Source organism: Phymastichus coffea, unplaced genomic scaffold, assembly GCF_024137745.1.
Source record: "Phymastichus coffea isolate CEN01 unplaced genomic scaffold, Cenicafe_Pcof_1.1 PCOF00044, whole genome shotgun sequence".
Taxonomy (NCBI): domain Eukaryota; kingdom Metazoa; phylum Arthropoda; class Insecta; order Hymenoptera; family Eulophidae; genus Phymastichus; species Phymastichus coffea.
The window spans coordinates 1527718-1599271 of record NW_026706855.1 but is presented as its reverse complement, the minus strand read 5'-3'; the positions used below and the strand labels follow the sequence as shown (position 1 = coordinate 1599271).

Sequence of the window (71554 nt, the reverse complement as noted above, 5' to 3'; positions counted from 1 at the left end):
CTGTCGACCCCTTGCTTAGCCTTTGCGAGCTGTGTCGTTTCGCTCGCGTGCATCCGATCTCGCGCGCTCCAACCCTTGATCGCGGCTCGCGACCGCGCGACTCGCCGCCGATACGTGCCTTTTCGCTGGCTCGCGCAGCGCGTGCTGCTCGGACTCCTGACGCGCGCTCGCTGCTCGCCGGGCGTTTTTTTTTGCCTTTCTTCGGTGGCGACCGACTCAACGATGGATTTGACCGTTCGGGTGCAACCGAAATCCAAGCGGAGCCTGAAACCGAACGAGAACATGTCGTATCTTGGATTACGGCCGGAGAACCAGTCCAGTTGCTTTCACGGATGCTACGTAGCAGATATATCGTATACCTCCGCTTTCTTTCGTCAAATCTCATTAGGTTATGGCTCGCTTTTGCAGTGAAGTTTTATAGCACAAATTTCCAATATTAATTATTCTACATCTCCAGGTGCACGCTGGAGAAATTTCTTTGTCGGACAGAAAGAAGTCGTAAACATAAGAAAACTTAAGGCAAACCAAAAGTTGCGTATGAACGTTTCCGCGAAAAGTGACCAACATTTCGTTGTTATGTACTGTCGTCTTCTTCCCTGCGATATTTGGCTTATGGGGATTTCGCAACATGTCGAAAATATGAAAAAATGATATTTTCTATATGACTTACTTACCGTACGGATTTAGACTTCCGGAAAAATACGTTAACGAGCAGATTTGAAGATAACCTCTAATGAATGATATTGCGGTTGCATGGCTGATAGAATGAGGAACCCATAGTCGATGTTAGCTATTGACGTTGACTTCTGCAACAGTAATAAGTGGCCTGGCATTCACGAAAGACACGATTTCGTGCTTTCTCGTGATCTTTAATTATAGTTTACTTTTATACTTGTTTACTGGCGTATTTTTAACGCTATCTCAACTATACAACGGAAGTGGCCGCGCTAATATCGCAATTACACTGAAACAAAAAACCAAGTAGCTCGGGGGGCAGCTAAATATTTTATAGGCTATTCCGTTCCTTCGTTGCACGGCAATCAGGGCACTTGCAATATCGTAACGGTGTTACAAGATTTGCAGCATCGCCATCGCGTCGTCACGCTATATATACGTCCTAATAAATACAGTGCGTCACGTAAACGCGAACAATTAATCACACATCGCCCCGACAGAATACAAGGAAAATTTTGATTTGAAATCTCGAAATTCGAACTAATTATTGCGCGGTTATTCCGTTTGAAATCATTCTCTCTTTGATTTATCGGTAACGCGACTCGATAAGCAGAGCAGTTTGATAGGCTCGTCATTATTTTAGATATTATTATCACACGTCACATTCACGGCGAATGATTTTAACGAGGAATACGCGATGCAGGCGAGGAAAAGGTGCGCGTTTATTGGCTGGATACCAGATGCTTGGCTATGCCGTTACGGCAAACAGACACGTCTACGAGCTCGCACGAGTAGCTCCCATACTTTTCATTGGGAAGCTTTCCGATTTGGTCTAATCAAACGTTTCGGCTGCGGCGACCCTCGACGAAACAATTCGAAATCGGGTAAAACCGATCACAGAGCTAATACGGAAAATGTACGGGTTGGCGGCGCAGACCGCAGACGCCAAAGCTCGCGGCGTGCATATACCTCCGGCCGTATATTTACGCTCAACAGGTGAACAGTGGTTGCGTTGACGGACGCGTCGTGTGCGTCATTCGATAGCGAGCGTATTGTATTGTTCCGTATGGCGCGTCCGCCTCGGCCGAGCAAAAAACGAAAAAGCATCAAGGGCCTTTCGATTTGGCGCAGTACTCGGCGTGACGCTCGCTGCGCGCGCAAGTAAGCCGATTAAGATTAAGCGAGGCAAGATGGTTTGCCAGCGGCAAGGGTGCGGCGTCGCGCCGAGAGTTACGTATCCCGCAATCGTGGCAAAACGATCAATTCCTCGGCGTAACGAGCTTCCGAAGGAGCTTCTTTAGCACTCGCCTTATCACCCTAATTTGGATGCTCGGATTAATCACCGGGATGCTCGGCTCGACGTCGTCTCGAACTGCGCGCCTTTGATGGCAATTCAATTAGCTAAAGATCGTATGATTAGCAATCGAGCTCCAGATGCCATTATGATTTAAATATTGAAGAAGCTTTTAATAGATCTAATTCAGCGGAGTGCACTTTCGTCGTACGATATGCCATTTCACAATTATGCGAGGGCGCCGCTCTCTCTCTCTCTCTCTCTCTCTCTCTCTTTCCCCAATTTCATGCAATGCCTCTTCCCCCTTTAGAAAATCAATTATTCGTTCGTTCTTTGCCGGTCACGAGAATATAAATGCAACTGTAGCAGCGATACGTCTGTATCGTGAATATATTAGCATCGGTTGGCTCATAAAACAATCATCGACGATTACATTCGGAATAAATGCGGCTGCGCAGGCTGAATAAGCAAAACAGCATTACCTGTCCCAAAGAATAGTGTTGTCGGGTTTGGTCAATATCTCAGCGCCGCATTGTCGCGGGCAAAATTCCGTCGTCGAAATACTGCTTCTCTTCATTTTTGCGCGAGCCTCGACTAATCCACGGCCGCAGCTAGCCTCGATAAAGGCGAGCCGCATTGCCGCCATCGTGACGTAAAGCATCAGCAAAGCCCGCTGGCGCGGGCAGTAAAGTTGACTCGTGTACGAGAGAGAGAGAGAGAGAGAGAGAGACGGAGAAAACCGGGGGCGACTAATCGGGCAATAAAACATCGGACCCCCCGTACCGCCGCCATAGTCGCCGCTCGGGGACTTTATGTTTAAAGATATACAGGCAGAAGACGAGAGAAAGTTTGGTGTGCGCACAACTCGAGATTTGAATATTGTTTACCTGCGCGGGAATCCCGAAGCCAGGTAAGTCGTTGGGAGGTTCCCGTTGACCAAGTTGTCGGACATTTCTTGCCCTTTTTTCGTCCCTCTCGTCTTTTCTTTCGCCGAGTATATATAATCGCTCAACGATGCCCGCCATTGGAATTTACGATGTAAAGCGCGGACGCTGTGATAAAAGATATTATAGTGGACCGTAGGATAATGGGGGATCTCTCCTTCAATTTATTAGCTTCGGTTATTGTCCCGTCGTTAAGAGTGTCGATGTCACTTGTGTTCTCCGCAATTTTTCCTTGCGCGCGACTCTCTCCGCCTCTAATAAACTGACGCTTTCTCGACGCGGATGTCGATGAACGCTTGCCGTCTCGCGAGTTTCCTCGTTCCGTTCCGTTCTGTTGACCCGCGATGGCTGCCACCTAAATCAACGGATTAAAAAGAAAAAAACGTCGATAATTGAATAATTAAGCAAGAAAGCAAGGCAAACTAGAAAGTCCGGCGACGATTTGCGCGAGCTCATAAAAATTTGAAGAAAAGCTATAGTAGCAGTTGAGCTAGCGACGAAGTAGGCCAGCCGGACGTGAATAACTATTTACGAGTCGTCGTCTGCGTTTCAAAGCAGTGCAAGTGCGCGCGCGAGCGTTCTCATCGACTAAAACCCAACGTTTCGCGAATCCAGGTCACTCCTATAATGAACAGAAGCCAGATATTCGTGAAACTCGCGCTGCGATTCTCCCCGCTCGCTATTTTTCGCTAATAGACTCTTGGCGTTCCGAGTCGCGATTTTCTGCCCCGAGCCTGCGCGGGCGTCGTCTTTCAAAGCATTTTCAATTCGATCGGTTTCTCCTCATAGCCACTTTGATTTAGCGATATTTTTCTGGCAGATCGCAGATTGTGAATCCCACTGGAATTCGACGGACGCTCGTAAAACTCTTGTTATCGATTGAACCGTGGAGACGGTCGTTAACGTTCGAGCGATCGGTAATCTCATTCTCGTTAATTACTCATTGAATATAGAGTACACTCGTTTCGTTCGCACTAATGCTCGTCGTCTCCCCCCCCCCCTCCCTTTTTTCCTATTTTAACGAAGCTCTCTCGCCGCTACGCCATATCCAAATACGGGAATCGGCTTTTCGAAGTATGCGGTCAAGTTTTTTCTTGTTTGCGAAATCGCATTGCACAAGCAAATACGTCGAATGACTGCGCTACGAGAGCGAGGAAAAGCCAGCGTTGGCCGAAGCTCAAATTCGCGTTACCCCTATCCCGGCAGCTACATCCTCCCGAAGCTAGGGTAGCCCGTTCCGCCGTCCCTTTAGAAAATAAATTCTAATTTGGCGAAAAATGCCGAAACACCAAAGGGGTTAGCAACGTGCGCACAGCGGGGGGGGGGGGGGCAAGGCTGGCGCGAGAGGGGAGTTATATCGCGCGCCCGTAGGTGGGACAGTCGGAGAGTGGCGGTGCTGGTGCTGGCGTCTCTTCACCCCTTTTATCGATCCGTCCGGAACAGCAGCAGCAGCAGCAGCGTCGGCAGCAGCAGTAGCAGCAGCAGCAGCAGCAGAAGCGCCGTTGTTCGCGCGCGCGTCCACTTGTCGTGCGAAGAAAAGCCCGCGTCGTATATCTTCAGCCTGTTCTACGCGTAGCGCGAAGAAGGGAGGGCGGAGAGGGGGAACGAGCTGCTCACCCACACGCACGTTTCGTTGATAAAAGGGGAGATCGAGGTAGCTAGCGAGCCAGACAAAGAAACGGCATTGCAAATCAATACCCCTCGAAAATAGCGATACGTAAAAGTGCGACGACGGGGAGGTTCGCACTGCTTTCTTTTTTGTTTCGTCGTCATTTTGTTAGTAGGCGAGCGCAGGAGGGGGCGATTGGCTTTTTAATGGAGCGACAAAGGCAATTAATCCGACGAAAGGTACACGAGCGCGCGCCAAAGAGAGTGAGAGAGAGAGAGCCCATGGGGTGCATGCGCGCTCTAATTGACTGCGAGACGACGCATGCAGCTTATTACAGCCAATGCCCGCGCAATTGACTTTTCGTCCGCATTGTGCTTTTGTTGCGCGAGGGGTCCACTGTACGCGCTCGCGAGAACGCGAAAAATAACATAATAAAGAAAGGACACCGCGGCACCCGGTAAAGGCGTGAGTTGGCAAGGCCATAATCGAGTAATCTCGCGAGAGCCATAAGTTCTTTTACAGCGCTAGCGTCGAGAGAGAGATAATCGTCGCGCTCGGCAGCCTGCCGCTGCTGCCTTCGGTCGTGCATATATATACGACCTCGAAAGAATGCTCGCCGCGCGAGAGGCACTATAACGCACAAGACGGAAGCGAGTACGTATGGAAAAATTACAAGCGTGGAAACTACCGTTCGGTAGCGTAAATGTGCCGAGCGTTATTTTTGCTTCGTTTTTTTTTATTTTCGGAGATGAATGTGAGATATCCTCCTCGTTGCTGTTACACGCGTGAATGACTCGCGATGTATATCGAAACGAGGATTTATTGAACGCAGACCGGGCAGACTTGTTAAATTTTTGACGAACGAGACATGTAACACTGTTTACGGAGTTTACGAATAAATCGGTTATCCAAAGAGGCTGAGCGAGATTCGAGTTGCCCACGTCGCAACGGTAAGACCACATCGGACGACTGTTCGTCATTGCGATAACAAAAATATGCGCGCAGCGGAGAGGGAGGATATTGACATCCCGAGCGGGGGGGGGGGGGGGAGAAGGATTTAATTAAAAAAGAAGCGACGAGGCAGGCTGTTGTTCCACAAGAAAGGCAGCAGGCCTCAAGCGGCGACGAGGAGGCGAGGGAAGACAATTAGCTCTCGCTCGCGCGTCTGTCGAAGAAGAAAGAGCTGCGGGCCACTCGACGCGCGCGGCGAGAGAGAACGCTCGTGCGTCTGCGGGGGCAGGTGGAGCTATTTGGAGAACGGCCCACTCCGAGCTCTGTGTATGCCCTCTGCCTGAGAGCCCTCTCGCTCTCTCTCTCCCTCCCCCTTCGCCGCGTCATCGGCGAGCTGGTGCGGAATGACGCTAAGATCGTAAAGCCGACTCCGGGCCATCTGGTTTCCTTTTCTTCCTTCCTTCCTTCGGTCTCGCGCAGCTGCCCTTTTTTCGAAAAATAAAGACGGGGAGAAAGGACGAAATACATATAATAAGCAGCGGGCCGCGCGCGAGGGGTGACGACGACAACGTCGGCGACTTTCGTATATTATATCGCGATGTCCACGCGCGATTTTCCATGTAATGGGGTGGAATTGACACGCGTGTTTTCTTCCGGGAGGATTCCGCCACGCTTCGCTGGCGCACGTGCAGCTATGCGCCTAGACGCGCCACAAGTAGATCATAAGCACGCAAACGTTTGCCATCTGGTGCAGCAGTGCTGAGCGACGATGCTCTTTTATCGGGGCATCTCGAGACGAGAGATTTCTCCTTCTTTCTTCTTCTCCTTCTTATTCTCTTTTCTTTTCATCGTGCTGCCTTTGCTTACCGTTCGTTTTGTTGGCTCGCTCGTCCATCGAGTGCTTCAATTTTTTACCCGTTTCGTTACAATGCACAGCTAGAAAATCGATTTATCGGGGAACGGCTAGACTCGTGTACGCTACGTTGTAAAAGGTACATCGGACCATTACAAACAGTATGCCGCATCCCTTCGACATTTCAATCCAAATTGCTTTAATTTTCTTACACGTGGTCGTGCTGTCGAACTGTTAACAGCTTCAATTGGATCTGCCGCACATGGAGCTGTTCAAGTGGTTCGACATACTAGCGCGTGAAATGATTCGTGTGTATTCGACGTAAATAGAGCTTCCATTCGCGAGATAACTTTTGGACGAGCGGAAAGCCACGTAAAGTATTCGAGTCGACAAACGAGTGAGTATCGTTTGTCGTGCGAGCGACATAATTTACGCGAGTGTCGAGTATTCATCACCATTTATGAATTTGGGGGAAAGTCCTCGCGTACCTTTCTATCTTCGGTCTTAGAATTGATCTTTACGAGTGGCCTTCTCCAGCTGCCGCCGAGTCTACTCCAGAAAGGACTAGAACCGCTGGAATTTTTCCCGCGAGCGCGGCGCACTCACGGAGATCCTGCCGCCCCGGCATAATGCGATCGTTGTCATTTCGTCCACGTGCGCAATTAAAAAGCGTGCTTGAAAATCTAGGAGTGGCGCGACGGCGAGATTGCATTGAAGGCGCCGGGAGGAAGAGGGTTGGCTCGCGCTGAAAAATGGCACTGGAGTCGTAAAACACGCGTGTCCCGGCGGCAAGAAAAGCCGCGCACTTGTTAGGCGATCGTTCTCTCGGCTCTCCGGTCATTTGCATTTGCCGTCCATTTTCCCGCGGACGGATTTTCGTGCGGCTCGTGCGCAGAGCTCGCTGGCTTTAACGAGGACTCGTTAGAAACTCGTAAAGGCGCTTATCTTCGATCAAGGCCACCGCAGCGGCGGCGACGGCTGCAGCGGCGGCGACGACGACGACGACGACGACGACGACGACGCGACCGTCTCGCCTGAATTCCCAATGAGCGCTGTTGCTCTCTGTCACGCGGCGATGCATGCCCGCTACGCTTGTCTCTCTCTCTCTCTCTCTCTCTCTCTCTTTGTATGTGCGATTATATTGTCGTCTCACGAGTGTCTTGAATTGATTTCGAGACTCGGTACTCGCGCGCCGCAGTTCTTTGTCTGCCGATGCGTATAGATGCGCGGACACGGGCAAGTGGGTAAGTCACATCGAGAATTGTGGGGGAGCCAGATAGCGAGACGATAGGAGGCGAGCGGGCATATAGGTGTCGCGAGAGACCAAAGACTCGTTAGGGGCCTCGCTCGCGTATGTTGTTTAGGTAGCGTTAACGGGAGCCTAATTAACGTGATCGTTACTCGTCAAGGATACGTCGGTCATGGCTGGACTATCGACTTTGGGAGTCGCGCGCCGTGTGGCGCGCCTATTTATGCGGACGAGACGCGAGCGCGCGGTGTCTTTTAACGACCGGCGCGACGTTACGTCTGCAGTTTTATTGCTGCGTAACCCACATTCGCCGTCTTTCTTATTTTCGCGCTCTATCGGCGCGTTCGCCGTTATCAACGACGCGGAGCCTGCGAGCGAGGAGAGCCAGGCGCCTTTTTCATGGATTATCGCCGCGGAGTAGCGAGCCGTAATCTTATCTGCTCATTGACGCGGCGATCGCGACTTTGGCGGCCGCAACAGGTGGACTACCGCGGTATGGGAGCTGCGGCAACTCTCGACCTTCGCCTCGCGCGGCTGCGATGCTTTTTCGGGCGCGGTGCTATTTTAACGCTGCTGCGGCTGCGGCGGCCGGTCGGAAAGGAAACTAGCCGCGCGCGCGCCGAAAAACTTTGACTTCCGCGGCTCTGTGTGTGTGTGTGTGTGTGTGTGTGTGTGTGTGTGTGTGCACGCGCGCGCGCACGCGCGAAAGAGCGGGCTGCATGTGCCTTCTTTTTCCCCTCGCTCGTAGACTTTTGCCTGGCTACGGGAGGAAGACGAGTTAAACGGCTTGTGGCAACTGGTTCTTTAACTTTCTGAAAAAGGTCGGAATTTTATTGTATTACCGTGGATTTTATCGCTGCCGGATTAAGCGATGGCGAAATTAGCGCGCTCAGAATGGCCGAGGGAGTTGAGTACGAGCGCTGGTAAATTAGCCGCCGCGGAGAAATTTGCGCCGAAACGAAGCTTTGCAGGCTGTAAGAGCTAAAACGCGGCTTGGCTATTTGGTCGGGGATCGCGCGCGCTGCCTTTTGTGGCTCTCGAACGACGGCGGCCTATCGCGAGCAACGAAAGGCGATACTGCGATGAGACTGGCGCGACGAACGCTCGTCCGTGGATGAAAATGACTCGCGGCCGCGCTCGAACGAGTGCGAATTGGGCGGCGCGCGGCGCTATAGCGGCTCGATTGCGCTCGCCGGCGCGTCGATCGGGAGCAAAGTTTAAATTGCAGTTGTCAGCTCCGAGGCTGCGCGCGCGCTCCGAACGCGCGGCGTTCTATCGGGAGCTTGCACGCGCGCCCGTACGTAGGCGCGCGTGCGTGACTACGCGAGGCGCTGGCCTTGCACGCGTCACACACACATGCACGCGCCGCCCGCGGATGCCGAGTCGAGGCGGACTGCGCACACTAGCCTCTTTGTGCGCCTCGTTTCGAATCATTCCGCTCTCTCGCATGCAGGCGCACGCGGTCGCCGAGGCCAATCGGTTTTTCCTACGATCTCACCGCTGGCGCGCGATTTATTTCCAAGGAGTCGCGGCTCCGCGGACGAGCGCCGTTTCGGCTAATCCCAATCGATTGTTCTCTTTTTCGCGCGCCGGGGGGCCCTCCTCTGCGATCCGCTAATGCTAATTTATCGCCACTCTACGGCTAAATTATACGTTGCGGTCTCATAATGATCGTCGAATCGAGCAGATCCCAGGGTCGTGCGAAATTTGATCGTTTACCAGGAACGCGCTTCTTTCGTTCGGCGAGGAAGGCTCGCGCGCGACCGATCGAGTCGAGCGGCGCAGGCACGCAAATTTCACTCGTTACGTGGGCCGCCAACCGCGATCGGTCATCAGCGGCGACGCGAAAATTCCCGTGTAAAACATAAAGAAGGCGCGAGAGAAGGAAGCCATAGGCTCTTGGAGCGAAAACAATGTAAGCCTCGCGGGCACTCTTCGTGATAATTTGCGGACACGATAATGGACGCTCATATAAATGTATAACAGGCCGCGCGCAACGAATATCCACCGGAGACTGGTCCACGCGTTATAGGCAGGCGAAAGAGAGAGAGGCGCGTGCCGCGAGCAAAACGTCTCTCGCCAAAAAGCCGAAGAGGAAGAAAAAAAGAGAAGAAGGCTGCGGGGGCGCCTCTCGTTCATTTTATATATTTCCCCTCTCCTTCCTTTTTCGCGGGCGTTCTCGCCTTTGTGTGTTCTCTTTTTCGAGAACCCGCCCGCGCGCTCCGCTCGTTTGTTTAGCGCGTGTATCGCGGCCGCGCTAATTGAGGACGCTGCACGTCTTTTTTTTCTTCTTTTTTTTTTCTTTTTCCGCGCGGCCCGTTCAGTTTATCTGCTGGAATCCTGACAGCTCCCCCCCCCCATCCCCGCTCGGACACCAACGTGTCTCCCGCCCGCCCGTCGCCGCTTTCGTGCGGCTTTTTTCGCTTCGTGGTGGCATCGCGTCTGTCCTTTTTTTCTGCCTTTCTTTCTTCATTCGTTCGCTCTCGACAGCCTTTTCGCTGCTCTCTCTCTCTCGCGCTAAGAGTTTATTATCTTTTTATTGATCTCGCTTGTGCTTCCTTCGCTTTTTTACTCGGTCCGGTGCAGTAATTGGCGTGCTGATATTTCAGGAATGCCTTATGATCGATGGGGTCGCTGCATTGTCTCGGGGATGCTTTGTTTGACGAGCACGTTATTCGAGTTCTCGAATTGCAGCGATCGTGCATTGACTTGTCGAGGCGCCGAATTTCCTCGCAATTGAAAATTCCGTAGCGCTGGAAAACTGGTGGAGCCAGACGGCGGGGGGGGGGGGGCGAAAGCGCGACATTCGCGCGGCAAGAGGCGCGCCAATCGATCCATCAACGAGTCTCCGCGACGAGAGAAGTATCGGTCGCTGTTTGTCAGAGACTCCTCTTTCATCCATTATAGCGCGAGAGGGAAGAGAGGACGCATAATGGTTCTCGGGCGCGTTTGGGCCACAGCGAGCGGCAATGTTTGACGACTCGTCGGCGTCCCGTGATTGATCGGTCCACACGCTTAGCTCGCAGCTGAGAAAGCAAGGCAGATTGGTATTCGCCGCGGGATTATGCATCGCTGCGAAGACGACAGATAAAATTGTCGCGGCGAGGTCTTTATAATGGCTAGATTTTCACGCGAGTGTCCGGTGACGCAGGCCGCGAGAAATCATATATCCTCGACGTGACTGGCTCTCTCTCTCTCTCTCTCTCTCTCTCTCTCTCTCTCTCTCTCTCTCCGTCGCTCATCCCGCTGACGTATTATAATAATACTCGCACGCGGTCGTCGTCGTCGTCGGCGTCGTCGCGAGTGAGCGGTAGAGCGAGTTACGCACGCAAGCACACCTTATTTTTCGCCGCGCAGCAGCACAGATTCGTGTGTAATGACGAGTGGTTGCGTCGCTGCCGTTTGTTTTATGTAATATTCGTCTCGCGCTATTGCGAACGAAACTTACGTGACGTTTTTTTTTCCCGCTCTCTCTCTCTCTCTCTCTCTCTCTCTCTCTCGCTCTCGGCGAGCGGCGCGGGCTCGCTTTTATTCCGCTGCACAGCGTGGAGCGAGCAAGGAGGCATTTTTCCCGACTCTTTGACAGTCGTTTCGTCAAGGATCAGCCTCCAGCTGATTGGCACGCTTCGTTTTCGCGTGCTATCCCCGCGGAGTTTTTCAATTTCAACTCCGACGAAGTAAGCTCAAGGCTGAAGCAAAGTTGGTAGTACGTCTTGTCAGGCGCGACGACGATGATCTTACGAATCTCCTTTGGCCGATGAGCAGTCTATCAATAGAGCGACGCGAACACGAGAGAAATCACCTCGAGATTGAACAGCTGTCACGGCATAATTGTCGTAAAAAAGGCACTCCTGAACTAGGCGTTGTCTTCAATTTTCTGGGAAACAGGACGGAAAGCGGCTCGAGCGAAGTACGTAGTTAGCGTAGGATCGAGGGAGCGCGCTCGCCTACTATCCATTAGCTACTCGCGCGATTCGGTATCTGATGAGCGTAGGTAGAGTCGCGTCGCGCGTTGAATGGCCGGCAGTCACACAATCGCTGGAGTCACGGGCTAGGCGGCTCGAGCGTCTTCATTAAGACATTTTTCCGTCGAGGCCACTCTCTTTCTTTCTCCGCTGTGCCTCTTCCTGTCTTCGCGCGCGCGCACCAAAGGCTCGCTCCCCCCGCCGCTCGTCCCTTTACGCTCTGTCTGTCTGTCTGTCTGTCTCTCTCTCTCTTCCTTTTCAGCCATGTTCACCCAAGGTGGGCCGTCGTTCGCGCAACGCGGCTGCGGGCCCTCGTAAATTATGCGCGCGCTATCCTGTTATTTGCCGGTTGACATTCCGGCACTTCGCACTCTGCAAAACTCGGCAGAGTCCTTGCAGCCTAGTGTGTCGCGCTGCCAGTGCGAGAGAGAGAAAGACTAAAAGGAGGCCGCTTTACCGTTGACGCCGCTGCCGCCACCGTACAAGTCGCGCGTAATTGCGAAGGATCTCGCGCGCGTTCGCAGCTCATCATTAGAGACGCACAGGGGGCCCCTTCGCTCTCGGACGCGTCGAGACGCAACTCGCGCCTGCTCTCCGTTTCGTTCCCTCTCGAATTCGGTAATTCATCCGCGCTGTTCCGTCGTCGCGCCACTAAAGCGTTTCGCGCGTATACGAGGCGAGCGATAAGGTGCGCGCGCGCTTGTTTCAATTCCACGTCGACGACTCAATAAAGCGCACGGAGCTGCCCGGCGGAGGAACAAACGGCGAGGCTAATCGAGCGGCGGGACGGCGGCGGAGCCAATCGAGCAAAATTCCGCAGCCGCGGAGAATCCCCGGCTCGTGGCCTAATCCGCCGCCGACTCGCACAAGCCAGCCGAGCCGCAGCGAGGAGCTTTAAGGATCGAATCGCTTATTATACATACTCTCGCTCTCATCCTTCATTCGCCGGCTCTCAATGACACACGCACACGTGCGCGCGCAACAGTCCGCGATAGACGTCGGAGATATGGACGCCCGTTAATTTGTCGCCGTTGGCCTGCGCGCCCGAATACCAAATCATACCTCTATGCCACGTATACGCACTCGCGCGGCCAGTACGTAGTCCGCTGGGACCCTTATAAACCGAACCCTCGCGCATCGTGCCACACACACACGCGCGCGCGCGCGCGCACACACGCCCGTATATAATCCACTTCTTGCGCGCAGCCTCGCGTAAATATGTGTACGCGCACGACGTTTGGGAATAGACCGCTTATATTATATCTCCGTATGCTTTCTTCGCTCTTATTTAGGATTTTCTTCGCCGGCTATTTTTCTTTTCCATTCCTCCTATGCGACATATGGTCTCATCAAGGCTTGAGCCGCGATTTATTGGATTGCGTCGCGTGCCCATCGCGACACAGGCTCCTCCTCCGCGCACGATCGAAATTGAATTTCATCGACGCGATGACTCGCGCGCGCCCCTACAGGGACGAGAGCGCGCCGGCTAATACGTAGAAAAGTCAATTTGGATCGAGAAATTAGGCTCGCGCGCTAGCTGCGCGGGGGCGACGAACGCGACGACCGCGTGCGGCATTCACGGCAGATACACCGTACGTATATATACGGGTGCGCGTTGCAAGAAAACGCGCGTGCGCGCGCCGCCGCCGGCGCGTGTCACGGGGGCAGCTGCGCAGTCATTGTGTTCTCGTAAAAAAGAGAGAGAGAGAGAGAAAAAATAAAGAAAGAAAAAGGGAAAAAGGTCCCTGGAGGGGTACCGCGGGAGAGAGCGAGAGAGAACTAGCGCTCGCGCGCCGCCAGGGCACCGGTAATGGCCCCAAATGGCCAAATTATAGAGAAAGAGGCTCGAGTGCGCGTGCGTTCGTGTGCGCTCCTCTCGAGCGGTTATAATCAGTGGGATAATACGCGAGCCGTGCGCATCAGGGATGAGATGGATCTTTCTCTCTCCTTCCCGCCGTCCTCCGCCGGTGAGCGGATTCGTTAAGCAGATTTCTTTTTCGTCCGATCGGCTGGCGCGCACTCTTACTTTCTCTCTCTCTCTCTCTCTCTCTCTCTCTCTCTCTCTCTCTCTCTCTCTCTCTCCGTGGAAGAGCGGACACTTTTTTGAATTTCATCGGCGCTGTAATTTATTCATAGCGCGAACCAAATTGCCCCTTCCCCGACTCGCGTTCCGCGTAGAAGCAGTGTAGTTGCTCGTGTTTACAAGTGTCACCTTGTCACCCTCGCGGGTGCGCACGTCCGTCGACGAACACAGAGAGAGAGAGAGAAAGCGAAGCCTACCCTAGATTTCAACCGCAATCTACGAGGCGCGCGACCCTCCCTTTTTTCCGCTTGGCTACCCCCTTCTTGCCCGTCGTTCTCGCGCGCGATCCTACGCCACCGGCTCGCTCCACTCTTTCTCTCCGCTGTTTGTCGAAGACGCCGCCACCACCACCGACGACGACGACGACCAAGCTCACCTTCCTTTATTTTCTTCCAAGGCTCCGACTCTATTTGGATTCGCCGCGATAAGAGGCCGGGATTATTTTCTTTTCGACGCCGCTTGTTGCCGGAGCGCGCCTCGGATGTAGCTCTCCGAGCCCTCGCGCCACGACCGACCTGCATCTTTCCTCTGCAAAATGAAATGTACTCGGTAAACGTGTTTTCGTATCAGTTGGAGCGCCAACTTATATCGTTGCCCATGTACGATGTATTGGCGGCACTATTCAATCGATGGCTTCCTTGAAAAGCCCTATCTTTTTTCCAGAGCAAACTTGTCGACTGCAAAAACAAGTGCATACGTGGCAAGCTAATACCGCTAATGCTGTATAAGAGCAGACGTTTTTGCCAAAATTACACGCAAACTTGCCCTCTGCACTTTCTCACTTTTTTCCTACCAGCTGGTTCACCATAATTAGCGTGACCTTCTGACTGCCGAGTTACTTTTCCCTTGACAAATAAAAGCTATTCTATCGATACTCGGTAAATAAGAGCGACTACATTTTCAAGTATAATAGCGCTATTCAGCATTCAAATGGAGCTTCATTTACGCAACCTTTCAACGCGTGTTGCGCACTCGAGTTTTAATTCGAAAGAGACGTCGCGCAGACGAAGACAATAAAGAAAAAAAAAGAAGAATTCTAACGATCATAATTTTCTTAGAAACCTCGAAACTACTCGAAGATACTTATCAGCGAAGTCGATCCAAGGCGAGCAGCCACACAGCTGCGTGTCTATAATACGCGCTCGCGAGAGCAAGTGAAGCGTACATGGAAGAGAGAGAGAGAGAGAGAGAGAGAGAGAGAGAGAGAAAGAATAAAAAAAACGCACGAAGCCACAATCGCTAACAAACCGCACATCTACAGCTGTCGCACTCGCGTATTAAAGCGGGCAGGCGGGTGGCGTACAATTACACGTTTTGCGCTATGACGCGCGCGATTACGAAACTGCGCAGCAGTCTGATACGATGTAGCTCGCTGAAAAACAAGCCCGACCTAGTCATATTTGCTCGCGCTTAGCTAACCGGTTTCTTTTCGCGCCACGTGTTATCCTCTTGCAGAGTGAGAGAGAGAGCAACTCCTCCAAATTGGGCAACTTTTTTCGCATCGTGCCTTCACTACCACGCCAAGAGTGCTGTATAATTTGGCAGCGATCGCATTTTAATAACGGCGTGATTGCAGCTGGCCAAGCGTAATTGCAGCGCGATATGCTAAGCGCTTCGCGGTAAAGTGACACGATTAATTTTTTTTGACCTTGCCGCGCGTGAAATTGGGGCGAAGCGCGCCATTTACAGGCATTCGGAGCGGAACAGGCGGCCACCTCTGTTGCGCCGCGCGGGTTACGCACGGGGCAAAACAAGAGGACTGAGCATCCGCGATCGCCTTTGTCCGCCGCGTCGTCTTTGGTCGACCAACCAGTCTATTATTCGAATGGAGCGTCAATGGCGCGCGCCGGCTAATCTTCGCGCTCGCTCGCTTGAGAAGGACGAGTCAAAGAGACAACAAACGCCTTATCAAGAATCTCTCGCCGCGGCTCCGCGCTTTTAACGCCGAATCATCGAAGAAGGCGGACGGGAAGGCAATAAACGCGAATTCCTCTCCGCCGACGCGTCCAAACTTCATATCAATACCAAATAAGCTGCTCGCGCGCGCCACTGATTTGCATACAATGCACCTGTATCTTCGGCATTTGCGTTTTGTTCGCGCGATAATTCACCTCGGGCGCGCGCGGAGAGCCAAGATTTAGCAATCGGAGATCGTGAAAACGGGCTACATCTGCATAAACATTCGTTATCGCGCGCGCCGCTGAGAAGGGATCTCCGCGCGCTGGCGTTTTCTTTTCCTTTTCGTCGCCAGTAAAAGGCCGAATATCGCTCGCGAATCGTTGTGCATCGACTGCTGTACGCGCGCGCGTCACGGCTATTACGAGCGCGAAGAGAGATCGCGGATAAACATCGTCTTCCTCGTTTTCAATTCACACGCGAGAGCTTTCTAAATCCGGCGGCCTCTGCTGCCGGAGCGCTTTCGTTGTTCCTTTTTTTCTCACTTTTCGCTACGCGCTTTGGATTGACGTCGGTAATTGTGCGCTCGATTTTGCTCGCGAAAAGGAGAACGCGGTTCAACGACCATCGCACGTACGTACTAGACGCGTATAACGGAAATCTGAATGGTTTAAAAGGCTCGGATCGAGAAAGTTGCTCTCGGAGAGCGAGCCTCGATAACAATTAAATTACCGAGATCTCCGGCGAGCGATTGCGAGTCTGCTGCCCCCCAGCCCGCCTATCCCCGGCAAACACAAGAAGGATAACCACATCATTGGAGGTGAAATGGCAGAGCAATTTCTGCTGGCAAGCTCGTACGATTCCCACATTAAGCATCCGAGTCTGGCAACCGCACGCTCGCGTCTCTCGGAGCCGCCATGAGCTCGCCGAACGAGGGCCGGTGCTGGCGGTCGGCGGCACGCAAGGGCCAAGGCGGCTCGCCGAGGAGGAGAGGAAGAAGTGCAGGAGGACGCGAGGAGCAGCGGGACATTTAGCCGAGCACGCGGCTGGTTTTTGTCAGGACGGAAAGGGCCGCGGCGCGGCGCGGTTGCGTTTGCGTGCGGACGCGCGCGGAGCCCACGCCGCCTTTTATATGCTTCGATCGCGTGCCGAGATCCCGTCCAGATAAAGAATCCGGAGAGAGCGAGAGAGAAGGTCACGAGGACCGCTCGAGGCTGCTGCCGTGTATTTATACACGACGTAGGTACGCCGCCGCGTGGATAATTCATCCGCGGAACGAAGGAATGCAGCCGTCCTTATCTATTTTCTGCGCGGGGAGGTGAGCTTCGAGAGCTTGAGAGCGATGGCAGGTAATTCCCCCCTATCCCCCCTCGCCGCCGTTCCGAAGGGCTTCTTCTGCTGCTGCTGCTACTGCTGCTGCTGCTTCGCCATCTTCTTGTTACGGATTAGTCGCGTTGATCGGCCGTGAAGTTTGCGCCTAGGGAGAAGCTTTAGTGTTTCTTGATGGTGTGGAAATTGAATAACTACTTCACACCGCTCGACCGCTTCGAAAGGGGCTTATGTACCGCGGGCAAAGGTTCACGCCACATGTTCGATACGGACGAGTACTCTTTTTTTTCTTTTTTACTCGATCTCTTCCAAAGTTTTAACCGCTGTAATGACTGGACGCGCGCGTAGGAACATGGAAATGGGGGTAGCGTCATTTTTTACTGACGTAGGACCCAGTTTGAAGAAAGCTCCTTCGGCTTTCTCGTCACGCGTAGCTATAACGAAACCCCCCAGGAACGGAAAAGTCCTCTTAAACGTGAGTTTGCCCCGGTCACTCGTGCTGATTAAATTTCGCTTCTCTTCCAAAACTACCGGCAAAATTTGCCGCGGACGCAGTTCGCTCGCAGTGCACGATAAAAGAGGTTCGCGCAATAAATTTCCGAGCGATGACTGTTCGTAATTTTCATTGTGAGCGAAAATCGCAGGCAGGGAGCGTTACATAAGCAAAACCCGCCGCCTCGTCGTTCAAGCCAACTAATAAATCCAATTATATTGCTCCTCGCGCGGCCTGAAAATCAGGCGGCAGCCGCGCAACTGGGTTGGCCGAGAATTAATTGCTCGATAATCACGTCTTGAAGGAGGCGCCGAGTTAAAAAAGAAGAAGCAAACGAGAGAGGGAACAAACGAATTGCCGTAATTCCAAAAGAGAGCGTCGTTCCCTTTTTTCCCTAATGAGCAAACCATAGCTCAGCACATCGACCGTTGCTTATTGGCACAATAACGGGGAGAAAGTGAGGGAGAGAGAGAGAGAGAGAGAGAGAGAGAGAGAGAGAGAGAGAGAGAGAGAAACATCGGAGGGGAAAGTGTAAATACACGCAGAGAAGCTGTGTTGGCGCGAGGGAGGTGGGACTGCGGGCAAAGTTGCGAGGTAGGGGAAGAAGATGATCCCTTTTATCGAGTGGCGCCGAGGTTGGGGGCTGCTGTGCACCGAATAAGGGCTTTGCTCGCGAAACTAAGTGGCCCGTAAACATCACTGTACTTATTCATCTTTTGACGACGGGTCAGTGCTGAGCCACGGGCACTTCAGTCATCTAATTTCACTTGCAAACTTGCCCCGCGATGACGCGCGCGCAGACGGCTTCATTAGGCAATTTGGCAACTTGGGCTAATTGATTTAGCAGATGGAGCCTCGCTCGACTCGATGACTTTCAGCGATCTCGCGACGGGAGCAATTGCTGCGTCGCGCCAAAACCAGAGAATGCGAAAAAGAGTTGGAATATCTGCGCGCAGCTCGTACGCGCCAATTTTTTCCGACAGTTTCATTACGAGGCGCATTCAAGTCTCATCGAAATTAAGAGGAGCGACAACACGCACCAAGTAAAAAACTTGGGAATGTCGAGACGCACGTCTTTATTCCGTGACAGCGATCGGAGATCCGTTTGGCTGCAGACATCAGCGAGGCGCGCGAGGAATGAATCTCTTTCTCTGCACTCGGAACGTGGAAGAAAGATTTCTCGGATTTCCCGAGCGAAGTATATATATGTATAATACTGTTGCCGCTCAAGGTCGGATGGTGGCCGCGCGCTGTCCCGCGGTGGCGGCGGGTCCCGCATTGTGTGCGCCGCAAGTAGCTTTTCTCGGAGCTGCCGCCGCCGCCGCCGCCACTCACTCTCTTGCGCGGCTGTCCCGAGCGCTGGCAAAAACGCCGCGCTGCTAGCAGCTCGTTATAGCCCGAAATGAGCCTGGAGGCGCTCGTCTTTCTCACTCGCTGATTTCCCTTTGCAGCTGAAAAAGCCGCGGCACGTTTCCACCGATGCTGCTTCACTCCTGAGCACGCGGGTGGCCTTTCGAACCAACTTTTCCTTTCGATTTGCTCAAACGGAGTGCCTCGAGTCTCCAGTTCGTTTTTCTTACGTTTGCGTATCGAGGCATCGTTTGGTTTTCAATTTTCTGCATAATGAACATCATTGTAAGTTTGATCGCACTTTTCATCCGCCTTTTCGCTGACTGGAAACATAGATGGTTCTGTATTGTACTTAAATATTTTCATGTTTGTTTCAGTACAAGTACATCTTCGGAATGGCTGAATCCATTTGATGGAGGGCAGTCTCATTCGAAAGGATATGCTTCCAAGCTGGTTTCATATATCATTTACAAAAATACATCCGAGCTAATACTAACGAAATCTGTCAAAACTGATTGGTACCGACCGGTCGAAAATTAATTGATTACTATTTTCGCATTTATTTCTTTACCAAATTAAATGTTAGATGAATTTTTTATAAAGAATTATTTCGTTTGAGACAAATTGATGTTAGTCTTTTCCTTGATGTTATTCAGGCAAAATATTATTATCTTGAAATCGACGATGAAATGATAATGAAAGGAGGTACAAAATAAAACACTATAAAACTTAGTTATCGATTTCTAGAGAAAATTTATTTTCTTAAAATTTTGATTTTGAACTTATTGCTTATTCTATTAATTAATTATCTTTCATGAAAAATAAAAATTTTTTTTACATACATAAGAACAATAGGCTGACTGTATTTTTTATCTTATTCGTTTACTTAAATAATAATAGTGACAATTACGATGATTCTACTTCTCAAAATCTGAAGCTACTTTTAGTGAGAATGACTATTTTAAAGAACAATACTATAAATAAAAGTCGAAATAAGAAACTATATTTATAAAAAAACTTCATAGCTAAAACATTTACACTTCTAATAAAATCCTCCTAGATATCAAATAATGAAGGGCAGATCTACAGTATTTATCATTATTTATTTTCAAATCGGTCATGCTTGCACATAAGGTCTTGCACTCGGATGCTCTGGTCAATTGAAATATACCTCCACAGTATCGTCATCCGACCTTACTTTTGTCACATAAGAACAAATGCCAAGATGAGTAAACAGTAAAAATTCACCGTCGGTCAAATTCTCTGTCTCAACTTCGTTCACCGCGTAATCTAAATATACGTTGACTTTTGAAACTATCTTGCCGAATGCATCAAATTGACTCTTTGCGGTCTATCTGGAAAATTTTGGTAAAAGTGAATTATATTGCAGGTAGTTGATTCGGCATATGTTTTGTTCTAGGTATTTATAAATTGCATTAAAACTTTGTTGACACCTGTAAAAAGTAATAAACAAATAGAATGTTTCAATGTTCCATTATTATTGCAACTTTATATTGTAAAAAAAATAATATTTTCAATTTCGATTAATGAAATATCTTTCTTATTGAAGTCCAGACATTTTACGCTGTCAATAACTGTATACTGAAAAATTTTTGTAAAAATCCGTAATTATAGTGTTAAGTTGTACTTTTTTTTAAATGTAGAACAAAGTGTGGTATTTCTTACTACGGTTGATGAACGTAGCAACCTATTTAAAGGACTGCTTGTGATCTATACGTACACTACTTAACTAACATTAACCCCAACTTTGATGCAATTATAAATGTTGATAATCATAGTGATTAATCGTAAGTTACTATAGTTATTGTCATACTAAGTCACAGACTTGAAGACTTTGGATAAGGGTGGAGTTCGAGATAGTTTTTGAATAGATCCGTAAGCTCTAGATTGCAAAATATTCGTTCATACACTGAGAAATCACCGACATTTTCTTCGCACAAGATCCAATAAACATACATACCGTGTAATTTTACATTGCTTATATTGCCATAGCCATCAAAACGAGCTAATGATCCAGAGGAAATAAATGAAATTAGTAAGAATATTATATTTCTAATATTTCCAGGAATACTTTCATCATAAACATGCTCACCTTAATACTTTTGGTAAAACGTGTAACAAGAGAATATGATTTTTATTATCGTTCTAGTACGTACAATAAACTGTTATCTATTAATATATTAATACTATGTCCCATAAAATCTATTATTGTGATTTGAGTTTCCATATTGATTGAAATATGCATATATTCAGGTAACTTTTAAATTATCATGTGCCAAAGGAATTGCATAAAAAATTTAAGAAGACTGAAATGAATAATTAATTATTTTTTTTATATATTATAATTCTTACTTATAAAGTATTAGGGTAGTTAGCATCAGCTAAACAAACTTGGAAATGACTCGCCAACGTGGGTTTTTTGGTTTTTATGCATGTTAGTAGAAGTGGCTGCTCAGGAATCCAGATAATTTAAAACCGGTATACTTGATTTTACAGGTACATCAGTACATTGACCTACTAATTCTTGATCAAGTAAATAACTGCGAAAAACCATTAATTTAGATAACATTTAGTAGTTGAGCATTTCCGTTATTCGAACAACGAAGGCAAGAGTTAAGTTGTCACAGAAAAAGGCAAGCGTTATATAATTGTGCTTAGTCACTTTATACCATTATTTTTAAAATTAAAATTTGAGTCCATATACTTTAAGAGTTTTTACAACATCCATTGGCTCAAATAATGGCTTCAAAATTGTACTATGGTATCAAGTATTAAACAAAACATTGATAGATAATATAAATTTACATAAAATTATTAATTTCGATGGCCTTTTTTTATGTATTGTATATAAACATCGTATAGCTATTTGCAATTTTACTGTTAAATATTTTTAGTAAAAGATCGATGTTATTCATAGCACATGAAGTTTCAATGCATAGTAGATTAATGTTTGAATGTTTTTTGTTAATTTTTTATAACTTCGTTGTGTTAAAAAATTATTTTTTAAATTGTTCCAATTAATAAAAAAGTCCTTGGTAGATGGGAAGAAAAGATACAAACTATGGGCATGTATATAGGAAAGAGATGATTATAAATTTTTTATAAGCAAGTTATAAGCAAGCATAAGCATATCATGATGTACCTACCTGAACAAGATACTAGAAAAATTATAACTTTCAACATGCCGTGTGAAAAGTATGACTTTGCTGCAAGCTTGGCGAAAAATGCGTGCCTGAATTCCGTGTTAACCACATATTGTTTTAAAAAAAGCTGTATGTTAAATGTTCGGGAATGTAGATTTCTTTCATCTCGTGTAAAATTTATGCCCGAGCAAAGCGAGGGTACGTACTAGATTCTTAAGAAGAAGAAAAAAGGTCCGTCTGAGAGCAATTCGAATCTTGGATTCAAACGCATTTAGGTATATGAAAATATTTAATGATTATTGTTTTCAACCACCGATTAAGTAAACAAATTCGTTTATCAAAACGACCAGTAATCTAGATCTACGTTATGTGTGTTATAAACGTAGATATAAAAAATGCAGTCTAATTGTTTGAAACAATATGGAGTTTCGATTGAAAACTTGAACCTTTCCGTAAAAATACGAATTTTTTCAGCAGTATATCAAATGTTAATTACAAAATCACCAATGGAATCTGCCAATAAATAATTTTATTAATAATAATTAATTTCCTGTTTTGTAGCTCTATGGTTCAGATGACGTACTTTAAAGTGACTTGAAATTATTGACGAAAGTGTTTGCGTATGCCCTGGTAGTGGAAATTGTAGAATATAATTTCTGGTTTATTCGCAACCGGCATCGCCGAGAATCGCGGTCGCAAGTATACTTTAGCATATTCATTACCGCATTTATATCAATATTATTCTTTTTCATATCATGACCAGAGTTATTGATAAAGATTGAGTGTTATTTCATAAAATAAAAATATATTTTTTATGTACGTTTAAAAACAATAATGAAGAGGCAACTTCAGTTTCGTTTGAAAAATAGTTTACGTGGATTGTCAATCAATAAAGTAATATTTTTATTTTTTCAACGGACTTTCAAAATTAAACAGTATATATGTATTTTCTACAAAAGTAGTAAATTATGTCGTTCGCTTAGTGGAAAAACATGCCATTCCCAACAAGTCGCGTTTAAAAAGATAATGTGGTAAAGAATTACATTTCCATTTGCAGTTACATCTTGTAAGTCTAATACTATTCGTAAGTGACGCAATAATGAGAAAAATTATATACATTTGCATATTAAAGTACCGTAATAAATTTAAGTTTACAGATATATACAAAATAACTTAGTTTTATAAAACATATAAAGCTATATAATATCGATGCTATACTACTTACATTTGAATAAGATCTTTTTTTCGAAATATTGACTTCTAGTTTTTATTGTTTTAATACCGAAGCTAAGTATCAATGCACAATACTTATCGTTGTGTTCATATTTTTTAACGCCTATTGAGCAAACAATTTCAGTCACATTGAATGAGCCGACCTTTACATCATTAACACCAATTTTCGTTGTAGTAATAAGTGTGAGGTTTTTTACCCCGAATGAGTATGAAAATTGTACCAATTTTTTAAATACTTACTTAAGCTCTATCAATTTTAAGATCTACCTACCGGTGATATTGTATATTGTGCTATTCATTTTGGATTTTCTGAAATATCCACGTATTCAGATTATTCCATAAAAATTAAGTTGATCCAGTCTGAGATATTTCATAAAATCTTTCGTATACAAAAGATGTTGCCCTAAAGCGTGGAAATCGTATGCGTAAATAATAAGTTATACCAATTTAGTCTGCAGATTTGATTTTAGGCTTAGTACCATTGCTTCGTTTATGTTATACATGTGTACGTAGCTATGGTATTTATAGAGGTAATTATTAATACTAACGTTACGCCAACGTTGTTTTATTTTCACACAGTTAATTGTCGCAAACGTAACAAAGTCCAAAGTAACAAGAGAGATATTTGCTTTATCACTGCATAAATTTTTAATTATGATGATTTCAATTTCATATCGATCAATATACATTTCCTGTTAGATTGTAGAATTTCATTATAGAGTTATTGAATCGCTCACACTGTCCGCCATAGATTTAATGCGAATACTAAATAATAAGAAGCTTTTTTAAATATATTTTACATTTTAGAAAATGATTTTTTTATAATTCTTTCTATATATTAGAAACGGCATGATCTCGGATATTTCTATATTTCAATGGTCTGTTCAATAGTTACAGGATATTTTTCTATCAAATAGTGATATTTTTTCGAGGAGGAAAAATGCATAGTCGCAGATAACTTAATCGTTACATAGGCAGTCAATTTAGTAAACCGGTCAATACTATTTTCATTTAGCAATTTTTTTAAAAAGCCTTTCGGAAATCGTAGACGCATGAAAATTACAAGCTGATTCATATAACGTATATAAGTAATTAAACGTATAATGATTAAGTAAACTACATGTTTGTATAAAGCGTGACTCGTATCGAGGTCACTAATATACTTGTACAATTTAACGGTATTAAATATATTAATACATTAATTACAGTTTTTAAAAAAATAAAGTTGTCCTGAAACGTTCGAACTCGTTGCGTATCAGAAACACATAAATAATAGAGTATTAAACTTTGGTATATGTGTATTATTATAAGCTACGGAAGCATAACGATTGAAACGAATTTATGAACGTGTAAAATTGAATGATTTTTGAAAAATCTTATAAAATTAACTTATCTTGAAAGAATTACTTTTAAATATTTGTGAGTTATATACAGCATAAGTATCCGTGATTGACATTTCAAATAGATATTTTCGCTTTCTGAGATGTTCGTGAAAACTCATAAAATTTCTAAGTAATTCATTGATGCTATTGTCATGTTATGTTATTGTTAGTTCGAGTAGTCTATTTGTTTTGATTAATGATGTGCCGTAAATAATAATTGAGATAGAGGTATATCACTCGGTATTTAATGAAATTAAAGTGTTTACTTAAGAGCTAAAGTTTACTAAAAAAACTTGTATGCAATAATCCAGAAAGTAATTATAGATTTGAGCGATATTTGTATAGTTGATGGTCGATTTCGTTAGTCACTGCCGATAATCAGATATGACTAGGATAGTCTGGCATTTTTCACGTTGATTGAAGACGTGGAAGGATAGGCGATTTGATAGTGTTTGCTGGAATAGAAATTGGACAAGAAAAGTTTGCAACCTTGGTCTGCAAAAGGAGCTCATCGCTACCTGTCGCTCATACGCATTATTAATGGCTTCAGCAGGTACTTAACATTCCTTAAGATTTGATCGTGCCTGGTCGTTCGGTATATCCGCACGCAAGACACGAGCTCATGCGCGAGCGCGAGCGAGGAGGAATGTCAGCGGCGCCGAGAAAGAGAGAAAACCAGTAGCCGCGGGAGGAACGCCGCCTAAGTGTGCAGTGGCTACTTACTTTCGCGGTTACTCTGGCGGAGAGCAAAGCTAGCCTCCTTATTTGGACTCTCCGCGCGCGGGAAGACATTTTTTGTCGTTGCTCGCTCGATCGGCGCGGCAGCGGCGCTCCTCCTCTGCGCGCAAGCGCTTTTTGCCTCGTGTCGGCTCTCTGTGAGTTGCCTACGTAACGAGCTCTCGACGACAGCCCCGGCAATCCTGGCCCGTGCGCCAGGATCCCATTGCCGATATATTAATTGGCACGATGCGAGACGCCGACGAGAGGGCGAAAAGGGACGACGACGACGAGCGAAAACATTTGTCGCGATTTCGAACCGCCCGAGTGAATTATCGCCTCTGTAAAACGGCCTGCGGATTAGCTGCCATCAATTAGCAGCCTCGCGCGCAGAGTGCCGCCGTGGCCGGACGTAACCGTCCATTTAGGTTATCGCCGCAGAGGCTGGACGGCAACGGGACGAACGATAACGTTTGAGCGATAAGTCCGCGCTGCTGACTCGGCGAAATCGCGGGAAATCGTTCCGAAGAAGCGCGTATCATCGAAAATAAAACACGACTCGGATTCGTTCGGCTGCAGGACTGCGCCTCGTAAAGCCCGACTCATAAATGCATAAATCGTTATTAGCCGAGAGCGATGAGTTTCTCTCTCGCTCCTCGCGGCGGTGAGCCGATGTTGACAATTTACTGTCTCTCTCTCTCTCTCTCTCTCTCTCTCTCTCTCTCTCTCTCTCTCTCTCTCTCTCCCAGGACGATGCCGCAGTTTATAAATCCAACCACTAGCTTGCAAAGCCTCGCGACTGTACTCGCGGAACCCTCGCTGCAAGCGGCAATGGGAATAGTACGAAAGATACGCGCGTAAAAACTGGTTTAAAAGCTGGATGCACCGCGGAGAGCAATTAAGCGTCGCACCCTCTCCTCTCTCTCTCTCTCTCTCTCGCTTGCTCGGACAATACGCGCCTCTTTATCTCACGAACACGCGCCGCAGATGCACTTATTTTCGCGCTCCGAGCGGTTCTCCAAAAGATTTATGCGCGTCGACGCCATCTTTATGTGGCGCGCGCCTCCAAGGCTACCGCGCGCGGCCTCTCTCGCTTTAACGCCCAGGATGGGCCGATTATTAATGCGCGCTTGTCACTCTGGCGCGTCCGAGTAATCCACCGTGCGTACCAGGATTACCAGTTCGGAGATTTGCGCGAGAATAAAACGTCGTCATTAAAGTGAATCACCTTGGGGAATTTGGAGATTTTGTAGTTTGAAGGTAGTGAAAGCGAAAGGTCTTTTCACGACAGGAATAATGGTTACCGGATTGTTTGGGGCAGCATTGTTTGGAGACTACTGGAAAATTAAACTGGACGCGCTCAGATTGATTTCCATAAAGTTACTGTATACTGTATTCAAGCTTTGGACATTGTTCAAAGTGACTCATCTCTGCAGTTAGAAAGGGCAATAAATGGCTGCTGTGAAATCACCAATTTTCGGAAAATTTTAACGTTTGTTTGGTTTCCTTTTTTAAATCCTGTTGAAACGCGCGTACGTGCACCTCTTCGCGGCACTTGTCTGCAATAGATAGTGAACCAGGTTAACACATGCGTTCTGAGACATTTTAATCGATGCACATTCGACAGTGAGCTTATCAGTCGTTCGGGCATCTGGCCGACTAAACGGAGAGGTTGTTTTTGTCAATGGAGAAAAAGAAAAAATCTAGCAGACAGGATAGCGCGCTGTTTTGTTTTTATTATGAAATCCAGGAGGTCCGCGTGATTTGCCGAGAGCGGAAGTGAAAGAGGGACAATGATCCGCGGCTAGCAATCGATCGGCGGCGGAACGAGCAAGCGAGCGAGCGCAAAGAGTTATCGCGCGGAAAAAAAAATCGGGAGGCCGCGAGGCGAAGGAAAAAGGCGGCCGAGCTCTTCCCGCGCGATGCGAAACTGTTAGGTTAGTTAGGATGCCAGGACCAGCGATGACTCAATTCACTCAAGTAATTTCTCCCTCTATCAGCGATGGCTCCATTTTCTTGCTCGATCGAAGCCCTCGCAGCAGCAGCAGCAGCAGCAGCGAGTCTCCGCGCCGAGGGGCAATGAGACACGACGAAAGAGAGAGAGAGGCTCTTTCAATTCTCTCGCTCTGGCAAGCCTGAGTCGTAACTCGTTTCCTCATTCAACTTTTTTTCTCTTGTCTGTCTCATCCCCCTTTTCTTTCTTCGTCTCGCTCGCTGCAACTTCCTTTTACACACTCCAACTTCTCTGGTTCTCTCTACCTCTAAGCGCTTTATCTCTATTCTTCTGTATTTGCTGCATGCATATGTGTATCGGCAAGTATTCGAGCCAGAGATGAAAGCATTATGCGCCGGGGAGAGGAAAAAAGAAAAGGAAAGGAAAGGCGAGACAAGAGATTTATTTGGCGGCGTCGGGCCGAAACTCTCCGCGCCGTAACGGTGATAAATCTCGAGGAGCGGTCCTGAGTGCACCTACGAGTGGCGAGCTTACGATGCGATTGAATAAAAATTTTAATGGAGCCCCGGCATACAGTGCGCTCGAAGGGCGACTGGGCAATGGAAAGCCGCAGCGGCGACACGGTTTCCCGATCGGTCGGGACGAGCGGATCGAGCTTTCCCGGGAGGCCGAGCGCGCAAAATCGGCGGATGCGCCCGAAACGCGGCAAGAGTTACAAGCGCGTTGGCAGCGAGAGCGAGATCGGCGCCGGCCAGCATAAGCCTCTCGCGCGTGTGCGTGCGTTCGTGTGCTTCCTCTCCGCGCGGCAATGCGCCCGCGCCATCTCTCTTTCTCTTCCCCTTTCGCGTATATACGTATACACGTACATGCGTGCGTGCGTGCGTGCGTGCGTGCGTGCGCGAGTAGCTGCTGCAGGCTCTCTCGGCAAGATCGTCGTCGCGATTTCGCTGGCGCTGCCGCCGCCGCCGCCGCCGCCTCGCCTCCGGCGGTCCACCATTCGCCGATAGCCGAGGAAAGGGAGCCCAGAAGGATTAAAAAGAGAGCACGCCGAGTGGAGCCGTTTTGCGGAGGAGTAGCTTTAGCCGGCTCGAGTTTCTGGTGTATAACTTCGTGCCGATATGCAGTAATCAGCGAGGAAAGTTCGCTGATGGCGGATAATTTTCCAAACGCTACGCTAATTTTCAGCGGGTAAGTGTCACGAATCACGTGACAAATAGACGAGCGAGCTCGGTACCCCACGCCGCAGAGGTCAATCAGTCGTTTGTACGAAAAATTAAGGGTTTCATGCTTTGGAACAAAATCAGCGTATATTTGTTTTATTATACAGATAAAAAAGCCTAGTAACTTGTCTATTGCGATCGTACACGCCGTATCCTGATATAGATGAGCACGCGCCATTGAAACTATGGATTTACGCATGATTGAGTGTCAATCGAAATACCACTGCGCTGATACATAGAATGATCGATACTAATGCTCGTATGGATTCGTCGCGCTGTCGATACGCACGACATCGGCACCGATAAAACAACAATAATTTCGCTTCTCGCGCTTCGTATCGATAGATCACTCAATGTATCCCACTGTCTTTTTCCGCTGACGGGTTCTCGCGCTTTCCGACTGACTCGGAGCAGCCCCGGCAAAGGAGTCAACTCGTGGGCGCGCGAGCCGAGGAACAGCCAATTCTCACCTCGGAGTGTGTTGGAGGCAGACGGAACGACTCGGCGGGTTATCTGCAGGCTCGACGGATCGCATGAGCGCCCACAGCGCAACAAAGGGGGGCCCCCGCGCGCGAGATTTCGCCGTGCGATCTACGCGTGTCCAGTGCGCTTCCTTTCCCGCGTTTAATGTGGCTGCTCTCTCGCTCCCAATGTCGACGACCTGACAAATTGCGCGATCGCTCGTTGCGCGTGGCGGCGGCTCTTTGCCGCTTTACCGCTAGCCATTATTTTTTTGCGCGCAGAAGGAAAATAAAGGATAGAGAAAAGAAAAAAATAAAATAAACCATCCGCGCGTAATGCGATTCGGCTCGCGGAGGATCGACCGCGCGCGTCTTTTTTTCCGCTCGACGTTTCGTGACCTCGCCGGCCAATAATTCATCATTGGGACATTGCTCCGACGCAATTGCGAGCGGCTATGACTGCTTGTCGACTGATGCCTTGCCAAGCACTCAGGACCAGCACTCGACGAACTCGTCGACGCAGACGAACGCGGACAGCCTCGACCGCGGCTGTAACCTCGACCGGAGGCGGAAAGACAAGGTTTTCCATGCAGCTTTCAACGTCACAGTGGCCACGCGAATGCTCACCCTGAGCTTTTGCCTTATCGATCGACCTCGATGCACCTCGTGAGAAAAGCCAAATATTCGAGGTAAGCGCTGTGAAAGCGTCACCCGTGAATGAGAATGTAAATGAGACGAGCAAAGTGACGAGGCGCGAGCGCGTTCGTCTAAACAAGAGGATGGGGGAGGGGTAGGCGCGAGAAACGACGTATAAAAGTGTCGCCGGCAAAGTCGTTTGCGCCGGCTGCGCGTTCATTTAAACAGATCATCAATCGGACGAGCAAGCAGGCGCTCGTGGAATGAATGCCGAGGCTAATTTTACTCGTAAATTAGGTTCACGCAACGGGGCATTTCTCTCGTCACGTTCCTTCATCGCCTCGCGTCGCGTCGCGCACGCTGCCAAACGAGACAAGCGCCAGCCAGGCCGTCGTGAATTTCAGGCAAAACAAACACACACCCAGAGAAAAGAGGCGCACGGGCCGATCGTCACGTTTCCCAGCTGTTTTCGGACGACACTACAGTCGAATACAAAGCAGTGCTTCGCAAAGTTCGTACCTCTTAGCTGTTGCCGCTCTTATCAGTGTCTGCTAAAGACTGGACAGGGTAAGAAGATGTTCGTCCTAAATTTATCAAACGAATTTTCACAGTCTCGGCAAGGGACTCGAAACATCTTTGTCAACGTCAATCGGATAACAACATCGAGTTTGATAAGGAAGTCGTCACCGTGAACTACTGTCGGCTTTACTTTCACCTATACAGTCCCGCATATCATTAAATTATTTTCCAAAACGAAAGCTTTAAGTATCATTGATTTCTACAAGTAGTTGATCCTGTTGACCTGTGATGAGACTACGATTTTATGATAACGGTAGGGATTTTCATAGTTTTAATGTAAATTCATTTGCTCAAACAATGTTTTCCAAATATATGAAAATAATTTATTTTAATAGACAAATTTATAAATCGAAATATACTGACGTTGTTAATGTACAGTGATTTATCAATTATACATTTAGTTATTTTAATTCTTCGTCACCATAACAATTCTTTGAAAGTTCGACGTGTTCTTTATCATAGCACATACTAGAGACGCAGTTTTGACCATTTTCTTCATACAATACCTTTACAGAAATTTTATCATAATCGCACGTAAGCTCAAGTAATCCAACAGTACCAAGACGTTGATGATTGGCGTCAAACTTTGTAAGGTTACTGCGAAGTGTATTTTCTCTTGCAGTCAACAAATAAATTCCACCGTTGGGCGCATTGGCCGTAGCAAATTTGTCAAAATTTTGGCTGCCAATATCCAAATCGTATTTCGACAAAGATGTTCCACTGGCGTCAAAAAGTTGGCATTCGATTTGCATATGGCCTTTGTGACTACAACTATATATCATTCCACCAGAAATTGCGAAATCGTTGTTTTTCCACTGGTCGTTTGGATATTCTTTCAATACTCTTAAACCTGGAAACATTCGTAGTTGAAAAGGTCATTAGTGAAGTAAATGTAATTTCAAGAAAAGGTATCATTGAAGTTTATACCGTTGGGCGTGAGCAAAGAAATCCTAGTATTTTCAGTGTCTATTCCTACTTCAGCTATTAAAACGCCTTTATTCCCTGGCATCTTCTCCGTAAGTACCATCGGATTATCTCTAGGAATGTACGATGGTACGGGTCCTTTAACAGTCTTTCCCTGTGAATCGATAGTCATTCTACAAACTTTCTTGCCACAAAACTTTGGATTTTCAAAGTAAACATCGTATGTGCTGTTTTCATTGAAAGTAATTGCCTCTCCATAATGGCTAATACTATATGACAGAGTTTCGTGATCATCAAAACCGATTGTAGCTTCAGCAGTCTTGCAGAGAGGAAAATGAACGAAAGTGTAACGAAGTAGATGTTCGGTATTTTTGTCGTCGTCGTCGCACCAAACAACCAGCATTAGATCCGCAGAAAGAACATGCATCGTGTAACTATCAGTGAATTTACCTTGAAAGGTGATATCACAAGTCGATAATTCATTTCTTTCGGTCATATTTCCATGTGTAATGCTACATATTCTGGAATGTACACCATTCGAAGATGTTTCAACATCGTTACATACAACATAACTTGCCACAGACTCTAGCAAGTTTCCTGATGTTGTGGCACTAGGGAATTTATGACTTTTACTGAATACTGTTTTGCTTTCAGCCAGTTTAACATCGAGATAAATAAGCGCGAACAGCGCTAACACTTTCATGAAGTAGATCATTTGGTACCACTGTAACTGTGTGTAAATGAAGTAAAATGACCTTTTATCACATGTTTTTTCCGAATACTATCTTACAAATTTTGTAAAGTAATATTTTTCAAATAGAAACTAATACGGAATAATTATTGAGGTAAATTAGTTACCAGATTTCGAATGGTTTCGCTATAGTCCAAAGACATCCAAAATTTGAACTAACGTTCTTTAAGTTATTATACAACTTATATACTCTCCAGAATAATTACATTCCTCCATTGTTTGAATATAAAATTAAGCCAATAAAACAAATGGAAGACTACTTTATTATCATGCGCGATAAGAAATCTTTTCTTTTAGTTATGTCATAAGTTTCCCCTTTTGATAAGACATACTTTTTATCGAAACGTATTAATAGAAGGTTATCGTATATATAACAATATTTTTCCTGCTAGACACTGTCTACCATTTCACGATTTTATTGTATAATCTGAATTAAAAGTGATTACATATGAAATAGAAGATTTTTTAAACATGTCTAATTTTGGAGCGTGCTATACATCGATTTTAAGAAATTATAAATTTATTTTCATAGAGATTATTGTTTTCCAAAAAACGCAATCATAATATGACTTTAGTAGGAAATGAATAAAAGCATATTTACGTAGCATACAGCGAGAAATATTACAATTTCATGAAATCGCAAAATTTAAGTCTAGTCTACCATGGTTATCCATTTACTCGAATTTCTAACAAGACCCGATCAATATTTTATGTTATTTGAGAGAATGGAAAAAAACCACAGCAGCTGTAAATGATAGCTTATTTCTTAGTAAATTACGTAAATCCTACGAGTTTAATATTTGATTCGTGATTAAAAGTAGAAATCCAAGCAGTCGGCTATTTAAGAATCTTTGAATTTATTTGAAATCTTCATTGTCGTAACACTTTTGAACGACATCAATACGCACATCACTATAGCACATTCTGGCCATGCAAAGTTGATTATTTTCGGCGTAAACGTCCTTAATGGTAGTCGCTGCTACTCCTTTACAGATGTAATTTGATAGTTTAACAGCGCCAATACGCTTACCGTCGGCTCCAACTTTCGTCGCATGAGCATGCTTCCTAGTTCCAGTCTCCAAAACGAATTCACCATTTGGCAAGTTGAACAACGTAAAGCTGTTAAACTTATATCCAATGTTGACGTTGGTTTTCGATACGGATTCACCCTTGGCGTTGAACACTTCACAAGCGATCTCCGCGTTATCAACTGTCTTGCACACGCGAATTTTCTTGTCAAGATTTGATACGTCGTTATTGTCAGTTCTTTCAGTCCCAACCTCTTGAAGGATTGTCCGCCCTAAAGTTCGAAATGTCTCTTAATAAATAAAGTAATAAACAAATGAACGTTTTTGCAGCCAGCCAGCCAGCCAGCCAGCCATGAAATTTACCATCGGGTTTGATCAAGGAAATTCTACCGGTGTCGTCGCGGCGTGACTCATAAACGACGTAAGTGTTGTCCACCAGATTCAATTCTGTGCTCGCGTCGTATAACCTCTTGATAGGCTCATAGGCCGCAGCAGGCCCATTGATAATTTCAGCCTGCGCATTGAGCCTAAGCTTACAGACTCTGTCGGAACAATATTTAGAATTTTCAAAGAAAACATCGAATGTACCATCTTCGCCAAGAACGAAAGCATTCTCGTATCGTATCATGCTATTGAACAGAGACTTGTGATTTTCAAAATCAATCTTCGCCTCGGATGTATTGCAATTAGGAAAATGGACGATTCTGAATTTGAGTAAGTAGCGTGCCTTGCTGGTATCTTCATCGATCCATGCGACAACAGATTTATCCATGGATATGGCGTGGATAGCGAAACTGGTTGCTGCCATGGTCTCTGTAAATTCTAAGTTGCACGTTTTCTTTTCTCCCTTCTCGTCCACCTTTCCATGCGTGACGTTGCATTTCTTGGCAAGCCGTCCAGTTTCCGATTTCCCCAGGTAGCGGTCGCATGCGATATAACTCATAAGAGAATTATGCAAGTCACCAGTAACGATAGTATTATCAAAACTCTCTTTCAAGTCGTATCTTGTCTTACTTTCAGCAGTTGCACGGCATACCGAGGTGAGCGCGAGTAGCGCTAACGTTTTCGGAGCAAACATCCTTCGATACTATAAAAAGTGATTACAAATATTGATATCGGAACATCGAAGCTTATTTCAAATTATTAAATTATGGATGGCAAGATGCTGGCTCAATTCGGAAGTAGACACTCAAATTAGTTTGTGATTAATCAACTCATTATACTCGGTAACTGTCACTGGATTTAGCAAATTATTTCTTGATTAATTTATTAGGTGTATTGTCTTATTTTTAATGCTTTGTATGAGAGTTCTTACAGATAAATGAACTATCATGAAAAGCATAAAGTTTTATTGGTTAATTTGAGCACTCGTTCAAAATATCATTTACGATTCAGATATTTAATAAGTGGAAAAAATTATAAATAATATAAAATGAATTTACCAGAGTAGAGGGAAATCGTGGACTGAAACTGCAAGATCCGATAACTTCGACTGACGCAATTTACTTGGATACTCAGCTTAATACCATCAGAGATATATTTCCAACGGCAAATACATATTACATAAGTGCAGCAAATAGCTATATTAGATTTCATCGCTTGTTATAAGCTAATGACCGTTGCCGCGTGGAAATTTCCATTGATACTTGATGTTGAAGACGTGGCGAAAAAATCTTTTTCGTTCATTTTGCGTTAATCATTTGTATCAATTTTTAATGCACAAAATAGTGTATAAAAGGTGTAAACATAAACATAGAGATTATATTTTATCTTATAATTTATTGAGATCAGCGGAACAAAAAATGTGACGGAACATTCGATGAAGGTTATCATAGCGAGACTAATCTGTCTGAAGATATTTCAAAATAGCACTGTTATAGATATAGTTAAATCGCATTTTGTACAATAAACGAAATATATTTTGATTTTTATTCAAATAAGCATATGCGACTAATAAATAATAATGTCTTGCCACTTTGTTTCTCGATATCGCGATATGATAAATAAAACTATAAACTAATTTAATATTTACTTTACATTAAAATTTTTTAAATTCAGCAATTCAAATTATTCAGCATATGACAAGTAGATTTCATTGGCATTGATTGCAATAGTTGACCGCCTGATCGTTGATGTTATGTTTTCTAATTCTAAAGTCTATGATCGCTTTTTACCCTTCCTATATAGTTGAATTTTGAAAACTGCTTTATACATCTGAATTCGCGTTATTTTTTCATCTCTTGCGTAATTAAATTATTTACGCAATCCAAATTTTTCTGGAAAATGAATTAAATGTTCTAAGGGCGGATGGTCAGTGTACAACTATATGAGAATATTGTTTTAGTGGCAATCACGTAAATTTGCACCATCTATCAGCATATTATTATCCTCGTCGTCCTCAGCATATTCTCTGTATATACATACATATTCGTTGTATATGTATACGTACATGTTTTCAAGGCCGCATGAATCTTCATTCTGCTCATTTGTAGTCGACGATAGTTCTGTTGATTATAGTTTATCTTTTATTTCTTTTCGTAAAACCAACGCATTATCATAAAATTAGCATATAATAATACAGTACCCAGCATCAAATCAGAAATACCGTAAAAATGAATCGTTTGACTTTTTGCACGGATTCTTGTTCAGAAATAGGTATTTTTTTATTTTCGCTTACGCGAAAATTATCTATGTGCTATTTTTCTCGAGGAAATAGTAAAAAAAGTTTTTTACCTATAAAGTCCTTACTTTCGACTGAAATAACAAGACTACACAACGAAATGGATTGTTTTAGCGTGCTTCGGCTTTGGACGAGTACCAAGCGATAATGGCATTATCTTTATTTAGATTAATTCTCTTATTTTTTTGACGGCTCCTATGATTATAATTAATTTATTTTCTCTATCTAATGTCGAGTATGTATTTCACAAAGTTGGCACAATAACATCACACCGTTAATCTTATTGAAATTTGTCGAATCGCGCAGTATAAAGAGAAAAGGCGGATCTGCCTCGACTTGTAGAAATCAGTCATTTGCTGAAGTACAACGACAGCGAAAAAAAAATTGTCAAAAACTTGTGGAGTAGGTATTCTTGTCGACGAGGGCCACTCTACGAATCGAAAGCTCTCGGCAAAGCGTACGCCCGCGTCGTGGCCCAGAGGCACAGGCGAGTCGACGCACTTGTACACATCTAAAAAAATCCCCTCCGCATCTACATAATTCGCTCGACTATATACGTCCTCGATGTGTACTGCGCGTGCACGCGAATAACAAGGATCACGTGATGGGGTTACACGCGGGCGCGTGCGTGGGCTGGTCTCCCCGCAGGCCGAGTTCGTTAGGCGCGCGGACAAGGACAAACTCATCGAGGAGGAGGGCCTCTTGCGTACGCGTCCGGGGTGCGCCGTTGTTCGCGGGGCAAGCTGGAAAAGTGGTCGTCGATCGAGCTTTCCGCGTACCTCGGGCGAACGAAAAGGGAAAGGCTTGCCCGCGCTGATATCGGAGTAAGCAGGGCGTCGCTTAGGCGAGTTCGTGACCGAGCCGGGAGAGCGGAGGATATGGAGGCGCGCGCGCGAGGAAATCGGAGAACGGCGTGACTAATGAGAGAGAAAGACGAGCCGTGGATCGGGATTAAAAGAGCGCTGGCTGTGTGTGTGTGTGTCGCGCGCGCGGGCGCGCCAAGATCCGTAGAATGAGATACGGCCCGCTCTGCGTCTCTCCTTCAAAGCGTTTCTCGTTCAATGAGAGCGGAAGACGTGCGCGACTATATGGAATCGTGTGGCAGCAGCGACCCCAGGCTCAAAAACGCGGATACATACCTATATTCAGGGAGCGCGGACTAGTCACGAATGTATGAATGAGGAATACACTTCCTATTTTCTGCGCGACCGGCGCGCCGCTGAGACTACGCTCATAGCGCCCTGAATAATTATATCATGACTGCTTACTTTCTGCGCTGCTGTTATACCATCCGAGTACCGCTTTCTTTCGGCAGAATGCCGTTTACAAATCGGAATACTTGCTGGGACTTTCTGCTTCGGTTGACAGCGCGTCAAGTCGCGAGTTTGCCGACAGACATACGATTAGTGTACTTTTCAAAAGCCATAGCTTGGTACACAGGTACACATTTGATGGCTTTGGCAAGACAATTTCAATTGGTTGACGAAAACGAATTTGCAAAAAAAATATCAACGAGATCTATGCGCAACGGAGAGCAAGTACACGCGAGCAGAAGCCGTGCGCAGCAGACATCGGGCTCCCGATCACATTTGGCATCAATGCAAATGCGACCTATGGGAGGTCAATGAAGGAAGGAGACGAAAACTCGGCGTATAGCTACGCGTCGTCGTACTCGCGTCAGCGCTGATTTGAATTTCAAAGGCGAAGTATAGCTCCACGTGGCTTGTGCACGTAGAGACGCGCCGCACCACTTTAATATTCCATCTCTCTTTTACGCGCGCGAGCGATCGGCTTTTTGCGCGCGAGGTAGGCGGCTTTTGAAACACGCGCGCGTATTGTGAATCAGTGACCTCGAATGATCGGTCGAGCGTGAGTCTTTTGTCAGGAGGATTCGACGGGGCCTTCGCTTCTTCCTCGATAATGCGATCGTTAGATTATTATTATGTCTCCTCGCAGCGGCGTCGCGGCATTTGCCGCTCGCTCGAGATCCGTGGCATCAGACGGAGTACCACGCGTGATACTCTGGGAAACGGCCGTTCGAATGTCGCTAATTGAATGTCTCGGCGATAATCGATGCATCCGCGGCGGGGCAGCGAGGGAACGATTGACTTTTTGCCGGGGAAAAAGGCCGACGGCGATAAGTCACTCCGCTGAAAGTTTCATTACGACCACTTCATCCACAGAAGCGTTTTAATTAATAAACACAACTCACGGGGGTAATAAACCGCGTGGCAGGGCGGGGAAAAAATGCAGCGCGGTCAAAGGAGAAGAAGCGAGCGTACCCACACACACACACGCGCGCGCACGCACACACACACACACACACACACAAGTATAAAAGGGAGAGGCAGGCGCTTAGCCGCAGGACAAAACCGCGGGCGCGCGAGCGAGGTTCTCTCTGGTCGGGCGGGTGGACATCCCAATAAATCAACAAGTATATAAACGCGCACGCATACGCGCGCGGCGAGAGAAGGATGTTTGGCGCGGCATGAAAGGAAGCCGAAAGGGAACGCGCGCGCGAGTCGAGATTTATCTGGGCGCTCGATCGGCCGCTGCTGCGCGAGTTATAAAGCGAGAGAGCCGTAGCGATAGTTTTCGGAATTCTCCTTGCTGCGCGTGCACGTGCGCTGCCTGCCCGACTGTACACATCGCGTTCGCTCGCGACGCGCTTCCGTTGCAGCGGCTCTTGATTAAGTGCGAGCCGCGGGGGCGGTCGAGCCGATTGTTTTAGGCGCCGGATATCCTGCCTTGACGTCTCTCTCTCTCTCTCTCTCTCTCTCTCTCTCTCTCTCTCTCTATCACACCTGTTGATTCCAGTGAGAGAGAGAAAGCGAGCGAGAAGATTCGCAACGCGTGACTTCGATGTGATTCGACGTAAATAAAGGGCGAGTCGAGGGGATGTATCGGCATGCGCGCGCGTACTAGATATTTTTTCAAAGTTATGCTCGATGGGGGGTGCCTTTTCCATAAAATATGCGTTTAGTGGAGCATATGGAGATGACGCAAGGGTAACAACTTGAAAATGTGAAGAACAAACAGAGAGAAAGAGAGAGAATGACGCATTCAAACAATATAATGGAATAAGATTTTTGTAATGTAGGTACAGTTGTCGCAAAAGTATTCATGACTAACAATATGTAGGCTGAGTAGATTGGTACCGAAAAAGACAGCACAAGCAAGAATATCAAGTAATAGAAACAAATTCAACTTAACAGAGCTTAAAGTTCATGCAAGATTGAATGTCCTGATCGGAAAGAAGTAGAACGTTTGAATTTGGAGCTTTCGCCGGTTCTCATTGTGAAAGCAAATTGATAATTATTAAGGACTTAAGAGTCCCGTGTTCGTGAACAGCACTTGTCAAGTATGCAACACGTTTTTCTCCTTCATTGGCATCGAATTCCTTTGAATTAATTAAAATGTAAATAAGAAAATGAGGCTGAAGATCAATTAAAATTTAACACGCGGGCAATAATCGTCTCAAGTGCGAGCTTGCGGTGGCAGCAACGCACGGTCAAGCTGCACTGTATCGTGCGAGTGCGTGCGCGCGTTGTAAGAGATTCCAGCAATGTGAGAAAGTCGTACACACACGCGCGGGAGAGAGAGAGAGAGAGAGAGAGCAAGAAAGAGCTGCAGAAGAATGAAAGAGAAGGCACCGTCATGCATACAATGCCTCCGAATACCGGACTTTCTCATCATTACGAGGGAGCAAGCGAGCGCCTGGTGTATATACGAGGCGAAGCCGAGTAAAAAGGCGCGCGTGTTAATGCGAGGGTAATTTACAGCGATTACGATCTTCGAGCTGTGCGCTATGCATACTAACAATCCCTCGGCATACAGCCCGGAACGACGGAGCCAGCGAGACTTTGGCCACTCGCGGATTGTCGTCGACGGTCCAAATCACACGTCTATCGTCGGCACGTTTGCCGGGCAAAGGGGAAGGAAGGCTCTGATACGCAGAGACAGAGCGAGCGAGAGAGCGAGAGAGAGAGAGAGAGAGAGAGGCGCATTGCTATTTCGCAGATTCCGCAGGCACGCAGTCGCACAAAGAAAGAAGAAGAAGGCTTTAATGACCGTTGCGTCGAGCAGGAGCGCAGGGGGAGAGGATCGGCTCATGCAAGTATAATACCCTCGACGAGGCGCTCGTCTCCTCCTGCCGCCGCTGCTTCTGCTCCCTCTACCGCGCTCGCTCTTTCCGGGCGACTCGTCCGTGCGCGAGCCTCGAGAAACCCCAGGGCATACGCGCTGCGCGCCGCTTCCAGCCATTCGAATCCTTTCGGGACACGGTTACGCCTACATCGCGCGCCTCGCGCGGTCACGCCGAGATCCGTATCTGGCTCCGCCGCTCGCTCAATTAAATATTCCGCTCGCTCCGTCTCTCTCTCTCTCTCTCTCTCTCTCTCTCTCTCTCTCTCGGCCGCGATTGCTGCGCCGCTTTCTTGCGCCCCCCCGGTGGAATTTCGACGGGTCGGCCGACGACGCGCCGTTTTTTTCTCCTTACGCCGACGCGACCACGCGGCCATTTCAGATTGAATTACGTGCCGAGGATTAGGGATATCGACCTGTATTGCGCTCCGGCAACCGCGCGGAAGTCAGTCGTTTAGAAAAAGCAGGGACAAGTTTGGCTTTCTAATCGGCGTTGGCCGTCGACCCTCAATCGGAGAAATGCCGTAAAAATCGCGTTGTCATCGAGTCGTCACGAAGCGACTTGGAACACGCGCACAGCGCGTCCGGCAAGAGGACCGTTGCAAGAGGCGTCGGTGCGCACGTAACGAACAGCGTTCGCTCGCTCCGCGACGAAATTACGCGGGTACATCTTAATGGCGTGTGCGTTGAAACGAAAGGCAGCTGTCGTTGTACGCGCGACGCCCAATCGCTGTTGGCTTAATTAACGTTCGCGAGCATCCGCGAAACGGCAATGCGAACTAATCGAAAACGCGTGGCCGAAGTGTCTCGGCGTGCACGGGAGCTCGCCGTCGATAATTCACGGCAAGGTGTGCGCAAGGCCGCGCGCGGCACCGATGATGTTGTAGCAATAAGCTATCGGTTATCGTTAATTATATACGGAGTCGCAGCGGCAGCCCGAGCGGCAGCGAGTATCTCGCCCATCTAACAGTCGCAGCCGGCTAAACTTACGGCGACTGATAGCGCGTAGACGCGCTGCGCTCGTCGCTCTGCAGTCGTCGGTTTCCGCGATGCAATAAGCCAGACGAGTTGCGCTCGTAAACCTGTTTTATACGCGCTCCGAGGACTCGCGTTGCGCAGCGGCTCGCTCCCATCGGCCAGCCGATACGTCGATCGACATTACCGAATTACGCAATTGGACTGGGTTGGCTCCCGAGGCATCGGGCTCGTCTTTTTTTGCGCCTTGGCTGCCGAGCGCGCCGGCCGCTACTGTTCATTTCGATCAATGCAAATGAGTCTGCATTTGGCTGACGCTCTCACCAAGATTTATCGGCGCGCGCACGGTTATTCCCATCGGCCTGGGCTTGATTGCAGGCGCGCCAATTTATTGCGATCGAAGCTACACGTCCCGATGATCGAGCCGCGCGATTTCGTTAATGAGTCGGCGGGAGGACCCACCATTCGTGAATCAGCTCGGTACTGTTATAACTCGCTCCTCGCTCCGCGACCGACATCCTTCGCGACGTACCGCCGAGTGGCGCGATTTTCCACTCGACTCCAGCCACTCGAACCGAGTGTGTCTGTAACCAAATCGCCGGCGAGGGTGAGCAAGGCGTCCGCGAGAAAAGCGTTTGTTTGCTTCTCCGGCTGCTGCGGCCTGCGCGATGCAATCCGATATATCTTGCGGATTCGTTCGAATCAGCGCGGAGAAGCGAGAGAGCGAGAGCGAGAGCGAGAGTCGCGGTGGCCTCGTATCGCGCGACCTCGTGAATTCGAGCCGGTCGATTTGATCGTTGGAGCACGACGACCTCTGACTCGGAGCGCGTATATACCCGACGTACGCGGGGATTCCATCGGGGCGATCGTCCACTCGCCGCCGCAGTATTCGCAGCTCGCCGAGATTTTCGGCAATGTCGTCGCAGCGATTCTCCGGCGCTCGCGGCATTCGGCGCGCACGCGGCGCGTTACACTGACGCCCGCGGATCACCGACTGCAGGCTGTGCGCGCGCGTAACGCAAGCTCGCGCGTACGTTAATGTGCCACTGGGACTGCCGACGTCTATTGTCGATCGACACGCGCGACGGCTGATTTTGGTTGCAAACGCAGGATTCGAGATGACGGACCGTTTGACGCGGCGCCCGTGCGCTCGGACCACCGACCAAAGTAATTGGCATTGCCGGCGAGCTTGTTTAAGGCACAATGCTCGGACTCGGTAAATTCGCGCATGACCCGACGCCAAGCGGCGGGCGCACGATAGCGGATAATGAAAGCCTTAGGTTGCGGCAGAGCGGAGGAGGGAGAGAGGAAAAAAGATAAAGCCGAAAGGAACGTTTCGAGGAATCCAAATCGGCCGGCGCGTCGATGCCGATCAGCCGAGGTAAATGAGAATACGCGTGCGGCCGACCGCTCGAGGAAGGAGAGCGACGCCGCCGCGACGAGGTTAGCGGAGAAGCTCTCCTGCGCGAATATGGCTCATATCGTATCTGGCGTGTGTGGCAGCTCCGCTATAAATATGTGGTCCTATTTATAACCGAGGCGGCGGCATCGCCGCGGCAACGCCGCCACGAGCAGCGCGCGCCGCGCTTGTTTATTCGCGGGACGAGCGGCGCGCGATTTTCGCGCGCTGATACCGGCGCCCGGCAGCCAGTGCCGCGCTAATTACGAGCTACTTAGGCTCCCCTGCGCTCGGCGAATTAAAGACATGCCCAGGCGAGGCCCACTATACCAGTTTGCCTTCTCAAATGAGCAAAGCAATTAAATGCCGCGCTTCGTTTCGTGACTGTCGCAAGCTCCTATATATGTACATGGGGTACAGATACGCTGGCATGAGCAAAAGCTTCGATATCGATGACTCGACGCGCACACGCGAACCCATTGGCGCATGGCCAACGAGCGCTCGACCAGTCTTTTTCTCCTTGCCTTTTTATTCGTTTATTTATTTTTCCCTTCGCTCTACATGCCCTTGCTGAATATCGTTTCGGTAATAGCACTCTAGTTGATGCAATTCATTGATCGAATATATCATTCCTATGATTATTGCACGCGTTTATTTCACTTTGTTATATTGTTCCAATGATCAAGTTCTGACTTCGGAAGTAGTTATAATCAGGACTTCGGGCTAATTGCTTGTACGCCATTATCAGAATAAATTATCAAATTCATTTGAGCAACTTATCTCTGCAGTTTAATAAAAAAGTTTATCCTTCCACGTGAATCTCCACAATTTAATTGGGAGTTTATGCTCCCCGAGCAAATGCGCTAGGCATTGAAAAACTTCAAGTATTCCTATAGCGCACTGTATTGAATTTATAGCACGGTTGCAGCAGTTGATAAAATTGTTAAGACGGACTGGTAAATTACAAAATGACATGGACTGAGGCTGTCTCAAGGCGCTGAATACGTCTCTATCTCCTTCGTGGATAAAAAACATTCCTTTTCTCCAAAGTGATGTGAAAAGAATTTTTGAATTTTCAACTTCAATGTTAACCCGTAAAAGCGCTCTATTGGTTTAAATTATTTCAACTTGATGGTTAAATCGCGTAAATTGGAACTATACAATGTGTTATAGGAAAATTGCACGTAAGCTAGTAAAAATACGTAACGTCAAATGAGAACACGATAGACTTTTTAAGCAACCTAAATTCATTCATTTGACCAAGACTTGACCAAATTGTTGCTCGTGTCTAATAGCTCGCAAGTTTGCGCTGATTCTAAAAGTACCGATAGCGATCGAAATGTTAAAGAACACTAATCTACATCAATAATTTTTCGAGTGTATTTTTTGCCCGACTGCCATTTTGTACGCATCGGCGAGCGCAAAAGATATCTCTTATTCCAAATCGGCAAAAGACACCCAAGCGTTTTAACGTTTATGAAATGGCACTGAATACGACATACGTTATGGAGAATGTAACCCGATACATGGTAGGATTTTTTGATAACTATATATATCAAACTGAAGACTTGGTTTAAAGAAACGAGGCAAGTTTACGACTGTAGAGAAGTTGAGGTATATTTTTAGGTTATTAGTGGACTCTTTCGTTTTCGGTATCGGCCCCGAAATCCATAAACTCGGCCGCGAAGGAGAGGTACAGCTCGCGCTCGTTTAGGCCAATCCCGAAATAGAAGCCCAAGCTCGGAATCGCCTCTTTATCGACGTCGTAAGTATACCGAACAACGCCGATATCGATTGCCTACTGCTCTCCACGCGCGACCGAGCCAATCTGAACGCACGGCAGCGAAGAAAGCTCGACGAGTTGCCCGAGCTCGCTACCTCGCTCTTTTGCATTCGCGCTTTGTTTTTGCCCCTTTTCCGTCGACGACTTCGCCATTGTCGACGAAGCTCGTTCCTTTTTTTCTGTCCTTCTTTTCATTTGCCGAGGCGGAAATGGGGCTTTTCTTTTGAACGGGTCGACGAACTTGGATTCGATCTCCTCTATTTACCTCGCGTAGCTCTCTTCGCCGATAATAGTTTTATTTGCACGTGGTATCGGAGCCTCGCCGACTATTGCCGTCGTGCGATGAAATTTCGGACGATGCAGGCGTTCGCGGCGCGCCGAGGAAACAAGGTGCTATTTCAAGGAACTGCGCGCTTGTCGATCACATCTACAATCGAACCAATCCAAAGTGTTATTTTCGTCGCACGCGTGTAAAATCGGCTGCGCGCAAACGAACGGCGCAAGACCAAGCCTGTCCCCGTACTTTTCGGCGATAGCCATCTACGAGATAAAGACTCGAATCGCATGTCTCGAGAAACGAGGAAAGAAAGAAGCGATATCTCGGTGCTTCGGAATCGCCGGCCGTGTTTCATTTTTCCGCATAGCACGAGACAGCGGAAAGAGAGAAAGAAAGGGAAAAACGAGAACTGTATCGGGGCTGCCGCGCAACTATCCCAATGTATCTGCCGTGTGCGGATGACGGCGACGGCGTTTGGCTGGTGGAATACCGGTGCTATTATCGATTGACTTACGAACGGGCGCAGTTCACGAGTAGACGACCTTGTTGTAAGCGTGGCTCCCTCTTGCGATCTGCTTTTCTTTGTCAACGCCAAGAGAGCGAAAAGAAAAAAACCACGCGCGAGCTGCCGAGTCACTTGCCGTGTTTTTTTCGGCGTCGCAAGAAACCCACTGCACGATGATGTTACTTTTCTTGTTTTCCTTTTGGTAAGCACTTGTCGGTTCGATTCAACGTTCGAGGTACTTGCTTGGCTACGTTGCCGCTTTAATGGTTTCACTTGCTGATTGATTGACGATCGGGGATGATTGATTTTTCATCGATGCATAAATGCTTTTAACGTTCAACTACATACGGACGTCTCATTATAGTCATTTCATTTGATACTTCTACCTTTTTAATGAGGCTAATTGCGAATCTACATTTTCGACTGGGCTCTTTCACCACATACATTTTTAATTCATTTCAACTAATGATGAATGTGCTTTATGTATAAAAGAAGCCTGCTGTCGTTCGGTCTTTTTTATATTTCTGAAAACTTTTCCAGAGTATCTAAAAAAATGTCTACTTTCAGCGGAATAAAGTTCGTGAAAAGAGGCGACATGAGCTAAAAAAGAAGAAAAAAAAATGAAAGCTGAAAGCATCTCATTCTTTTGTTACCCTAATTTAGTGTCCCCGGGGCAACTATAAAAAGAGGGTTTAAAGGTGGGTTTGTCGAGGACGCCAGATGAAGTACACAAAGACAAACTCGCATACAAAAATGTCTTCCCTTACGCGCGTAGTTGATATATTAAAAACACAAAAACGAAACTTTTCATTATTTTTTTTCAGTGTTTTCCGCAGCGCATATTTAGAAAACAAGCAACTTTTCGCCACGCCAAAAGTGTTTCCAATGCAAATAAAACAAACTTGCAGAGAACAAAAGCAAGAAGAACTGAAAAACGCAGAGAAATCGTGGTCGAAGGGAAAAGCGGGTGCGAGAGAAAGAAGGAGAGAGAGAGAGAGAGAGAGAGAGACGGAATTCAAAGCGATCCCGGACGCCGAATCGAATTGGAGTGCAGGCGAATTGGCGCTGATTTAAATTGGCTGGCCTCTCGACCTGCGTTTAACCCATTTACCACTTCGCTCTCAGTCCTCAATCCTATACGTTCTCTCTCTTTCTCTCTCTCTCTCTCTCTCTCTCTCTCTCTCTTTTATTACGTAAGCACGAACTTTTTCTTCTGCTACGAATATGCAATTATTTGATATTGCCTCAACAATTGGTAAATTACTGCTTTAATTTGATTTACGCTAAAGAATTGCAGGAAAGGGAATCGAGGGGGCGACTAATAAAATAATAAAAAGGCTTGTCGAGTTTCTTACATCAGAGCACCCAAACCAAAAGTGCAACTTTGGGATTTACAAGTCCACTTGTCGAAACTATCCAGTCCATTTTTAGTTCGACCCCTTGGCGCAAAGTTTGCGCGACGTCACCGAGAGCAACACGAAAAGCCTTTTCACAATTTCTTTTTTCTTGTTTTCTTATTCCACAAGTTCGACAGATACTTCCGCGTAGTGAGAAATTAAAAAAAAACTATCATAACGCGGTACCGTTTTTTTTGAATGATCAAAATGCGCACACTCGCTCCATTTTGCAAATTCAGGGTTCCACAGAGCATGTAAAGATTCGTAATACTCTCTGCCCAATTTTCCACTTTCTTATAACCCGTACTTTTTTGTTCGTGAAAGTTACAAACAGAAAATAGGTAACGAAGTTACCAAAATAATGTTAAAACGCCGTGATCAATAACTCAATGAGAAGAACGTGTTTGTTCGTGATTTTCCATGGATTTGTTCGAAAGTTGCAAAAAAAGATATAGAAGAGCAATATTTACGGATGAAAATACGCTAGAAATGACATTTTAATTTATTTTCTGTTCGCAACATGTTGACCTTCATAAAGTTTTGAAATCATGTAAATATTAATTAATCGTATGATACCTGGATTTTTTGAGATACTATGCTATAGTTTCCATGGCTCATAGGGGATCAACATATCAAATGAAATACATTAAAATACATAGTTTTTGGTGTATTTTTTTAATGTAAATTCAACTTTGAACTCGGATTAACGTTATTTTTCCAATTTTCATGGGAACTTCCATGTACAAAAAAGGGATGTTATAAGCATTTGGCAATATCGTTATAGACCCAAGGTTTCGTTGATTGTACATATTAAATACTACGAAAAAAAGTTTGTGGTAAGAGCGTATACCATATTTGAAAATATTCCTAAACGGTGTCGAATTATGGTAGCATTTGGTGGAATTCCTCTATGCATATACAAGCGTCAATAATAAAGCCACAAATTTAATCTGAGATCTTGAGGATGTTGCGGCGAGCAAGATGCTCAATACAATAAACCGCGAAATGCTGGGCAGCTCGAAATTAGAACGGGAGAGAGAGAGAGAGAGAGAGAGAGAGAGAGAGAGAGAGAGAGAGAGACGATGGTTATGCAACCCCTCGCTTCGAAGTCACGAGAGCGAAATTATCGGCTATCAGCTTTGGAGCTATAAGTCCCTCGGGGGGCGACGAAAGCGCTTTCCTTCCTACTTGTGCTAGCCTGTCTGCATGCCTGCTCGCCCGACTGTTCTCCTCCGCGGCAACAGACAGAGCAACAGAGAAGCAGAATGAGAGTCGCTAATTGAATGTTCGAGGATACATAGGAGGAGCATAGATGCTATAGATACGCAATTGCCGGCTGACACCGCTACCGCACGCGCACGACAAGAACAACCAAATCGAGACGCTTATGATCGCCTGTACTAAAGGGGATGAAGTTACTTACCGCGGCCAACCTGAGATTGCTCGCTGCCTGCGTTGTCTTCTTCATTCACTGTGCTTCGGATCACATTACTGTGGTGGATTGTTCTTTTTTTTAATAGCTAAACAACGTTCTATTGAAATATATGCAAAACAAAACGGTTAAATGATTGTAATGAAAGATATCAAGGCTTTTCAATTTTCACAATGCAGTGTTATACTATACATACACCAATACTGCATATACCCCACACTACTTTGTATGTATTTTTTGCCCTTTTACCGCCTGTTGGCCAAAGAGTTAATTTTATACTTAAAATGAAATATTTCTTTCAAATTGATTTCTAATAACATTCTTAGGTTTAATGAAATTTAATCGTGATGTTATATAACTACAAATTTGCATTATGAATAGTGTCGAGTTTTGGTTTAAATAATTTGTTGATTTATATTGTTATAATTTAAAAACTTCAACTGTATATTTCATAAAAATGTCATTTTATTTATTGTTATTTATTTTTTATAAAAATGTAAGTTTTTTTATGTAATCGATAATGAAAACATTATACGAAAAAATCCATGAATATATTGTTGAAATTGAAAGTTACGGAGAGATAGTCATTAAATTTCTAATCTGTCATCATCGTCATCCTTGAAGACTAATCAGTTTATTTATTCGTGTGATTTTGACCATACTCTTATCACGCTAGTTAATACTCTTAATAACTCTTTGATTCTATCATTCATTCATTCTCATCTAATATTTACGTCATCCGTTATTTTATCTATTCTATTTCTTATTCATTTTCATTGCGAGACTTATAGTTTTAAGTAAAATATTTATAATTATTGAAAATATCATTATATACCTTGCAATGAATCAGTAAATTATAAGAATTGAACAGATGTTTGTGTGCAGTTATGAAAAAAATTATGTTAAAATTTTGTTAACAAATAATTTATGATCGTCAAATAATTTATTGATCTGAAATTTACAAATTATTTATTGAATCGATTTAGATAATAAGAACTGCAATTTTTACTTATATGTTTATTGATCATTGATAATAAAATACATATTTGAATATGAATATATATAAATGATAATAATATTAGTAATGAAATCTTAAATTCTAATTAGAAATTATGTCACGATTTATGGGGAGTTAATAATCTTAGATCCCAACGTTTGAAAAGTTTTATAGATTATATTTATGAATAACGATATATAGTATTAGAGTACCTGGTTCAAAATTCTTTGCTCAAATTCCATGTGCTGAAGATTGGCAAGCAGACTGAGTACGGGGGCGGGGCCCCCCTAAAACACACACGCGCACACATACTGAAATAATTGAAGTTGTGGCCTGCACGTGGGACTAAATTAATATGTGGCAATACGAATTTTATGAAATAATTTTTAATTTGAATAAGTGTATGAATAGAGATTCGCTGGATGAATGATAGGATCAATGAGTTAAGAATATAAACTAGCCAGATTGTAAGAGTATAGCCGAAATCACACGAATAAAAATATTTTTTTTCTGACGTAAAGTATTGATAGTACACAGTAGTTCGCAAGAGGGGCGCACGAAAAATTATATCACGTGTAGAAATATTTTATGTAAAGTACATAAGTGAAATGGTTATTTCGATTTAACGTCGATATAATTAAACATTAGGCAAAAGCAGGATATTTGATTATATGTGATAATTGTTATACACGAAAAGAAAATTCAAGTATCGTAGCGCAACAACATTGCAGATAAAAGTCATACTCGCGACGTAACTTGCGTCTGTTTATTTTCACTTTTATCCGTGAACGTCATGCCAACCTCTACGACCATGCACACATGAAACGTTATGCACTATAGAGCAGAAGCGCGATACGTCAACTCCGTCGCGGAGAGCGAAAGCATCCCGTAACTCGATAAGAAAATTGAAATTGCTAGGTTCACGTTGGGAAAAAGCGCGAGAGAGAAGGAAAACACAGCAGCGACACGAAGAATCCAAAGCAGCGTATATAACCAAGAGATCGTTGGACGGAACGTCAGGGCCGTTCGCTTGGTCCATTTATTGCGCAAATGGAATTAAAGCCCATTCGCGGACGCGCAGAGAGAGAGAGAGAATACCCACTTGCCGCCAATTAGCCGCTCGCGGCTGACGCAAACGTCGAGCGAGAGAGAGTGCGCGTGTTGTACTGTATTTAATACACGTCACACTGCCGCGACTCTGCGTCGCATCCGCGGAATATCCAGGAATTCATCTCGGTGTGTATGTGTGCTTGACGTAGTTTTTCAACCACTGGCTGGCACTTTTTCGAAGAAATTAGAGCAATTTCGTTCACTTCGTAAACACAACGATTATCTCGAAGACAATAAATCTGACGGTTATCAAATCTTTTTACGCAGCGAACCTTGTAGGCTCGCGTCGGAGAAAATGAGGCGCGAACTGCAAGTGAGCGTCGAACGCGGATCCTTAATTAAATTCAATCAAGTCAATCAGCGGGTAATTCAGCGCGACGAAATTGGCGAAACAAAGTCTGCATACAGATAAGCTTATCAAGCTGCGCTTCGGAAACTACGAAGCGCTGCTCTCCGCCGTTGGCTTTTCTTATCGCGGCGTGTGTCGTCGCTCGACGCAGCAGCGCACTTGTCATAACTCCGCTCCCCTTCTCGATAATAACTCGTGAGAACGCGGCGCGCGCGCACTGCTCTTTGGCGAGTGTTCAAAGTTCAATCTGTTTTGCATGTTTATCGATTCGTTTCGCGCTGGCGATGCGCGTGTGCTGCGTGAAAAAATGAATAGGAAACTCGATTGCGATTGACGCGCGCGCGGAAAACTTCCGACGAAAGAGGGAAGCTACACGGGGCTCCCGCGGGTTATCCACGTTGCGGCTTTCCTGCGGCTTTTCTCTGTTCGACGCGCGCGAGGCCCCCTCCCTCGACCTCTCGCGCCCGCGAGCAGGTCTCGTCATCGAGCGAGCGCTGCGGGTCGCGCGCGTCCAGCTACGAAAACTCGCCGCTGTGACCGATGCGCTATGGACCACGGACCTCTACGTGAGCCGTTCGCTGAAAAATTAGGTAGCTCCAACGTGGAGCTCCCGCTCGTCACCTGGACAAAGTCGAATGGGCCTGGCGAGTCAGGCGAGTCAGGTGAGCGCGCGGACAACGAGTTGGCGATTGTGTAGCGATTCTCGCGAAACGATGCGGAGGGGGGGGGGGGGGGGTCAATAAAGCACAACAAACGTCACGAGCAAGCGCACACATTAAGCGCCCATACTTCACGGAGACATCGATGCTTCCTTCGCCAAAAATATCCCTCACGCATATACGCGCGTCTCGCCCGCGCTCTCCTGCTCCCGGCGAGCGCGCGCGCGCGCGCGCCAAAATAATTGCGGGCTAATTCGGTTTGCTGCCGCCGCGCGCCTCCAGGAGGGTTCTCGCGCTCGCGCGCGCTTACAAGTGTACGCGTATACGTGCGCGCCGGCGACTTAATGGAATTAGCAGAGAGGCCTCGGACGAGGATTTCGGAGGAGGGAGCGCGCGTAATGGGAAGTAGTTGTATCGTCTTGATAGGTCCGTAGTCTCGATCCCTATCTGATTCTCTTTTTTCCATTTGCTTCTTTTCCTCTCTCTCTCTCTCTCTCTCTCTCTCTCTCTCTCTCTCTCTCTCTCTCTCTCTCTCTCTCTTTCTATTTGGCCGAGCTATTTTGCACCTGCTAACGCACTACGCCAAACGTTAATTGCCACGAATTCGACTGGAAATTATTGTGCAAGTGTCGTGGTCGACAAGATTTCTTACAGGAATATCTCGTGTACAACGGGCGAATAATGGCGCACGTTCATTGTAACTGATTTGAAAAGAAACAGCAGCGAGAATCGTTCGCGTCGAGCGGCCGAAGCGCATTTTCTTTTTTTTTCTTTTTCTTCTTCAGCCTCTCTAACAAAGCTGGGAAACTATTCGTCACGAAGCGATAACGAGGTATGCCGTCACGGTTTGAAAAAAGAAAAAAACAAAGAGCGCAGCGCTATGCCATCGTCATCCCTGTACTTGGCTCGGGAGATAACGAGGCGCGCGTCGAACGGAAAATAAAGTGAAAACGGAAACGGGATATCGTAGCGGGGATTGAGGAAGTGTCGCTGCAGCGGTGTAACAGAAGCTAAAGGAGCATTGGCTTGTTTCAGGTGGTATCGCCCCGGTCATTGCGCGCTGATGGTCGGACAGTCCCGCAGGGGATTAGGCCGTACAACGCGTGCAGACACACACACACACACACACCCACACACACATAGAGACGCGCGAGCGCGCGGGCGCGGGCGAAAAATGTGGGACGTGTTGCTGCTGCGCTCGCTCGGCTAGCTTTTCAATCGGCGTTTCTCGCTCGCCGTGTGTATAGGTATATCGAGGTCAGCCGTGTGACCCGTGGCGGCAGCGAGAAATTCTCTCCCTCTCTCTCTCTCTCTCTCTCTCGCTTGCACCGTTATACACGGCGAGCTGCCGGCGGCGGCGCGCCTATATACGGCCACGAGAACGGCACACTTGCCTACTGCACAAAGACCTCTTCCATGCCGCATGCACGGGAGAGAAGTGCCCCCTCCTTCCTTAACTCGTGTGAAAAAATCACGCGACCATGATTCGTCGTCCTCTGCCTACCTGTGTGAGCGCGCCCGCGTACGTGTGCGTCTGTGTGCGTCTGTGTGCGCGCGTCTGGCACCTACCTGTGCGCTTACGTACGGGGGAAATCGATTGACGCGCACAACCGAGCAAATGAAACCCCCATCCCCCCGCCCTGGCAACTCACTCATCCTCTAACACTACACGTACATTTTTTACGCCGCATGCATCTGTGAAATTTTATACCGTGTTCGCTCCTGATTCTTTCTCCCTCTGCCTTTTTTCGAAAGCTGTCTCTCTCTCTCTCTCTCTCTCTCTCTTTCTCTCTCTCTCTCTCTCTTTTGTTTGCTCGAAAGCGGATTTCGATATTGTGCTCCAATTCCAGGAGAGCATCGATCGCGTCCGCACTTTTTCGACGCTGCTCGCAACGCATTTCTTGTTGGGCGGTTGCCAGTTAATTAATTTAGCCGATCGCCTCGTTATGCTCGGACTGTCAATATTGGTGGGCAGAGTATATTTTTATCCAGAGGAGGCGCGCGAGCCGAGCGCCGAGCGATATAGAGAAAAATTGCATTCGGCAAACTTTCACGGGGGCTTAGAGTTGTTTGAAAGTAAATGAAAGTAAATAGCTTTCGCAGTTATGAAAGTTGGCCACGCAATGGGTGTTACATCTCGCACGTGACTAGCGAACCGTCCGAAAAAAAAGTTGTTTCGTTGTCGGTACAGCTTGCGAGTGAATCAGCGTTACGGGGCGCAAGTTGCGCGATACATAATTCTGCAAGATCATTAAGACAGCAGGTAGACGTCGGAAGCGGAGAGGCGAGAGAGAGAGAGAGAGAGAGACGCTTTCGCTTTGGTCCGGGAGGCGCTCAAGTCGAAGAGCGCGCGGAGAAAGATTAGCGTCTGCGGTCGGACGTTTTGCACATAGAGCCGTAATACTGGCACGTATAAGCGGCGGCACGGTAGCAGTAGCAGTAGCAGTAGCCTCGGCCATGCCTCTGTGTTGGGAATGTCGAGCGCGAAGGGTTCCCACCCCTTCGTACATAGTCAGCGACGGCACACACATACGCGCGCCTATATATTCGTCGTTTATATACCCGCAAACGCGAGCGCGCGCGGGGAGGACGAACAAGAAGAGAGAGAGAAAGAGAGAGAGAAGGAGGAGGAGGAAAGAGGCTCGTTTTCGCGTGTCCCTTGAGAATGCGCGTGTCTGTCGAATTCTATTGCCTCTTTTTTTTACTACTGCTGCTACGTCTATAGCTATAGGTGCCGTCATGAGAGGGAGCGAGACGATGGCATGGGCTGAGGAATGCTTTTTTTTTGTTTTTTTCGAGCGATATTGAGAGCGTGCAGGAGCGATTATGGGATCGACAGGTTCACTCGGATATATAGATGCTCGCGGGCTCCGAGGTGGCTGCCGTTGGCTTTTGTTTTGACAGGTTCATTTACTTGCCTCGTGGATCAAGGGGAATCGGCTTCTGCGCGTAGTACCGAATCTTTTTATTGACCAATCCCATTGTTTTTCGTAACCTCATCCAGTTTCCTTGCTCGATCGACGACGGCATATCGTTGCCAATTCGAGGAAGTAAGTTTGGCAGATTCACGCGATCCCGATGAAAAGCCAACTCTTCCGTAACAGTCGGTCGTCGAGTAGAAGGCGCAAAACATTCCTGTGGTATGTGGGTATGTACTTTTTCCAAGTGCAAGCAGAGCGCGCGTCGCGCGGATAAAGAACCTACAATGAATACTGAACATTGTTTTCTTTCTTTATTTTTTGTTTTGTTTTTTTTTTTTTTTTTTTTCTTAGCGTGCCCGCTCGCATTGTGAAGAACAGTTTGCGGTGCGAATAGTAAAAGCTTGCGGTCGAGCTGCAACGGGCATCGCGCACGCATCGGAGAACGCGCGCGCGCGCGCTCGAGCACCGCACTCTTGGAGCGACCCTAAAATTAGCCGTTGGGATTGAATCGCGATGCGCGCAGGCGCTCGAATCCGGCCGATTGCCGAGGAAACAACGGAGACTCGCCTACGTTTAACGAGGCAGGTCTTTGCGCAGGCTGCAAGTCAAGATGATTCATCCGCGAGCGCTCGGGGACTCGTGCGCGCGGCGCGCTACGGCAATCGATGCATATTTCAGAGGCGGCATTGTCGGCAACTCCGTCGGCGCGGTGCACGAATGGTGGCGCTCGCGTTTTGAGGGCAGGCGGGCGACGCGCGCCTCGTAGTTTACGAGCCAGCCGTTATGCTGGAGAGCGATACGGGAGAGCACGGGAGAGCGAGCGCTTAATACAATGCAGTTCGGCAAAGAGCGGTATAATCTGGGTTACGCCTTCCCCGCGTATTCCTGGGAGCGAGCGAGCGAGGCGCATGAATCTTTTCGGCCCTCATTTTACAATCCGCCGCGCGCTATCGACAGCCTCGAGGACCCAGTCGAATGTGAGCTCCGATAATTGATTCGGGCTCTCTTATTCTTTGTGCACCGCCGCTCAATGCCGGCAGTACCGCTTTTTTCCTCTTCTCCGTAATTTTTTTCACATCCGCGGATATGTGCAATATGGGCATTCAAGGGCTATCGGAAATCTGCGCGCGGTCGCGATTATATATTCAATGGTTATTGAGCTTCATTATTATCGAATAGTTTGGATCGCGTTCGACGAGCGAAGCTGCTCTTTTTTGTTTTTTCTATTAAAGTCGTGAAAAAATGTGACAATATTGCCAGCGAGATCGTGCGCATTACCAACAACGCCTAGCAAATTCGATATTGGCATTATTGGGGATCGGCATTTTTTTGTTCAGCCTACTTTTCGCTCCATTGGAGCCGCGTCGAGTAATTATTAGTGGACATGAAAAATCGGTGTAGGCATGGAAAAGTTTCGAGCATCGAGCGCGATGCCGGAACCTTCGTCCCCTAAAGGTATCTCCAGAAATTCGTCATGGCCATTATAAGCACGCCGAATTAAAAGCGCCAGCGTAGAAGCGCGAGAAAGCTCGGGCATCTGCCCTCCCCTCTTATGTGTGCACGCGCGCGTACCCGCACGAGGATGTTGCACCTGCGGCGTATGGCTGGATAGCCGAGCGAAATTAAAAGGCTCTCATTGACAGGCGGATCACTCGGCGCTTCTCATCTCGGGCGGACAAGCCTCTCCCTTGTCTCTTTCGCGCGGGCACCGAATTCTCCACGGGGCGATGCGCGCAGCCCTGCCAGGCAGCCTGCACCCCCCCCCCCCCACCCAAGCACTATGGGAATTTGTAATTGCGCCGAGCGACGCGATATTGTCCATTGCTCGACCGAAAGACCCCACATAGATATATGTACAATGTGCTCCAGGAAAACTGAGCTGCACGAGGGAATCTCTCTTTCGCTTGGTTTTGCACGGATGAACATTACAAGTTCCGAGTGAGGGGGAGGGGAGAACAAGCTGATTTTCTGTTAATGAATTTTAATGCTGTCGCGAATTTCAGACAAAATGAAAGACTATTTAAAGTGTAGCATGGGTCTATTGAGATTTGTCTGATTTTTTATTCAGCAGAGAACAATACATTTTTTTCGGCTCGTCGGAAGCAACATCTTACGAAATTGATACGAATGAAGGATCTTCATCACGATAATACGAATATCTTTTAGTTTTGTGAATCCTACAAAAGAACTACATGACGTAAATTATTACGTTACAAGTGCGTTTGCACATCGACTACTCTTTTCGTTGACGAACGAGTTTCTCGTGCGGGATACCGACGCAACGGAAAAAGATACAGACGTCCATGAGCATGCGACCCAGCGATTTTATAATAGTTTTCCACTTTGTGACTTCGCAGGAGTCGAAAAATACAATTAGTCGTGCATCCAGCTTTCGATCTATCATGAAAATAGCGCAAAAATCATTGAAGTAACAATACGAGGATTATATAGTATATCGAGATGAGATATAACACCTACAAAGAGAGAGAGAGAGAGAGAGAGAGAGAGAGAGAGAGAGAGAGAGAGAGAGAGAGAGAGAGAGAGAGAGAGAGAGAGAGAGAGAGAGATAGCTCAACGGTGAAACGCGACAGACTGCAAAATTCAACTCGCCCGTGCGCGCGAGAATACAAATGAGTCTGTCATGTACTTGGCTTGCATGATTTAAATTTACCTAAAGCGCTCTCGCTGTCTATTTATAGCCAGATGTTTAATCTAAATTTAGCAAAAATCCGCATTGTGCTCCACATTTGCTGTGCTAAATATAAGCCGCGCGTGCATGATAACTTTCGGCGTATAAATGGCCGAGAGAGAGAGTGAGTGAGAGAGAGAGAAAGAGAGAGAGAGAGAGAGAGAGAGAGAGAGAGAGAGAGAGAGAGCTTTGTGTCGGGTGCTGACACGCGGCGTGGATTTGTGTCGCACTGGTAATTAATGTCGGTTAAAAATGAAAATCCGCGCGCGTGCGGTTACGTCGACGAGCGTGCGCGGGCGAATTTTAATGAGGGGCGAGTTGCACGTCAATTCGGCGCGAGGGTGCGCGAGTTGCTTTGATCTGCGCTGCCGTGCGTCCCGACGTTAATGAACTAATTGAACGGGCAGAAGCGGCTGCTGCTGCCGTTGCTGCGCGAGTCAACGAGCGTGTGTGCTGCACGCAAAGGCTATTTTGTTGCTGTTGTTGTTGGTTTGGGCTCTCTCGTCTCGTCCTCTCCGTTTCTCTTTTTTACTGCTCTTCCACTCGGGTCGTCCGCTGCCGAGAAAGACAGAGAGAGAAGCTATGGAGATTTATGAACACGCCCAGAGCACCACTGCGCTATTTGCTGCGATGGTAAGTCATTTTTGATGTACGATACTTGGAATAATTCATCGGAGTAGTTTGGAATGTGCTTTGTTTATTAAGAGTACGTTTATTGCTGTATCGGTGTCGATCTATAAAAATATCCTGCATTATTGTTCATTCAATTGTTATGGTAATAGCTCCTACTCGTGCGTAATTAAGATCGTGGAAGCAATGTACTCAATCATACGAATTATCAGAAAATTGAAATGCTATCTGACTTTATCAACTGCATTATTTAAATTTATTCTATTACTTTTTATTTCTTTATTTGCCAAGCACAATGGGCAGATAATGCAGTACGCGCATTAGAATAAACCGCTCATCCACGGAAGAGGAATAATTACCTCTTGTCCGTGGACTCTGAAACTACATTGTAGCTATTAAAACCAATCTCGCTCGCTATATTCTTGTAAATTAAAAAATCGTGCTCGATGCTTCGTTCTTTTATTATTTTTTCGTATGCTTTCCTAACCATACTTTCGTTCCCTGCGGTTTTTGTTTCTTGTTAGGCGTGTGAATTCTGAGTGTATAATTTGAGTGACTATAATGTTAAAAGAGTGATTAGAATGCTAATTTCATCGAGTCTTGAAAGGTAACGTTTCGTTAGAAATTTCCTTTAGCCTATGACTTTCAATATTTGATTTTATAAGCTACGCGCTAGGCACATTCCGCAAGTAGTTTGAGCGGTCATCTGTCGTTCGTCAGTGTCGTCAGACAGTTTTTCATAATTTATAAGAACGCTTCAACACTTGGGCCGAAACAGACGATGCACTTGTTGCGTACGTAGCGCAGAGACAACAGCTTGCGAGCGCAGCACATGAAAAATAGCACTCCCTCGGGAATGACTCAGCGGAACGAGGATTTGGCCGGCGATGGATAGCTTTGTGTTGGCAGCATCAATGCATCCATTGTCGAGAGTCATATTAGATTTCACATTGCCGAGAAACAATTGCTCGCGCGTCGCAGCCGTCGCGCCGACTTATCGCCGGCGCATTGGATGCGCCGAGTGCGAGTTCGCAGCCGCAGCTGCTTCCAAACGGCGAGCGGCGGCGCTCGCGTGCGTTTTTCCTTATCGAGTGCAAACAGCGCCGAGGCGGCTGAAAGGAAAGCGCGATTAGCCGCAGCGAGCGCGCGAGCGGCCGAGCAAAGACAAAGCGCTCCGCCGCGCGCTGCGTAAGCAAACTCCATTGTCTACTTGGACGCCTTTCTCCCTCGGCGCGGCGCCAGCCAACAGCAGCAGCGCCGATAGTTCGCGCTTGCTCCTGGCTGCGCGTCGCACAATGGCGTATCGCTTTTCTCTCGCGAGCGAGCCGCCGGGGAAACCGCGCCGCTGCCCGCTCTTTTCGACCGGACGCGTCCCGCTGCTGCGGGCAGGATTGCACTTGTCTTCGTGCGAAATCATTCGTCGAGTCACCCTCCTTTTTGCCTTTGCTTGCCTCCCTCTGTCGTTCTCGAGAGAGAATTTTTCAAGGCGACCGACCAATTAGACACTCTCGCAATTCGCCGCGATAATTGTCGATCGCGGAGCGACCAGGACTCCTATTCGCTGCTTGTTTCCCGGGGAACCTCGACGGCGGCGGCGGCGGCATGACAAATAATCGACGTGCGATAATCGCGAACAAAAGGTCCAACTGGCTAAATAGCAGACTGGACAGAGAACACTGGATAATAAACAGGAACGAAGCAAATACACGCTGCACGCCACGAGCGGAGAGAGCGCTCTAAATTACTCGACGCGAACAACGGAGGAAAATTACACGTGTGCCTCCGCGCGTCGTCATCTTTGTCGGCGGCGAGCAAGCCGCATGGTCACGGTCGCGCTCTTCGCTAATTAAATGCCGGCCGGCCAGACGGAGAGCTACCGCGCCGATAATGCACGGCTAGCATGCGCGCGACGGCCGCCCGCGGAAATGCTAAATTCACGTGTCCTCCTCGGCATTTAAGTAGCTCGAGCCTTAATCGATAAGTGGGTGTTGCTGATGCACACGATTGCTCCGCTTGGGTGTGTCGGCGCTGCCCATGATCATGCCGTGTATTCGCCTACACCCTCCCCGCTCTGCTTTTTCACAGAGGGTAAAGGGCATAACGCCAACTCGGGACTCTGAATAATTGAGCGGGCAGCGAGCTTCTTTCTTCTCTTCCTCGGCGGCGATTAGCCATTACGCGGCCTAGAATTATTCGCGTGGCTCGCGTCGCATATCGACGAGACTGAGGACTACGCGTCGTCGAGTTTGCGCCCGGCCAACTAATTTAACTTTGCCGAGTCTTCGATCTCCGTCGAGCTGGAATCGCAGCGGATAAACCGGCGGCGAGTAACGTTCCGGGGATAATAAAAACATCGAGTGATTTTTGGCGACGAGCGCGCGCTAATTGGAAAGACGAGCCGGGACGCCGCTTGCCGCTCGTTCGGGCGGGGGCGTTAAACCAATAACCGCGAGAGCTGCCTGCTTTCGCGCGCTTGCTGCTGCTGCTGCTGGTGCTGCTGCTTTCGCGCCAAATAAAACGACACTTTGCAGCAGCACGACGCGCGAGGCGCTCGAAGGGGAGAGAAAAGCCCTCGACGACGCTTGTAGCGATAAATAAATACGAGAGCGCGAGTAAAGCGCTCGCGCGGCTGATTTACGAAAAAATGGCTGAGCGATGCGCATGAATAATGAATAGACTCTCCTTCCTCCTCTTGTTTTTTCTTTCTGTTCGGGAGAAGGGGGACGTCGTGGAAGAGCGGGAGAGAGGGAGAGAGACCGAGTGCAGATGGAAGACAGCGAGCCAGAGGGAGTCAGGCGATTAACGCGCTAATTGAGATTTCCGATGCGGCGATGATCGGTTCGCTTTGCCCGGAAGCACTCTGCCTCGCGTCGGGTTGTTAGCTTTTCCGGGGCGCACGCTGATATTTTTGGCTCGCGCGTAACAAGCCTCTCTCGCTCTCGCGTACATTTTTTGTTAACTTATACGCTTTCTCGCCGATGGCGCAACCTCGTATTTGTCGATGAGTTAACCGAACGCTCAAGAGACAAAGAAAATCTTCGTTTTGTGCTCGTAATTCAAGATAAAAGGTACGATGTTTCAAGCGTACTGGAAAAAATAATTACGAGAAAGTTATATTTACCCTACAACTTGCTGGCAAAGAGTTGAGAAAAGACAAAAATGCAGTGTTTTTTACTTATTCGGCGTTATTTTACTTCCAGCACTTGTATTAACGAATAGCGAGTAATAAGCATTATTTTTTTCAATTCGTACTCAAGTACTGCTCGAGTAATCTAAAATAAACAAGCGCAGTTTGAAAGCTAATTACTTCATAGCACCTGCTATAAATGCAAACTTGTCCGAAAGATTTCGGTAGGATCGCGCAAATTGATACGGTCGTTAGCCCCTTTCCCAATTAGGGACATTATGAATAATAAAAAAAAAAAAAAAAAAAAAAAAAGGGCGGAGAACGAGGAAGAGGAAGAAAGCCGGCGAATCTGCAAAGCGTTTCCCCGTAAATCAGTAAAACTCGGTAAATTTTACGGCAGACGCAGCGAAGCGAAACGAGACCGGGAGGGCTCGCTTGGAAACGGCGGGCGGTGCGGCGCGGCACGGAGCCACAGAGCGAGAGCAGGTGTCCGCGCCTCAGGGATTAAACCGCGAGAACGAACGAGTGTAAGAGACAGAGAGAGAAAGAGAGAGAGAAAGAGAGAACGCGAGCTAGCTCACTTTTCATTTACATATGGATATCGGCTTATCTAACGCTGCGTGACTCGATTGCACCGCGCCCCACGGAAACGGCCGCTCGCACGAGCTCTCGCGCATTTTCCAAATTCGCTCTCTTTCACCACCGGCCATTAGCTCGTTACGCCGATTACGCCGTAATTGATCAGTGGGCGCGGCGCTCGCCGCAGCGCTCGGCGCGCGGACACTCAAGCTCGCGAAGCAAAAACAAAGGAGCCAAAGGCAAACACGGACGGCGATGCCGAAGACGCGCTGTCAACTCGGTGGCGAACGGATCGAGCGGGCGGTCGACGGAGGCGAACGACGGGCTTTGCGGTCGCAGTGGGCGCGTTTACGTCGCGGACAGCAGCGTCGACGCGCCGATATGGTGGTGCCCAGAGGTGCCCTGCAGGCCGCCACGACGAGCGAACTTTTCGAGGCAGAGGAGGCGTCGTAATTCATCGCTCGCGCGACTCGGCGCGCATCGGTTTTGCTCGGCTGATCGAGAGCACGAGAGCAGCCAGCCGCCGCACCGCAGACAGCCCGTTAAAGCCACGTTTCTTTGTTTTGCAGCCGAGCTCCCTCCGCGCCCCGCCGGAGGTGCGTGCCCTCGCGATCGTCGCGAGGATCGTGCGACTACCTCGCGATCTATCCGGCTATCGAGGCAGCGCGGAGCCACGGCGGATGAAAGTTTTTCCGCCGGGCGTTTCGTTTCGGCGCTCGAACTTTCAAACGATCGTCTATAACGATCGCGAGCGAAATCAGCGCCAATGCAGCAACAGCAGCGGGAGAAGAGCGAAGTTGGCCTTGGCGCGCTGCTGCACTTTATCTAAGTGGGCGCGCGCTATAGTCGAGGAGAGGATTGTCCGACTTTGAAAAGAGGGAATACATAATGGTCTGGCAGTCAGCCAGGGAAATGGTTCTCCTCGCGCGGCCGAGCGACTCGCCGCCTATACGTACTTACCTACGTGTACGTACGGCTTCGTCTGTTCCGGGCGTGCAGCTATGCCACGCGCGCATTCGCGGAACTCGACCGAGCCTCTTCGGTATGCCGCGAGACCGGAAGTATCTCCCTCTCTCTCTCTCTCTCTCTCTCTAGTGCTTTTGTCCATCGGCGCGGCGACATTTTTCCGCGAATCTAATTCAGCGAGCGCTACGTACGTCTCGTCGCGATGCGCGCTTCGATTTTCGCGCCTGAGACTATTCGTCGGGCGTTCTCCAACTGTTGGAATCGATGCGCGTCGCTCGAGTGCGTCACATGCCGGCTTGACCGAGCTCGCTGTTTTGGCATTTCGAAGACGAGTTCCGATCAGCGCGGTCGATTGGGCTGGCGCGCGTGGGCGAGTGGTGCGCCAGGTGCCACGGGAAAGAGACGAAAAAAAAAAGAAGAGTCCCCGCGACGAGTCTCGCGGCGCGACGACATGGCCGAGCTGGAAAGATAGGCCCGCGCAGCGAAGGATAATTGCGAACGAGAGCAGCTCGCGCGCGCAATGATAAAGAACCCAAAGAACCGGATGGCTGCAGTATCGCCTTGTTTAGCGCTCGCGCGAGAGAGCGAGAGAGCGAGAGACAGGAAGCCGGCCGCGACGAATGAGCCGCGGGAGCTCGAAAGTCTTTATCTTATCCGCGACTACCGGCGCGCCTACCGCCGCCGCAGACTCTTTGCGCCGCTCTATCCTCTGCGATACTTTTTATTGCCCCTCGCTTCGCTTCACGAATAGCGAGGACTTGGGTTAATAACTGCGCGCGCGCCGGCTACTGGATAATTATTTTACCTACGCCCGAACGCTGATTTACTTTCGTGCTCGCACTCGCGGCTATCGCCAGAACTACTGTACTTCCAGTTGTGCCTTATCGCGTGCGATGCAGAAAGAGAGAGAGAGAGAGAGATAGAGAGAGAGAGGGGAGGGAGGGGGGAGTCCCTGAGGCGCGGGGCGGCATTACCAGCGGGCGACGTCGTCACGTCTCTCCACACGGAGAGCGAGTAGGTGGCTTTATCTACGCTCGTGCAGCATGTTGAGTCATGCCCTCGCGCGACAAAGTCAAGCAAAATTCTCCTTATTCTTATTCCTCTTCGCCCGATCCCGACGACCACGCGTATCTTTCCATTACCAGCTCACGGATATTCTTTGCGCACGCTGCAGTTTCCTTCGAATACCGCACCTATGACCTGCGCGCGCGCGCCTCGACGACGAAGCACGCGGCTCGCAATTTATTCGTCACCACGGAAAGTTCGTCGCGGTAGAGCTCGAGACGACCAGCGCCGAGAAAAAAGAAGAAATTTATGCGCTCACACTTTTGGAGCGCCAAGCCACGTGGTGCTCGCGACGTCGTGCAATAAACTTTTTCGACGGCAGAGAAGTGAGAGAGTCGTGCTTATCTTCCGAGTGCGCGCGAGCAAGTTCGTGTGCCTCCCGTGTCACGTTTTACCACCGATTTCTGCGGTCGGCACCGGAAATTGAATGCGCCTCCGCAGGCCAGAAATTCGTTTTTTATTTTTTTTTCTAAGTGTATTTTCGAGAAAACCATCGTTTCTCATGTGAAGCCTCGTCACGAATATCCGACAAATCAAGTTGTCGCTGCATTCTTCGCCTGCGACCAATGCGACGGTCGTTCGTAACTAATAAATCAAATTGCCGCCGCTACAAAATTAATGCGGCGATTGTTTGCAAAGTAATAGGCTTACCGTCACGACGACGTGTAAGGTGTACAACGAGCGTATAGGCGCGCTACGTTTTTCGTCGCGGAATGAAAAAGACAATCAACAATAAAAGTTGAGCGCTAATTGTCAGTCTGTTCGTAAAGAGAGCGAGAGAGACAGTAGGACAATCGAGCGAGCTCTTTTTTGCACGCGATGTCGTGCCCGTGGCTGTACAGTTTGCACTGGACGCGCCAACTTCTCACTCTCTCTCTCTCTCTATAACCCTATTAAAATTAAGGTCGATTGATTAAAGCTTTACAGTCGCGCGGGCAAAAATGATAAAATTCTAAAGAGGCGAAATTGCTGCAATTACCGTTCTACCGCGGCCAATACTGCTTTACACTGAATTAGTAGTACGCGGATAAATATAAACGCACGGCAATTATGAATTGTGTATGAGACCAAGTGTTTACATAAGAAATGAGCTTAAAATAATAGACGAACGACGGAAGGATCGATTTGGCAGTGCTAGTAATATATTTGTCACTAGCTTCGGAATTCAGAGAGAGAAAGAGAGAAAGAGAGAAAGAAAGGGAGAGCAAAAAAAAACAAACTAGAAGAAAAAAATGTCGTGACTCGAGCGCTGACAATAGGTTGGTCGATTTGTTAATTGGTCGGCTCGCGGCAACGCATCGCTTCCAATCCAGGACTGGGCTCTCGTTCGCGGTGTGTGTGTGTGTGTGTGCGTGCGCGCGCGCGCGCCTGACGTCATCGCTCGCTGCCAGCGCAGTGATACATACTGCGCGTCCTGAAAACGTCGTCCCGTAGCACGCGCGCGCGGCGGCGGCGGCGGCACGCTCGGGAAAGCTTCATATCGACTCCGCGCGCCACTGCCGCTGCCGACGCGCTCGAGGGGAGCTCAAAGGAGATTGAGAGATGAAGGGCGAGAGCCGTGCGCACGGGAGGAGGGAGCGAGCGAGCGTGTATAATCAGTGCGCCGGACGGGAGGCACCGAGTACTTATGGAAAAAAGACGTTACAGGGGCGCAGGACGCGCGGGAGATACGCGCGAAAAATCCGAGGCCGCGGGGACGATTCCGCGTATCTCGCGGCTGCTGTGCGTGCGCGCGCGGGAGCGCGGCGCCCGCTTGATCGGAGGGAGAGCTCCGCCAAAGTTCTTCGACGACGAGGGGCTCCCCGAGCCCACATCCCCGTACGCGTACGAGCCGCGCGCATTTGAATTTCTATGAAATATTATTGCGCTGCCGAGCGAGATTGCGATTACTACTTGCGACCCGATGGCCTATGCAAATTGCTATCGATTCGCAATTTTTTCTTTCTTTTTCTGCTTCTCCATTTTTTTTTTTTTTTTTTTTCGTTTTCGGCATCCGGCGATCATCGCCGAACAAATTCCTGCGTAATTGAAGGGTGACTGAGTGCCGCAAGCGAAGCAGATAAATAGAGTGACAGGGTGGAAAGAAAAAGCGCAGGGGGTTGTTGGAAAGCGATAGAGAAAGAGCGAGTGAGTTGCGAGTCCTCAAGGGAGATTAATGGGGGGAGTGGGGTCTTATGCTTGCTGATCCTACAGCTATGCGCCGTTGTAGCGCGCGCGCGTGTACAGGGTTAGCGCCGGAAGTTGGTGCCGAGATGGCGCCATCGCTCGTGGCCCGTGCAACAGCTCGCGACGCGACGGCCCGAGCTAAAAGTCATGAAATATTTATCACCCGCGGAGAGAGAGAGAGAGAGAGAACGAGCCACGGCCGCACACGCGCTCTCAGTGATATTTTCAACGCTTTACGTCTTCGGGGAATAGATCACCGAGCGAGCGAGAGAGCATTCGTTTTCTCTTCCACTGGCTATTTTTAACGCGCGCACGCGCGGCCGTCTCTCCGCAATCGAATTTATGAAAACGTAAATTTAGCTTAAAAAACAACATACGGACTGCGAGCCGCGAGAGAGAGAGAGAGAGAGAGAGAGAGAGAGAGTGGAATTCAATTTTCCATGCTGGATAATTTATTCGACGAGCTGCCGCAGGTGACCGTGACGAGCGAAAAAACGACAACGACGTGGCGAGAGAGAGAGAGAGAGAGAGAGAGAGGTGAAGGATCGCGAGAGCCGTGCAACGTGCAGCTACGCGCGCAGCGCCGGCTTAATCGGCCGATCGATCGCTGCCGCCGTGAGGTCGTGCTCAATCGTCGTCGTCGTCACGTGGGTCACTTAGTGCGGTTCGGCGCCACATACCTCGTGCATGAGCTTGCGTCCTTCTGCTTGCACGCGCTGTTTGTTTTCCAGCTGGAAATTGCTCGTGTAAAAACAAGTCGATAATATGTATAGGAAGTTGATCGTGTCGAATAGGATAAGTTGCATGACTGGAACAACGCGTCATCGTTGTAGTTGCATTCAAGTATAGAAATGTTTTGACGATCGCGAACGTTTCAATCGAACTGTATTTTTTCGAAATATTGCTGATAAGCGAATGAATTTTAATGGCGATGTTAACTCTGAACAAAAGCTATCCGTATTAATTTATTCGAAACAGAAGCAACAAATCGATACGCGAGACAGGAAATGTCGAAAAAAAAGGGGAAAAAAAGGACGCAATAAAATAGTACGTTATATAATTGAATCAGACGCAAAACATTCGAATGAAAAAGTATAGCATGTGGTCTATGATTTCGAATGATTGTACAGAAAAAAGTAAGCTTTTGGCACATGCACACGCTATATGAACTCGTTACTAAGAGAACAATAAAGAAACAAGAACGAATCGTTTATTTTCGCGAAAGAAGTCAAGCACTACTTTAACGAATTGTTCATGGAATCCACTTACGTATATTCTATAAAGCGGCTTACCGTCAATTCTGCAAATATTCGAAAAAAAATCTAACCTAAAGAGCGATGAGAGTCCTTTGGTTTATATTAGAAAAGAATAGTAAGTGACACGAGTAACCTTCGTGAGATGGCATCCGATTGGCTGCTAGGGTATATTGGCCATTGGTGCGCCGGTGATCCGTACATTGAATGATGATGAGCATCCGCGTGGATTGGGTCGAATGGCTGGATTGACCTGGATTGATCTAAATTGAGTGACATAATATATATCGACGTACAAATAATTGGCGAAGCATCGCTGTACAAGCTCGAGCGAACCGTTCCACAAGCTCTCTGCGCATAATTGTCATGCAAGTATCGAGGCGCGCGCGCAACTTTGAACGAGCCAACAGATCAAATATGCGGGCCGGAGCCTGCATCTATTGCTTTTCGACAGTAGATTATTGCAATTATTGACTTTAATATGACGTCGGCGAAAGCGTGAGTTCGATGAATCCAATTGCATTGGTGATCCCATCCAAAGCGGCTGCTTGAAGTTATTGCGAAATGAAGTTGCCGAGCTACTACCACGGCAAAAGTCAAAGACTTGCTTGCTTCGAAAGCGGATGACTTTTCCGCATAACAATGCAGTTTTCAGGCGGAACCGGAAAAAAGGGGCATCGATTTTACAAGCTGCAGGGCTTGTAATACGAGCGGCGCAATCTCTCGGAATACGTTGCGCACGGCTGAAATGTGCAGTCTGACTTGGGCAGAACAAGTGCGCCGTTCAGCGCATCCGCAACTACGTGAAAAGAGTCGAAGAGCAGAGCGCGTAAGTAAGATCGAGACGTAAGGAGGCAGCTAATCCGAGGCGCAAGCCCAGGAGCGAGCGTTACAGGCGCAAAGCCGTAATAAATGGCCGGGAGAACCGACATCCCGCGATCGAAGAGCCGGAGTAGAGGCGCGGGTGCGCGGATTACATCGGCGAGCTACCGGGCGGTGGTGGCGGGGCGGAGAGCGATGGGCGACCACTAGCGCGTCCTGTTGCTCTGATCCCCATCAGAGGATGCCATTGTCCTAGGCGATATTCGCTCCTCGATCCTGGCTCCTTTCCTTCGGCGTCGCATTATACGGCGGTTCTCGTTCCTTCTATCGTTGCTTTTCATGCGCAGTCGAACGAATCCCCCTTCCCTTGCTAACAGGATACAGGATATTCGATCCTCTCTCTCTCTCCCTTCTGCGGCGCGAGCAGTGTGGGTGCACGCGAGGGTGAGGCGCTTCGGCGGCGCCATGCTCTCCTGATAGATCCTGGCAGCGGTGCGTGCGAGAAACAGGTTTATCGGCGACCCCCACGGCCGTGCCCGCCTGCATATAGCCCCGGATCAGCCGGCCTTTTCTAAAATCCCAGTTGACTTTTCACGCCGCAAACTGCCTCTACGCCCACTCGTCACCGCTGACCCCTCCATCCTTTTCAACGCCCTCTTCTTTCTGTCTCTCTCGCGCTCTTTTTTCTTTTTAATGCGTCTTTTACCAATAGCTCTAGCGCTGTCTCCGCATTTTTCAAACCTCCTAATCTGTGAAATCGAGTGATAAATACATTTTTAATAATGCGGGAATACCAAGACAAATGGAACAGTTGAGATTTTTTTACTAATACGTTGCCGGTTTTCAATCATTTTCATTTATACATAATTACATTCTTAGTGATCAACGGTCACTAAATCTGAATATCAAATATGAATTTTCAATTAATGACGATGCCAATTGAAAATTTACAAGAACAAAGTTGAGTTTGATTTCATTCATTATTGTGCTATTCCGTGGATAAGAAATTGACTATTTACATAATTGAAGGCGAAATGTTAAGTAATGCGAATCGAGTAGTTGGCATTAGAGAAGCTAATGGTAGCAAATTAAAACTACAAAATAGCTCGAGGGTTACAGTAACCAGAAACTCCAAGTTTCATTTGGAATGTCAGCAGTGACTTGGCAATAACCAGTAAAAACAAATTTTTTCACGTAACAAGCAAATCATAAACATTAATTATCCATCTGTAGGATTCGATGTTCTTATGTCCTAGATAGAATCATTTTGCCACAAGTTTTTCTTGCAAATAAGTAACAAATATACTGCCATTCTGAATGGCGCCATTAATTAATCTAAAAATAGACCTTGACAGTTTACCAGTATATCAACTTTGATATTTAAGGCAAAGTATTATATAGCATTTCTTCAGGGCAAGAGAAAGTTAGCAAATCGGGAACAAATGTAAAGAGATCATGCGACAGGACAAACTACCAAGATATTCAAACTCGACCAGCGGCGGGCTTATCTGGGATTTTTAGATGAGCTAGGTGCAGACACGAAGCCTCTTTCCGATTTGTTCGGGTAGGGAGCAGTGCTACAATCATCTAATTTTAGGGACCACTATTCACACCATAGCAAAGACAGATGTATTAAAATTGTTGAAGCGTAATCCAGTGCTTGAGTTGTCCTCCCTGGACGTTGCGCAATTCGTAAAGTTTTGATTGTTTTCCCTGCCATTCGCATTCCGACAACAGAACAATGAATCCAGCGCAACGTAGAAGGACTGTAAAAAAAGCTAAGTTACTTATGGCCGTTTGATTGTTGGCGCGATTCCTCGATGATGCGGCGTAGTAGCGCCTTGCGGGGACGGGTAACAGATGTCGGCAGCTCGCGGGCGCAGGCTGCGCTCCGTGAAAGGTTTCGCTTGCGGGGGGATCGATACCCGCCTCTTTCCATCGCGCATAAAAGGATATATATTAATACGACGCCTTGTGTGCCTCCCGCTACGACGGCAATTTCTAGTGTAGCTTTCTTCTGTCGAGCTCGATATCCATTAGTCTTCGCCGCCACACTGCGAGGAGAGGCGACCACGTGATGAGAAAACCGGTAGAAATGAGGAGAAAGTCGAGGCGCTTCGTTTTTTTTTCTCCTCTCTGCTCGCTCTCTCGTTACACACACACACACACACACACACACACACACATATGGCGCTGATGCTGATCCGATTGACTTGGATTGACGCTGGGGAGCAATGCTTGAGTCGATTAAAAGAGGTTTTCAGCAAGTTCGCTGGGGGAAATTAGTGTCTTGAACGTGGAAGCTGATTGATATCGACAGACGTACTTCATGATGGGACTTATGAAATCTGCGCTCAGAAGAGTTTCAATATGTCAGCTTTGATCTACATAGCGTATCTAAAGTTAGCGTTACCGAAGAATTTATTGCTAGGTTTCTGTGAATCATATGAAATTGTTTGTATTGATTCTTTTAAAACGTCGGTACGTTCGAACTTTGAGAATAAAAATATCTCTTTATAATAAATAAATTCAAGTTAGGCATTTAATAAGTTGCGGTTTTGAAATTGCTGAAACACTAAATTGTAAGGCTGCAGCAGAAACTCGTCTTAATTCGTGCTCTCATTAAGTGATCCCTATGTTCACCGGAATGGCAATCCATCAGTTTAATTACAACGTATATCCCACCCATTTGATCAATTATTAAAGAGCGCGTGGAGAGAATAGCACGAGCCAGCAGCGTCGTTCCATCGTGCTCTGTCAATAAAAGCGAAACGTGCACGAAGTACGCTCATAAAAAAAGTGCCCTCATGCGTAAGTTGCGATGACGACGACGACGACGGCGAGGCGCCGAATCTCAGTGCGTTAATGCGTTCAACTCGTTGAAGCAAACACAGTCCGCTTATCGCGGTCGCTTAATGCACTGCCCTCCCCTTCTTTCCCTTTTTATCTAACGACACCATGTCACCCTTGTTGCGTTTTATGTCACTGAGGGGGAGAGAGTAGCGCCGCACGCGGTGGCGGTACGCGGCGCGCTGCTGTGTGTACACAATCACGACGCCACGTTTACCGACTCTCGGAGCATATTATGTTTATACACCACTCCCCCCACCCCCACCCCTACTTCCTCGACCAACCGCCCGTACTTATCTAATCCCCTGGCGAACTTATTGCTGTTGCACGCTCTCCTTTTTTTTGGCTCTTCACACTTCGAGCCGAATTTTTAATCACGCCGAGGGAGACCGAGTAATGGGGACGATTGAGGAATTTCACGGTGCGTTTTACGGTCATACGTCACGCCGTGGTTGTACGATGACGCGCTAAGGAAAAAGCACTTGGAAGGGACGATGGAAACAACGAGTTCTCTCGAAGGGCAAGACGCGTGAGCTTCACAGTGCTATTTCTGGAATTACTCGATCGATACACGTAAGAGACGCGCCGTATTTTCACGGCGAGATCCCGAGCAAGTTTTCCGATTGAATTTGAAGAAATTTACAAACTCGCCGCGGGCGAAAGGAGAGAGAAAGGGAAAAAAAGCGGTGAATTATTCAAATAGCGTACGCAGAGTCCGGCAAGTTAAACCTGCGAGAGGTTGGTGCAGAGCGCGCATGCATTCATCGATTCAAGGATTCTCATTAAAGCGCACGCAAGCGACTCTTGCCGCACATGCGCGCGAAACGGAAAAAAGAAACGCACGCAGAAAAGGAAGGACGAGGAGAGAAGTCCTCGAGACAGGCCGTGTAGGTACACTCGTGAACGGCGAGGAGCGGAGGGAGGCAAGAAAAAGAGCCTTCGCGCGAAGAAGAAGAAGAAGAAGAAGAAGAAGAAGAAGAAGACGACGACGACGACGCCGAGGCAGGAGGGGGTTTACGGGCCCCATTCGCAAGTGGAAAACTCATGAATAAACCGGTTCGCTAATGCCTCACTCACTCTCTCTCTCTCTCTCTCTCCCTCCGTGACATCTCGCTCTCCCAACCCTGCGCAACCAACGTCCTTTGATTTGAAACACCAGCCAACAAGAAAGAAGCATGAGACGTTTTTTGTAGCAAGCGTTGATTATGATAATCGCCTTGGTGTAGTATTGCTCGCTCGTTAGCGGCTCGTTAAAATTGCTATATAGTCATGCGACGCGTGATTTGTGTGTTTTCTAACTGGCCGCGGTGTGCACGTAGTGACAAATCCGCAATTTTTTTTCATCCGCCGTGTACGGAATTTTCAGGTTTACTGCTTTTCGGATCCGACAATTTTTATAAAACGTGGGCAAAAACAGAATGAAGATCGAAAAGGTATGCAACTCAGCCAAAACCAACTTCGAGATTTTATGTATTTAATTTTATTTTGTATAGACAATTGAATGTAAAACTATGGAAAATCAGTACTCGTCCATATTCTTTATCTAAAATCTGCCCAAAGAATCATATTAAACAGCAACACATTACGTACGAAAATTGCGTTTCATCGAGTACAATTTGCATTATGGCATTTAAGTATTGTAGGATAATATACATTCATTGTAACGAGATAAGTTCGGAACTAGCTTTTTATTACCTAAATTGTTAGTTTTTTAACTAAAGTATTAAGTGTTTCCATTAAACCAAATCGTGATGCAGTTAGTAAAATAATTTCTCCTTTTAATGAAATGATTATGACTCGTTGCGAATATTTATAATATGAGAACATCAATGTAGTAGTAATAATATTATTAATAATTATGTCTTATATTTATATATATGTAAAAAAAGTTTTGGAGACATTAAAAACCAAAAAACCAAGACATCATCTCTAATTTTTCATAAGTATACTTTGGTGCCTTCTGTTTCAATCAGCATCACGAATTCATCATTCGTACCTATTTTAATTTTCCGATTTGTATCGACGTTCGTCTTCGACATC

The 71554-nt window shown here is 47.4% G+C and overlaps 1 protein-coding gene and 3 long non-coding RNA genes across 5 annotated transcripts; 2 read left to right on the top strand and 2 right to left on the bottom strand.

The window, feature by feature from the left end:
- The first annotated feature begins 15054 nt into the window (after positions 1-15054).
- LOC131664607 (uncharacterized) lies at positions 15055-19203 on the top strand. Its single transcript, XR_009301955.1, has 3 exons — positions 15055-15242; positions 18793-18976; positions 19069-19203. It is a non-coding gene; the product is annotated as an uncharacterized LOC131664607 (long non-coding RNA).
- Positions 19204-19506: 303 nt separating this feature from the next.
- LOC131664592 (uncharacterized) lies at positions 19507-49819 on the bottom strand. 2 transcript variants are annotated; one of them, XR_009301954.1, is made up of 4 exons: positions 49431-49819; positions 21104-21252; positions 20805-21018; positions 19507-20717 (listed from the first exon to the last, which is right to left on the bottom strand). It is a non-coding gene; the product is annotated as an uncharacterized LOC131664592 (long non-coding RNA). The 2 variants fall into 2 exon arrangements; XR_009301953.1 differs by lacking the exon at positions 49431-49819 and having other exon boundaries at positions 21104-22574.
- On the top strand, positions 30276-34200 carry LOC131664591 (uncharacterized). The gene is made up of 3 exons (XR_009301952.1): positions 30276-30290; positions 33071-33966; positions 34186-34200. It is a non-coding gene; the product is annotated as an uncharacterized LOC131664591 (long non-coding RNA).
- LOC131664589 (uncharacterized) lies at positions 30393-31870 on the bottom strand. The gene is made up of 3 exons (XM_058935807.1): positions 31820-31870; positions 30965-31691; positions 30393-30887 (listed from the first exon to the last, which is right to left on the bottom strand). Exons 1-3 carry the CDS (start codon positions 31853-31855, stop codon positions 30439-30441), a joined length of 1212 nt encoding a protein of 403 aa, XP_058791790.1. The 5' UTR covers positions 31856-31870; the 3' UTR covers positions 30393-30438.
- Positions 49820-71554: the final 21735 nt, after the last annotated feature.

Bases quoted from the DNA above. Each gene is read 5' to 3' on its own strand.
- LOC131664589 (XM_058935807.1), bottom strand. From the start codon at position 31,855: ATGTCTTTGGACTATAGCGAAACCATTCGAAATCTG. The intron at 31,692-31,819 runs GTAACTAATTTA...ATTTACACACAG, and splicing joins GCGAAACCATTCGAAATCTG to TTACAGTGGTACCAAATGAT. The intron at 30,888-30,964 runs GTATAAACTTCA...GAATGTTTCCAG, and splicing joins TTCTTTGCTCACGCCCAACG to GTTTAAGAGTATTGAAAGAA.